Below are 72089 nucleotides of genomic sequence, written 5' to 3'. Positions count from 1 at the left end.
AGGAGGGACACGGAGAGCGCAGTGCGCGGCTCTCCTGTGTCCCTCCTGCGTCTCCGGCGTGTGTTAAAGGAAGTGCCGGTTCGTGCACTTCCTTTAATACACACACCGCCGGAGATGCAGGAGGGACACAGGAGAGCCATGCGCTGCGCTCTCCGTGTCCCTCCAAACGCTGACTCGATTATAAGCCGAGGTGGCTTTTTCAGCACAAAAAAACGTGCTGAAAAAGTCGGCTTATAATAGAGTATATACGGCATATACTTTGAGCTCTGCAGAACAGTATCACTCTGATCCCTGCAAACAAAAGAAGTTCAAAAATGAAAACTGTCCCAACATCTAAAGAACACATGCAGATTATTTACATATGTTGAGGTATAATAGGTTTTCTTTTTATATTCATGGATACTGTAGAAATCTTTGTAAGCATGAAATGTTGACTAGTAGGGGTCGGCACCGCACTGGATTTGAAATCGCAAGGAGTTGTGTATATATACCCTTGCAAGTGGACCAACAGTGTGTAACAATAGAAGGACTACCTTGGAATATCAGGTACAGTAGCTCCAATCATCAACAAACAGCAGAAGTGGTGGAGAAAACATTGGTCTTACCTTTATACCTATTCTACCAATGAGAACTACAATTTTGCAAGACCACCTACCAGGGAAAGAAGCTTTAATAGCACAACCATTACAAATGCCAAGGGAGCCATTATCAAGGAGTATATCTACAATTACTGAAAATCATTTTCCTCCATAACGATATTACACTCCTGATATACTAAGATATTATACATATCTTTAATATTTTTCACCAGAGGTGTATTGGAATTGGCTATGTACATTTAGCATTTTGCTTGGTGTCAACATGGGCCTGTCACCCCCATATACTGATACCATTCAACCCCACCTAAGGTGACTGTTTTTTGTATGTAAGTCTGTGTCCATTCTTTTATGATTATACATAATAAAAGTTAAGTTTTAACATATTTCATATCCATCAAGTGTGCCCCAACATAGGGGGTAATTCCAAGTTGATCCCAGCAGGATATTTTTTAGCAGTTGGGCAAACCCATGTGCACTGCAGGTGGGGCAGATATAACATGTGCAGAGAGAGTTAGATTCGGGTGGGTTATTTTGTTTCTGTGCAGGGCAAATACTGGCTGCTTTATTTTTACACTGCAATTTAGATTGCAGATTGAACTCACCACACCCAAATCTATCTCTCTCTGCACATGTTATATCCCCCCCCCCCCCCCCCCCCTGCAGTGCACATGGTTTTGCCCAACTGCTAAAAAAATTCCTGCTGCGATCAACTTGGAATTACCCCCATAGTCTTTCTTTTTTCTTTGTACACTATAAGCATGAAATGTTTATAGATTTTCTAATATATGTTAATATAAAGCTAAAGTATATGGATTGGAAGGCTCTGTTAAACAGAAGGCAGATTTCCCTCACATGGGAGGCTAACCACCTTCCTCCAGTAATGCTAATTATTGTCATTAGTTTCATATGCTAACAAGTCACATTCCTTTGCTGCTGTTCTATATACTCCAAAATCCATATCCACGGTCTGCCAAGATCAGTGTTTCCAGTGTCGGACTGGGGCATTAAGCGCCCAACGGGAGGGATGCAGTGTTAGGGGTCTATATTTATTAGTGTGTGTGGCCACAGAGGCTTGGCTTACCATTAGAGAGTGCCTGGTCTTTGTCACTTGATAAATATACTATATATATATATATATATATATATATATACACACACACACACATACTGTATATATAATCAAATGTAACATATGTATAATTCAAGTACACAGTCTGGAACCTGATCCCTAGAGGAGGAAATGGGGTCCCCTCGGGGGGGGGGGGGGGGCGATGTGTGCTGAGCGAGGGAGGGGGACGACAAGAGGCCGCTCATTTCACCCAGCAGGTGATATGAGTGATGTGCTAGATTGTGCATGCAGGCCAATCTAGCACCAGTGATAGCAACGTGCGTGGCCATGCATCGCTATCACTGTAGGGCTTACACATGGAGAGATCCGTGCTTAGCTTCTAAGCAATCTAGTCAGATTTTAAGCACAGATCTCTCCGTGTGTACCCCTCTTAACAATATGTTGAATGTATGTAACAGATTATTTAGGTATATATACAAATCATCTCATTTTACTGAGATTTTCAAACATATATTTGCTTATTTTATTTATTACAGTATTTTAATGGTAACCAATGTGTCCCAGCATCAGAGATGTTGGAATAGACCTAGCTCCATACTTTAATTGCTGAGCTAAAATGCAGGACATTCTGGGAGGGTGTAGTATGAGTGGTCGGCGAGCGGGATCCCGATCGCCGGCAGCGGGGCAAGTGCAAATGAGCCCCTTGCGCCCTCGCTGCGCTCACCACGCTGTGGGCAGGGTGGCGCGCTACATGCACCACACTATTTATTCTCCCTCACGGAGGGTTGTGGACACCCAAGAGGGAGAATAGTTGTCGGTATGCCAGGTGTCGGGTTTCCAGCGCCGGGATCCCAACAGGCGGCATACTGAATGCCACCCTTCTAGGAGAGTGCAATGTACTTAGACTAAGTAAACTTCTAGAAGTTGAAAAGGTTCTGCCCAAATGATTCTTATTGATAAAACTTATTTATATAGTGCTTTAGAGAGAATGTGCATCCCTCACATCACATCAGTCCCAGCTCCAGAAGAGCTTACAATCTACATTTGCTTACCACTATCCAGTAAACCTACCATTATGGAGCTTTACTTTGACAGTGGAAGGAAACCAGAGCAAAAAGAGGAAACTACCCACAAAGAGGGGAAACAAGTACACATATGGCATCCTGGTTGTAAATCAGTGAAAACAACTGATAAGGGATGTTCTGTAACGTCTGACACTCGCCTTATCCTTCCAACTAATGTGTACACATAAATGTAGGAAGGAAGGAAAAATAAAATCACGTTTTCTAAAGTGATTGTGGGTGCTCACATTAATCACCCCTAATATAACTGCAAAATACCATGCATCGTTGGTTAGTATGGGGACCAGGACAAATATTGGGGGTGCCCAAGTGCCCACAGAGCGGTTTCCTATGAAGGGCACAATGATTGTGTAAGTGATTAGAGTGTGACAACAATCTCCTGCCTTTTCTGCTATAGTCCGTTTATTAATATTGTATATAAACATGGGTAGAGGTACAAGAAGGGAGAAGAAGTATTCCTCTCCCGTTCCTCCTAGAATGCTGCCAGACGCTGCCCATATACTTAATGCAGGAAGGAGTGCAGGTGATTGGTGTTATGGTCTTATAATCAACGAGTTGGACAGGGAAGTAGAACAACAAGAGCAGGCTGTGCTGAGAAACATCCTCTTTGCCTCATAGGGGCATGACTCTCAACGTCACACAGATGGTTTCATGGTTGGTTCTAAATCGGAGTGGGAAAAGGGACCTTCTGACGTCACTAGCCGAGGAGACACGTCACCAGGGGGAGGAGCTACGGCCGAACAGGGTACCCGAAAAGTACCCTTGCGGGCTCGGTGGCTCGCTTCACTCGCCACCGGGTTACTAAAGGTAATAGATGGTGGCGTGAATAGTAGAGGAACTATCCCGCTGGCCTAGCTCCTCCCCCTTGTGTTGTGGCTCCTCCCCCTGACGTAAAAGGTCCCTTAGGCCACTTGAATCTAGCATCTACCGTGTACTGAATCAACTACACTAGAAAACTGACTTGATTATAATGTGACTGATGCCAGAGAATTTTTAAAGGCTTATTTTTTTGGTTATTATAAATGCTATTAACATGAAATGCTGTGTGACAACATGTTTGAAAAACAAAACATGTATTTTATTAGTAATACCCCTTATACACCAAATTCCCGGGTCTGACCCAGGACTTGGAACACTGTTCCAAGCCGGGTCAGACCCGGGACTCCTCCCATTTCTACCACAGTGCCGATCCGGGATATTCTCGGATCTGCACCGTTTACACTGCACCCGGGTGCAGTGTCTTGTGGACTGGTGCTTAGAGATGATGTAATCTTCAATCGCCAAGAAACCCTGCAGAATGGTGCTCCGGAGCCTCACGCTGGGGGGTAAGCCCAGCAATATGGAAGCTGCTGTGCTGCTCCCAGCCTCAGGCGCTTCCAGGCACCAGACACGGCTCTGCTGTCTGCATAGACGGCGTGCGCCATGACCCCCAGCCTCCCGACCGCCCACTGGACACTGCGGTACGGGAGGCTGCCATGCTGTAAATGGGTGTCTGGTCGGATGACCCGGCCTACCCATTTACACCGCCTCCCGCCCCGTCTTACCAGTGTACAACCCTGCTTGCAAGCTGGGTTGGATTCAGAGAAGAACCCTTTTACACCGCCTGCAGTCCCGAGATTTTGCGTGCTCCCGTACAAAATCCCGGGATATTTCAGGCGGTGTAAAAGAGGTATAAGGTATCATTTGAGGCTCCATTATTGGTATGGACAATTTTTATTTTATTTTTAATCTTTATCCAATGTGTATTTGTTTTATTTTATTTATTTTTTTGAAAATCTGTTTATTATTTAAAAAGAATCAGTGATGAATTACAATACATGGAAAAAAATAGCATATAAAAGTACCAATATACCAGAGCCGGATTAAGACCATGGGGGGCCCGGGGTACTTAAGACAGTGGGGCCCCTATTCAAAGGGGTGTGTGTGGGTGTGTGTCTGTGTGTGTGTGTGTGTATATATATATATATATATATATATATACACTCACACACCACACATATATATATATATATATATATATATATTCACACACACATACATATATATATATATATATATATATATATATATACATACACCCACACGTGTGTGTGTGTGTGTGTGTATATATATATATATATATATATATATGATATATATATATTATATACACACATATTTATATATACACATATATATATATATATACATACATATATATACATTATATATACATACACATATATATATATATATATATATATATATTAAAACCCAGTACATAATGTAAATTACGCAGCCTTACGTTTTTTTTAGGAGTCTGAGAGCTGGCTAGCCTGGCTGAGAAAGGGTGCTGGGCTGGCTGCTGCCTCCACGGAGTCCTCACGCGGCTGTCCTCCCTACTCCTTCCCTGCAGCCTGCGCGCCCAGCGGCAGCCAATGTCTGAGCCGCAGGCTGCTGCTGCTCCTCACGTTATTGGACAGCTGAGCCGTCGCTCAGCTGTCCTTCCATCACAGCCTGTGAAGCCGCCGCCGGGAGCCAGAGCCGCCAGGGACAGGACAGCCCTGCCGCTGCGTGTGTCACCGGTTCCCGGGAGCGCAGCGCAATACCGCAGATCGGATCTATGTTCCGATCGGCGGCGGCGACGGGGGACCCTTTCAAAAAAGGGGGCCCGGGGTACTTATCCCCGGGACCCCCCTCTTAATCCGGCTCTGCAATATACTGATAGGTTAATTGGCTCCTAACAAAATTAACCTAGTGTGAATGTATGTGTGTGTACATGTGACGGGGAATATAGATTGTAAGCTCCACTGGGACAGGGACTGATGTGAATGGCCAAATATTCTCTGTAAAGCGCTGTGGAATGTGTGTGCGCAAAATAAATAACTGTTTAATAACAAAACAGAAGGTCAAAACCAGCAAACAAAAACAATAAAGCATTAGGGCAAGATACACATTTCTGACCGATGTTACAAAAGTCATAAGAGGTATTCTAAAACAAAACTACATTATAAAATGAAAAAAGCAAAAAGATGGAGAAAAAAAATCCTAACGCTGTAATTCAAAGTAAAATAAAGAATTATAAAGGCTATTAAAAGAAGAGGGGGTGGATGGGGGAAGGGGATAGGGTATAAATGTAGCAATAAGTACCACTGCAGCATAGCAGGTATGAGGTTGTACACAGAACTGGGCAAAACATAACTTGACAGGAATCAAATGAAACCACACAATACCCACAAAAGGTGTAAAAACATAAACGGAGAGTGGCCCATATGTAGTGGGAAAAGTGGAAGGTATGGATAAATGTCTATATAGATACCAGGAGGTAGTTTCAAACACCTTCAATATCTTCGATTGTGTCAAGTGACTCAATATATGCACCCCATTTTTTGTAAAAGGAATTAATTCCAGTCTCAAGAGATGCAAAGACTGACAGTCCGTCAAATTATAAGGTCATGAGCATGAGTGATTTAACCGCTCCCTAGAAAGGGGGAGTAGGGGAAGTCCAATTGCACAATATTGGCTGTCTTAAACGGCCTAAATTCCATTCAGCAGAATTGGCACACGAGTGCTAGCAGATTGTTCTGGAGACCAAGAAAAAAAAAACGAGTTTTATGGTAAGAACTTACCTTTGTTAAAACTTTTTCTGCGAGGTACACTGGGCTCCACAAGGAATGGACAACGGGGTGTAGAGTAGGATCTTGATCCGAGGCACCAACAGGCTCAAAGCTTTGACTGTTCCCAGAATGCATAGCGCCTCCTCCTATATCACCCCGCCTCCCTGCACAGGATCTCAGTTTTTAGTTAACCAGTCCAATGCAGTAGCAGGAAAAGAGACGACAACGGTTAGTAGCCACAACACCGCATTCTCACGACAGGAGACGTGTCAGCGGCTAATGCCATGCCAACTCAAAGAAGCTAAGTGCGTCAGGGTGGGCGCCTTGTGGAGCCCAGTGTACCTCGCAGAAAGAGTTTTAACAAAGGTAAGTTCTTACCATAAAACTCGTTTTCTTCTGCGGGGTACACTGGGCTCCACAAGGAATGGACAATGGGGATGTCCTAAAGCAGTTCCTTATGGGAGGGGACGCACTGTAGCGGGCACAAGAACCCGGCGTCCAAAGGAAGCATCCTGGGAAGCGGCAGTATCGAAGGCATAGAACCTTATGAACGTGTTCACAGAGGACCACGTAGCCGCCTTGCACAATTGTTCAAGGGTCGCACCACGTTGTGCCGACCAAGAAGGTCCAACAGACCGAGTAGAATGGGCCTTAATGTGATCAGGAGCAGAGAGACCAGCCTTCACATAAGCATGTGCAATCACCATTCTAATCCATCTGGCCAGAGTTTGCTTGTGAGCAGGCCAGCCCCGTTTGTGACCCCAAACACAACAAAAAGAGAATCAGATTTCCTAATAGGAGCAGTTCTCTTCACATAGATACGGGGAGCCCGTACCACATCCAAAGACCGCTCTTTGGGAGACAGATCAGGAGAAACAAGTGCCGGAACTACAATCTCCTGATTAAGGTGGAATGAAGAAACCACCTTAGGTAGATAGCCGGGACGAGTCCTAAGAACCGCCCGGTCACGGTGAAATATCAGATATGGGGTACTACAGGACAAGGCACCCAAACCCGACACTCTTCTAGCTGAAGCAATAGCCAGCAGAAACACCACCTTAAGGGAAAGCCACTTAAGGTCAGCTGAACCAAAAGGTTCAAACGGAGACTCTTGTAACGCCTCCAAAACCACCGACAAGTCCCAAGGAGCCACAGGTGGGACATAGGGAGGTTGGATACGCAACACGCCCTGAGTAAAGGTATGCACATCAGGTAATGTCGCAATTTTTCTCTGAAACCACACCGACAAGGCATATATTTGAACCTTGAGGGAGGCCAGACGCAAGCCTAAGTCCAGGCCCTGCTGAAGAAAAGCCAACAACTTGGCTATACTAAACTTGGAAGCGTCATAATCGTTAGATGCGCACCAAACAAAGTAAGAATGCCAGACCCTGTAGTAAATCCGAGCCGAAGCCGGTTTCCAGGCCCGAAACATAGTTTGAATGACCGCCTCAGAAAACCCTTTAGCCCTCAAGACGGAAGCTTCAAGAGCCACGCCATCAAAGACAGCCGGGGCTAGGTCCTGGTAGACACAGGGGCCCTGAACGAGGAGGTCTGGGCGTTGTGGAAGTAGAATTGGACGCTCTGACTATAGGCCTTGCAGGTCTGAGAACCAGTGCCGTCTGGGCCACGCTGGAGCTATGAGAAGCAGAATTCCTTTTTCTTGCTTGAACTTCCGAATTACCCTGGGCAGGAGTGACACGGGAGGGAACACGTACAGCAGCCGAAACCTCCACGGTACCGCCAGCGCATCCACGAATGCTGCTTGAGGATCCCTTGTCCTTGCTCCGAAGACTGGACGGAACCTTGTGATTGTGTCGAGACGCCATCAGATCTACGTCTGGAAGGCCCCACCTTTCCACTAGGAGTTGAAACACTTCTGGATAGAGGCCCCACTCGCCGGCATGCACGTCCTGATGACTGAGAAAGTCCGCTTCCCAATTCAGGACTCCCGGAATGAATATTGCCGATATGGCCGGTAGATGGCGTTCTGCCCACTGTAGAATCCGTGAGACTTCCTTCATTGCTAGGCGGCTTCGAGTGCCGCATTGATGATTTATGTAAGCCACTGTGGTGGCGTAGTCCGACTGTACTTGAACAGGACGGTTCTGAATTAAATGCTGGGCTAGGTTCAAGGCATTGAAGACCGCCCGCAACTCCAGAATATTGGTCGAGAGGAGGGACTCCTCCTTGGTCCACCGCCCCTGAAGGGAGTGTTGCTCCAGCACCGCGCCCCAACCTCTTAGACTGGCATCTGTCGCCAACAGGACCCAGTCGGATATCCAGAACGGACGGCCCCTGCTCAGTTGTTGGTCCCGGAGCCACCGGAGCAGTGACAGACGGACCTCCGGAGTCAATGAGATCATTTGAGACCTGATCCAGTGAGGCAGGCCATCCCATTTGGCTAGAATCAACCTCTGGAGAGGGCGAGAGTGAGATTGAGCGTACTCCATCATGTCGAATGCTGACACCATGAGGCCCAGCACCTGCATCGCCGAATGTATCGACACTTGCGGACGAGATAGGAAGCAACGAATCCTGTCCTGAAGTTTCAGGACTTTCTCCTGAGACAGGAACAACCGCTGGTTGTGAGTGTCCAATAGTGCTCCTAGATGCACCATGCTCTGAGCAGGGATCAGGGATGACTTCTTCCAGTTGATGAGCCACCTGTGGGCTTGCAGAAACCGGACCGTCACATCTAGATGACGCAGGAGAAGTTCTGTGGAATTTGCCAGGATTAACAAGTCGTCCAAATACGGCAGTATCCTGACCCCTTGACGGCGGAGTACCACCGTCATCACCGCCATGACTTTTGCAAAGACTCGCGGAGCCGTTGTTAAACCAAATGGTAACGCCCGAAACTGGTAATGGCAGTTGCCAATCGCAAATCTCAGGTATTGCTGATGAGACACTGCTATAGGAATATGCAGGTAAGCATCCTGCAGGGAGACCATGAAGTCCCCAGGTTCCAAGGCCAGAACTATAGAGCGAAGGGTTTCCATCCGGAACTTGGAAACCTTCACAAACCTGTTCAATACCTTGAGGTTGAGAACGGGCCGGGAGGACCCATTCGGTTTCGGGACTAGAAACAGCAGAGAATAGTACCCCCGGCCCCTCTGTGCAAGAGGCACCTGTACTACGACTCCTGTATCCAGGAGGGTCTGTACCACCGAATGTAGAGTGTTTGCCTTTGTCTTGTCCAACGGGACATCTGTCTGGCAAAATCGATGAGGGGGTCGGTTTTTGAAGGCTATGGCGTAACCTCGAGTGACAACTTCCCGTACCCAGGCATCTGAAGTGGCCTTCAACCATTCCTGGGTACACCCTAGAAGCCGGCCCCCCACCCTGGGATCCCCTAGAGGGAGGCCCGCCCTGTCATGCGGCAGGCTTATCTGTCTTGGGCTGCCCAGGCTCTTTTGGGCTTAGACTTAACATGTTTGGAAGTGCGGGCCTGCTTGTTGTACGCCTGACCTTTTGCTTTACCTGAAGGACGAAAGGGGCGAAAGAAAGTACCTTTAGCCTTCGACACAGAAGGAGCAGTACTTGCCAGACAGGCAGTTTTGGCAGTAGCCAAGTCAGCCACAATCTTATTTAAATCTTCCCCAAACAGAATATCTCCCTTAAAAGGGAGTACCTCCAGGGTTTTTCTAGAGTCCAGATCCACAGACCAGGATCTCAGCCACAATATCCGGTGAGCCAGGACTGACGTAGTAGAGGCCTTGGCTGCCAGGATACCGGCATCAGAAGCCGCCTCTTTAATATAACGAGAAGCTGTGACAATATAAGACAAGCATTGTCTAGCATGGTCAGAGGAGATTTCAGCATCTAACTCCAAGGCCCATGCTTCAATGGCCTCTGCAGCCCAAGTAGCTGCAATAGTGGGCCTTTGTGCAGCACCCGTGAGGGTGTAAATCGCTTTCAGACAACCCTCCACACGTTTATCCGTAGGCTCTTTTAGAGACGCGACGGTGGTGACCGGTAGAGCTGAGGAAACCACCATCCTAGCCACATGTGAGTCCACTGGAGGAGGCGTTTCCCAATTCTTAGACAACTCCGGCGCGAGGGGATAGCGAGCCAGCATCTTCTTTTGAGGCACAAACTTCATATCCGGGTTTTCCCAGGGTTCCTGACGTATATCAATTAGGTGGTCAGAGTGAGGTAAAACTTGTTTAATCACCTTCTGACGCTTGAACCTATCTGGTTTCTTAGGAGGAACGGATGGCTCGGGATCATCCGTAATCTGTAAAATTAACTTAATAGCCTCCAAAAGATTAGTAACATCCACATGTGAACCACCCTCCCATCAGCCGTATCTGATTCAGAACCTGTGGGGTCAGCGTAAGTGCCGTCTTCATCCGACGAGGTGTCAGTGACAGCAGTGGATTGTGAGGAGACAAGCGCTCGCTTAGAGGACCCCTTGGACGTAGGCGAGCGACGGTCAGACTTTTTAGTAGTCAGGGACTGGTTCAACGTCTTTATTTGAGCAGATAAATTGTCCGCCCACGGCGGGTTAGCTGCAGGGACTACAAATGGTTGCACCAGCATTGAGGGTCCCATAGGGGGTGTTAGTTTATGAACTAGCGTATGCAGAAGCGTGGAAAAAGTGGCCCACGGTGGGTCATTATTTGCCCCCGTTGCCACCGTCCCACTGGGGGGCAAGGAGCCCCCAAAGCTGCTATATTCTCCTCATAGGTATCTGCGGCTTCAGCAACACCGGCAGTGTGTTCAGCCCCAGAACCGTTACCCTCAGAAGCAGACATGATATAACTTGCAGTATCAGGTAACACAGTACAATTTGTCAGCAGCACAATACCTCTAGCCCAAACCCCTGCGCAGTGTAGTCAGCACCAGCAGAGATAAAGGAGAGATATGGTGACTAAATCACAGAGAAAAAATAAGATTTTAAACCTACCGGTAAATCTTTTTCTCCTAGTCCGTAGAGGATGCTGGGGACTCCGTAAGGACCATGGGGTATAGACGGGCTCCGCAGGAGACATGGGCACTATAAAGAACTTTAGATGGGTGTGCACTGGCTCCTCTCTCTATGCCCCTCCTCCAGACCTCAGTTAGAGAAACTGTGCCCAGAGGAGACGGACAGTACGAGGAAAGGATTTTTGTTAATCTAAGGGCAAGATTCATACCAGCCCACATGATCCACACCGTATAACATGGAATATACGCAACCAGTTGACAGTATGAACAAAACAGCATCAGCCAAAGACTGATCTTACTGTAACATAACCCTTATGTAAGCAATAACTATATACAAGCCTTGCAGAAATATGTCCGCACTGGGACGGGCGCCCAGCATCCTCTACGGACTAGGAGAAAAAGATTTACCGGTAGGTTTAAAATCTTATTTTCTGTTACGTCCTAGAGGATGCTGGGGACTCCGTAAGGACCATGGGGATTATACCAAAGCTCCAGACCGGGCGGGAGAGTGCGGATGACTCTGCAGCACCTATTGAGCAAACAGGAGGTCCTCATCAGCAAAGGTATCAAACTTATAGAATTTAGCAAAAGTGTTTGAATCCGACCAAGTAGCTGCTCGGCAAAGTTGTAATGCCGATACACCTCGGGCAGCCGCCCAAGAAGTGCCCACCTTCCTAGTGGAATGGGCCTTTACCGAATTTGGTAACGGCAATCCAGCCGTAGAATGAGCCTGCTGAATCGTGTTACAGATCCAGCGAGCAATAGTCTGCTTAGAAGCAGGAGCGCCAACCTTGTTGGCTGCATACAGGACAAACAGTGCCTCTGTTTTTCTAACCCGAGCCGTCCTGGCTACATATATTTTTAAGGCCCTGACTACATCAAGGGACTTGGAATCCTCCAAGTCTTTCGTAGCCACAGGTACCACAATAGGTTGGTTCATATGAAACGATGAAACCACCTTAGGCAAAAATTGAGGACGAGTCCTCAATTCTGCTCAATCCACATGGAAAATCAGATAGGGGCTTTTGTGAAACAAAGCCGCCAATTCAGACACCCGCCTTGCAGATGCCAAGGCCAACAACATGACCACCTTCCAAGTGAGAAATTTCAATTCAACCGTTTGAAGAGGTTCAAACCAGTGAGATTTTAGGAACTGTAACACCACGTTAAGGTCCCATGGTTCCACTGGAGGCACAAAAGTAGGCTGTATGTGCAGCACTCCCTTTACAAAAGTCTGGACTTCTGGGAGAGAAGCCAATTCCTTCTGAAAGAAAATTGGTAGGGCCGAAATCTGTACCTTAATGGAGCCTAATTTTAGGCCCATATCCACTACTGTCTGTAGAAAGTGGAGAAAACGGCCCAGATGGGAAACTTCCGTAGGAGCATTCTTGGAGTCACACCAAGATACATACTTTCTCCAGATACAGTGATCATGTTTCGCCGTCACCTCCTTCCTAGCCTTCATCAGAGTAGGGATGACTTCTTCCGGAATGCCTTTCCCAGCTAGGATGCGGTGTTCAACCGCCATGCCGTCAAACATAACCGCGGTAAGTCTTGGAACACGCAGGGCCCCTGTTGCAACAGGTCCTCTATGAGAGGAAGAGGCCACGGATCTTCTGTTAGCATTTCCTGAAGATCGGAATACCAGGCCCTTCGAGGCCAATCTGGAACAATGAGTATTGTCTGCACTCTTTTTCGTCTTATGATTCTCAATATCTTTTAGATGAGCGGAAGAGGAGGAAACACATAGACCGACTGAAACACCCACGGTGTCACCAGGGCGTCCACTGCTACTGCCTGAGGGTCCCTTGACCTGGCACAATACCTCCGAAGCTTCTTGTTGAGGCGTGACGCCATCATGTCTATTTGAGGAAGCCCCCACTGACTTGTTATCTCTGCAAAAACTTCTTGATGAAGTCCCCACTCTCCTGGATGGAGATCGTGTCTGCTGAGGAAGTCTGCTTCCCAGTTGTCCACTCCCGGAATGAAGACTGCTGCCAAAGCGCTTATGTGATTTTCCGCCCAGCACAGAATCCTGGTGGCTTCCGCCATTGCCACTCTGCTCCTTGTCCCGCCTTGGCGGTTTACATGAGCCACGGCTGTGACGTTGTCTGATTGAATCAGAACCGGTAGGTCGCGAAGAAGATTCTCCGCTTGACGTAGGCCGTTGTATATGGCCCTCAATTCCAGTACGTTGATGTGTAGACAAGCCTCCTGGCTTGACCATATCCCCTGAAAGTTTCTTTCTTGTGTGACTGCTCCCCATCCTCGGAGGCTCGCGTCCGTGGTTACCAGAACCCAGTCTTGAATGCCGAACCTGCGACCCTCTAGAAGGTGAGCACTCTGCAGCCACCACAGGAGAGACACCCTGGCCCTGGGGGACAGGCTTATTTTCTGATGAATTTGAAGATGGGACCCGGACCACTTGTCCAGAAGGTCCCACTGAAACTTTCTCGCATGAAACCTGCCGAAGGGGATGGCCTCGCAGGTTGCCACCATTTTCCCCAGTACTCGAGTGCATTGATGGACTGACACTCTTTTCGGTTTTAACAGGTCTCTGACCATGTTCTGGAGTTTCTGGGCTTTTTCCATTGGGAGAAAAACCCTCTTTTGTTCCGTGTCCAGAATCATGCCTAAAAATGATAGCCGAGTTGTTGGAACCAACTGTGACTTTGGTAGATTCAGAATCCAGCCATGTTTCTGCAGCACTCTCAGGGAGAGCGCCACGGTTTTCAGCAACTGATCTCTCGATATCGCCTTTATCAGGAGATCGTCCAAGTACGGGATAATTGTGACTCCCTGCCGGCGCAGGAGCACCATAATTTCCGCCATTACCTTGGTGAAAATCCTCGGGGCCGTGGAAAGCCCAAACGGCAACGTCTGAAACTGGTAATGACAGTCCTGTACAGCGAATCTCAGGTACGCCTGATGAGGGGGATATATGGGGACATGAAGGTATGCGTCCTTTATGTCCAGTGACACCATAAATCCCCCCCCCTCCAGGCTGAAGATCACTGCCCGGAGCGATTCCATCTTGAATTTGTACTTTTTCAAGTACAGGTTTAGAGATTTTAAATTTAGAATGGGTCTGACCGAGCCATCCGGTTTCGGGACCACAAATAGGGTTGAATAGTACCCCTTCCCCTGTTGAACTAGGGGAACCTCGACAACCACTTGTTGTTGACACAGTTTTTGAATTGCAGCTAAAACTATCTCCCTTTCTGGGGGAGAAGCTGGTAGAGCCGATTTGAAAAATCGGCGAGGAGGCAAGTCTTCGAATTCCAGCTTGTAACCCTGGGATACAATCTCCCTTGCCCAAGGATCCACGTCTGACTGAACCCTGACGTGGCTGAAGAGTCGAAGACGTGCCTCCACCGGCGCAGACTCCCTCAGTGGAGACCCAGCGTCATGTGGTGGATTTAGTAGAAGCCGGGGAGGACTTCTGCTCCTGGGAACTAGCCGTAGCAGGCAGTTTTTTCCCTCTTCCTTTACCTCTGGCGAGGAAGGAAGAGCCCCGACCTCTTCTGGACTTATGCGACCGAAAGGACTGCATCTGATATTGCGGCATTTTCTTTTGCTGTGGGGAAACATAAGGTAAAAAAGTTGATTTGCCCGCGGTAGCTGTGGCAACCCGGTCCGTGAGACCTTCCCTAAATAAATCCTCACCTTTGTAAGGTAAAACTTCCATATGCTTCTTTGAGTCGGCATCACCCGTCCATTGGCGGGTCCACAGGGCTCGCCTAGCAGAAATCGCCATGGCGTTGGCTCTCGAACCTAGCAGACCAACGTCTCTCTGAGCGTCTCTCATGTATAAGACTGCGTCTTTAATGTGACCTAAGGTCAATAAAATGGTATCCCTATCCAGGGTATCAATGTCAGCTGACAAAGTATCTGTCCAAGCAGCAACAGTGCTACAAACCAAAGCCGACGCTATTGCCGGTCTGAGCAAGGCCCCCGTATGTGTATAAATCGATTTTAAGGTAGTTTCCTGATCCTTGAGGGCTGCCGTGTCTGGCGACGGTAGCGCCACCTTTTTGGACAGGCGCGTTAACGCCTTGTCCACCCTGGGTGAGGATTCCCACCGTAACCTGTCCTGTGCGGGGAAAGGATACGCCATAAGGATTCTTTTGGGAATCTGCAGTTTCTTGTCTGGAGTTTCCCAAGCCTTTTCAAATAATGCGTTCAGCTCATGAGATGGGGGAAAGGTTACCTCAGGTTTCTTTTCCTTAAACATGTGTACCCTCTTGTCAGGGACAGAGGGGTCATCTGTGATATGTAAAACATCCTTTATTGCCATAATCATATAATGAATACTTTTGGCCACCCTTGGGTGTAACCTCGCATCATCGTAGTCGACACTGGAGTCCGAATCCGTGTCGGTATCAGTGTCTGCTACTTGGGACAGGGGACGTTTTTGAGACCCTGAAGGGCCCTGTGACACAGCCAAAGCCATGGATTGACTCCCAGTTCTATCCCTGGACTCTGCTTTGTCCAACCTCTGATGTAATAAAGACACATTTGCATTTAAAACATTCAGCATATCCAACCAATCAGGTGTCGGCGTTGCCGACAGAGACACCACAATCATCTGCTCCACCTCCTCCTTAGATGAGCCTTCCACTTCAGACATGCCGACACACGCGTACCAACACCCCCACACACTCAGGGAAATATCTATATGGAGACAGTTCCCCAATAAGGCCCTTTGGAGAGACAGAGAGAGAGTATGCCAGCACACACCCAGCGCCAACTGACACTGGAAACAAAATTCCCAGACAAACAGCGCTTTTATATAATTATATAAATATACACTCACTGCGCCAATAAAAAGTGCCCCCTCCCTCTTTTTTTTGCCCTCTGTCACCGTGTTCAGCAGGGGAGAGTCTGGGGAGCCAGCTTCTCTGCAGTGTGCTGTGGAGAAAATGGCGCTGGCTAGCGCTGGAGGATCAAGCTCCGCCCCCTCAGTGGCGGGCTTCGGTCCCGCTCAAATTTACTATATTGGCGGGGGATTATATATTATACTGCCTCCGCAGCCTCTATACATATATTTGCCAGTCCCTAGAGGTTTATTATTGCTGCCCAGGGCGCCCCCCCTGCGCCCTGTGTGTGTTGTGTGTGGGAGCAATGGCGCGCAGCATTGCCGCTGCGCGTTACCTCAGAGAAGATCTGAAGTCTTCTGCCGCCTTTTAAGTCTTCTTTCTTCTTATACTCACCCGGCTTCTATCTTCCGGCTCTGTGAGGAGGACGGCGGCGCGGCTCTGGGACGACCCTCTGGAGCTTATGGTGTCCAGTAGCCTAAGAAGCAGAGCCTATCATTTAAGTAGGTCTGCTTCTCTCCCCTCAGTCCCACGATGCAGGGAGCCTGTTGCCAGCAGTGCTCCCTGAAAATAAAAAACCTAACAAAATTCTTTTTCAGAGAAACTCAGGAGAGCTCCCCTGTAGTGCACCCAGTCTCCTCTTGGCACATGATCTAACTGAGGTCTGGAGGAGGGGCATAGAGGGAGGAGCCAGTGCACACCCATCTAAAGTTCTTTATAGTGCCCATGTCTCCTGCGGAGCCCGTCTATACCCCATGGTCCTTACAGAGTCCCCAGCATCCTCTAGGACGTAAGAGAAATACGTAATACAGTATATCTTTGTGAAAATCCTATATTAGATAAAACCTGACGCACCAAGCCCCCTCAGGTTATAGAATATAGGGATAGCAGGTTAAGTAAAAAAACACGAAATGGACACCACTCAGCTATCAAATGCACACACAAATAGTCACAGTCTGTACAATGCAGAGGTTATTACTAACAATAATACTGCACTGGACTAGCTTACACAGCTATATAACAGTAGATATAACAGTACACAGTAAGAACTGGATGTATATCACAGGGTAATTGTACTAGGAAACCCTGACTAAGTGCACTCTTTCTTAACTAACACTGACTAAAAAAGGCAGGTAGAATACTTAAGTGTCTTGTAAAGTCACAGCACTGACAACCAGGCGGCTTTACATAGAAGGATTTGCCCAAGCATTCCTAGGAATAGTGAGCTGAGGGATAATGGCGCCGCAGACACTGCCAGGGAGTGAGGGAGAGACAGATATGCAGCTCCAGGGCGGGAACATTTGCAGAAAATGGCACCCTGGGGCTGGGGGAGGGGCTTTAGGTCCAAGCTCTATCCCCCTGCTGGCAAAACCACCGGGTACTGCGGGCTCTAATAAAACGGTTTATAGAGAAAACTTGACCTGTCCCATGCCCTGCTGATCTAGTGGGATCGCCTGTACTACCACAGTGTCCACCGCCATCGCGCGTGGCCCGCCTCCCACTGACCGCGCCGGATCGCGGCCCGCCACCCACTTACCACCTCCCGAAGCGCGGCCACGCGATTCCGGAGAGCCCCCGTCGTGTGTGCCTGACAAGAAGAAAACCGGAGCCTCTGTAGTTACCCGGCAACCAGGGCTCGGGAGTGTACAGCGCCGCTGGGGCGAGCCGGAGCTGCAGCCGTGAATGTCCACTGACATGTAACACTGCTGCTGCCCTTGAAGTCTTCACTTTTTTCCTCAGAAAAAAAGCTCTTCTTACTTAGGGCTGCCTGGAGCAGCCCCTCTGTTAAGTGCCTGCTACTGCAGCACCAACTACAAAACTGAGATCCTGTGCATGGAGGCGGGGTTATAGGAGGCAGCGCTATGCATTCTGAGAACAGTCAAAGCTTTGAGCCTGTTGGTGCCTCGGATCAAGATCCTACTCTACACCCCATTGTCCATTCCTTGTGGAGCCCAGCGTACCCCGCAGCAGAAAACTAATTAATACAATTCAAAACTTTCTCCCCAAATTTACGGGAGGAGGCAGTGGGATTACCTATAAGGGGAATGTATTTAGAATAAGTATAAGCCCTGGAGAGCTTAGAACAAATAGCCTTCTAAGCCACATAACATGGAACAAACCCTTGCTGAATACATGTGAGGGAATGAGTTTCTAGGGAGAATGTAGTAGAGCAGCTTTTATATATATATATATATATATATATATATATATATATATATAATATAAACATTTAGGTAAATCAGTGACTGGCAGTTGGGCTGAGGAACATACTCCTGCTCCTACTGAACTGGTGGCTATGTATATATATATATATATATATATATATATATATATATATAAAAATAAATAAATAGCCCTAGTAAATGTGAGTATATCTGGCAATCCCAGTCCACCTTTAGACCTAGGGAGTTGTGATCTAGCTACTGCCATATGAGCGTGGCTGCCCTTTAACAAAAAGGTAGTGGGCAGTTTAGTACAAAGTTCCCCATCTGGTAAAGATAAACTAATGGGAATGGGCTAGGATAATTTAGGGAATGCCACGCTTTTAATTAAGGCCACACTACTCAGAAGAGATAAAGGTAGTAATTTCCAGTCGCCCAGCAATTTGGCTAATCTGAGAAAGGGCCGGAGTAAAATGAAGGTGATATAATGAAGACAAGACTACAGGGATGGTAATACCTAAGTATTAGTAATATGAAAATGGCTAAAAGCAGGGTCTTGCAAAGCTACAGAATCAATAGTCACAATAGGCATTAATTCCAATTTGTGGATATTAATTTTATAACCCGCAAAGGACCTAAAAGAAGATAATAGCAAGATTATGACCGGAAATTGAAAGAGGGCCAGAAACAAAAAAAAAGAGCATGTCGCTTGTACAGAGGGACAATTTGAGCTCAGCTGCTCCAATATAAATTGCCTTAAAATCAGGCAAATCTCATAGGGCAACCGTGAGCAACTCCAAGACCACAGCAAAAAGAAGGAGGGGGGGGGGGGGGGGATACGACATGGACACCCCCGCCAGGTGCCTCTATGCACACAAAATGAGGAGGACAGACAGCTATTGCTAGGCACATGGGGGAAAGAGACATATAAATGGTCGTTAATGAAGATATAAATTGAGCATGGAAACCAAATTTAAGTAGAGTAAAGTAAAGGTGGTCCAAGTGACAAGCTTGAAGGCCTTTTTAGCATCCATACAATGTGTGTGTGTGTGTGTGTGTGTGTGTGTGTGTGTGTGTGTATACATATATATCTATCTATATATATATATATATATATATATCTATATATATATAAAGGGGGGGATACGGGCATCAGCAACCAATGGTGTCAGATGTAAAGGAACTTAGAGTAATAATCAAATGTTTCATTAAACTATGTATAAATTTATTCTACATACTGTACATTGAGACATAAGTTTCTATTTAAGACAGCAAAAAAATAGATTAATAAAACAACCTTAATGGTAAACAATTCAGGTAATAAGAAGATTAAAAAATATATATTAAAATGATAAGAATATAAAGTGCATGGAATAGGTTCTTAACTTTTAAATGGAGGTCAGTCTAGGGAGCAATCATGGAGCAACCAATGCGTTTCTTCCGTCAAGACTTCAGCAATAAATATATATATATATATATATATATATATATAATATATAGTGTGAAGTGGCGACCATATATGAATCCTTTTGCTCAGGTGCAATAATAGTGGGCAGTACTATTTTCAGTCTGTCAGAAAGAATGTTACTAAATAATTTGTAGTTGACATCTACCAATGATAACAAATAAGGGCCTGCGGTCTTCAATTACTTTCATTTCTTAATACCATAATAAACCTCATCAGGAGCAATAAGCATTTTCACCTGCGTAGGAGAGAGTGAGGTTAGGACCGTGCGATTCAAGAATATCTGTTTCATAGGACGTGTGAACATGATAATGGCTTCTTAACCAACGTGACCACAATAATTTTTTATTTATAAGTGAAAGAAGCAGAGGCTAACACAGAATAACTCATGATATTGGGGTATAGGCAATTGCGGTCGAATTCCGTCTGGAATTCGACCGTTTTTAAATTCGACACAATTCGACAGTCACATACCCTCCCGCCGGGACCCGAATTCGACATATTCAATAAAAAAACGGATTTGACAGTCCCGCTGTCGAAAAACGGACCAATTGACGGATATGTGCGTCCTGGATTCGACTTTTTGGACGGCACAAAAGTGTTTAAAAAACCCCGAAAAAAAAAATGCGTGGGGTACCCCCTCCTAAGCATAACCAGCCTTGGGCTCTTTGAGCCGGTCCTGGTTGTAAAAATACGGGGGGGAAATTGACAGAGGATCCCCCGTATTTTTACAACCAGCACCGGGCTCTGCGTCCGGTCCTGGTGCAAAAAATACGGGGGACAAAAAGCGTAGGGGTCCCCCGTATTTTTAACACCAGCACCGGGCTCCACTAGCTGGAGAGATTATGCCACAGCTGGGGGACACTTTTATACTGGTCCCTGCGGCCGTGGCATTAAATCCCCAACTAGTCACCCCTGGCCGGGGTACCTTGGAGGAGTGGGGACCCCTTAAATCAAGGGGTCCCCCCCCTCCAGCCACCCAAGGGCCAGGGGTGAAGCCCAAGGGCTGCGGATGGGGGGCTGATAGCCTTGTGTCAAAGAAAAGAATATTGTTTTTTGCAGCAGAACTACAAGTCCCAGCAAGCCTCCCCGCAAGCTGGTACTTGGAGAACCACAAGTACCAGCATGCGGGGGGAAACGGGCCCGCTGGTACCTGTAGTTCTCAGTGGCGTAAGTTCGTCCCAGTTGCCCGGAGGCAAGATAAATATTGGTGCCCCTCTATTTCCTATATTAAGATAAATGTGTGTGTGTTAACAGCAGACACTTTACTGATGGCGTTATTTGCTCCTGTACAGTAAGCATGAGAATTCTAACTTTATGAAGTTACGTGTAATTGTCAGAGAAGTAACTTCATATAGTTAGAATTCTCATATTCCTATACAGGAGCAAACAGCTTAATCAGTAAGGTGTCTACTTCCAGTGTAATAGGGTGTGGTTTCTAATCCTGGGTGTCATACTTGTAAAATGTGTATCTACAGTATAATAAAGAGGGTGTGATTTGTAAGGTGCAGGGACCAGTGCGGAAGTTGGCCACTGAAAAGACAGTGGCAGCTATCAATTAACTTAGGCATTGCACATGCTAGGCCGCCGCCCTCTGGGAGTGTATCTTAGCTTAGCAGAATTGCGAACGAAAGATTAGCAGTTCTGCTATTAAATATTTCTCTGCAGTTTCTGAGTAGCTCCAGACCTACTCCTAGATTGCGGTCACCTCAGTCAGTTTAGTTCCTGGTTTGACGTCACAAACACGCCCTGCGTTCGGCCAGCCACTCCCCCGTTTCTCCAGCCACTCCTGTGTTTTAGCCTGACACGCCTGCAGTTTTTAGCACACTCCCAGAAAACGCTCAGTTACCCCCCAGAAACGCCCCTTTCCTGTCAATCACTCACCGATCAGCAGAGCGACTGAAAAGCGTCGCTTGAGCAACAGCAAATCTACTAAGTTTTGTGTTAAATAAAATTTTCCACCTGATCACAGCACAGCGAAAAACGGCAGCGAGCAAACAACTCGGAATGACCACCTTAATTCAATGGTGTCACAGAATGGGAGGAGAGGTGCCCCCCTTCAGAGCAGGAGCCCGGCGGCAGATGACTCCGTTTCCTCCCAGAGTTCTGCCTCTGGTAGTTCTAGTTCTACTGCAAAAAAAATACCCAAATAAAAACAGTACACGCACGCCGTGATAGTAAAACTTTATTACATACATGCCGACACACACATACTTACCTATGTTCACACGCCGACCTCTGTCCACTTCTCCAAGTAGAATCCATGGGGTACCTGTAAATAAAATTATACTCACCAAAATCCAGTGTAGCTGTGTCTTGTTCTTTTTTGTAATCCACGTACTTGGTAAAAAAAGAAAACGCATTTCCCGGACCACGGACTTAAAGGGGTCCCATGTTTACACATGGGACCCCTTTCCCCGAATGCTGAGACCCCCCGTGACTCCTGTCACAGAGGGTCCCTTCAGCCAATCAGCGAGCGCCACGTCGTGGCACTTTCCTGATTGGCTTTGCGCGTCTGAGCTGTCAGACGCGCATAGCACATACCGCTCCATTATCTTCAATGGTGGGAACTTTGCGGTCAGCAGTAAGGTTACCCGGGGTCAGCCGCTGATCGCGAGTGACCTCACTGCTGACTGCAAAAAGAGGGAGGGATGCGCTGCCAACAATCAGAATCCCTGACAATGAGCAGGTACCATGGGGGGGTTAGCCTGAAACATTTTGGGCAGGGGGGCACCTATTTCATACCTCTCAACATGATCCTCTACAGGAGGGACAAATTGCTCCGCTCCTGGACTTTTCTCTTAATGTATGATTGCCGGCACCTGTTTTGAACAGGTTAATGGACCACAGGTGATGGCAATTATACATTAAGAGGGAAGTCCAGGAGTAGAGCATTCTATCATTTTGGGAGGTATACCTATTTTTATAGTTATACCACTGGCTGGGGAGAGAAAGAGAGTGATACAGTGAGGCTGGAGGGACACATCTTATTTAAAACTATTATATTCACATCAGAATATTATTTTTATGGCAGTCCCTATTAATCTTTGGCTATGTGAGACTTTGTATGAACCCAATTTTCACTGTGGTTACTGTAAGTTGTTTTTTAATGTTACAGCGTATCAGTGATCACCTCAGTTAAGGACAAAGCCTGGGCCGGACTGCCCATCTGGCACTTCTGGCATACACGAGAAGGGGCAATGGTCTGGTGGTCCGGTCCCACAGAGAGCCGGGAAAGCTGCGCTGCCGGCTCTCTTATTTGTCCGCCCCCTGCCCAAAGCGTGAATCTCCAAGAAAATGGTGGCGTGCCGCAAGTCCATGTCCCCCTGATTCATGGCACGCCCCTGTGCGCTATGTCCGTGAACACCTTTGTAACATGCGCGCGCCAGCGCCTTCACAAATGCAGGGGCGGATTTGGATTTGGAGCCCCAGTCCGTCCCTGGATGAAGCACTGTTTATGGCATTGACTTTCCTCAAAAATATTGGCATACTTTGAATTAAACATCACATTGGCCATAAATCTTAACTTAAAAGGTGACTAGAGGCTGGCATCTGGGACCACCGAGGTCCTGCTTAATGGAAGGCAGAAAAAATTAGAGCAAATTAAACAGCTAAAATTTAATAGCTCATGTTAGTGTGACAACAATAAATAAAAGGTTGTGTCTATGTTTCCTTCGTGCTCAGGACCTGGAAGTGACAAAACGAGAGGGCAGGAGAGAACTTCCGCCCTTACAGCTCCTAAATGTTTTCTTCGTTCTCCGTTCAATTGGGGTAAAAAAAAAAAATTCTATGCAGCATTGGACCCAAGCGGGCTCTCTTCGCTCGGCACGCTACGGGCTCGGTGTCTCGCTTCGCTCGCCACACTTTACTATTCCAAATAGATTGTGACATGGACCCAGGGGGTTATGGGAAAGGTCCTCTCCACGAAGGTAAACTAGACGCTACCGTAAATAAAAGGCCAGGCATGGGTCTCTCTGATAGGATGCAGGGCCGATGCCACCATTAGGCAGCTTTAGGCAACTGCCTTTGGGCGCCGGTACTTGGAGGGCGACACTGAGTGAAGAAAATAATACCTACACAATTTTCCATAATGTTTGTGCTAAAATCTACCATGCGCATGTGCCAGCACGAGGATGACACCCAATCAGACACTGCACATGAGCTCCCTCACCTCATAAGATGCCCCTGTGCAGTTTTCATAGTGCAATTTAACATTAGTGATCACCATACAGTAAGTACTAAAGGGCCCCAACATTTGAAAGAGGGGAAACTCCTTTCTAATGTGGGGTGCCCCTTATATTTCAAATTAATGTTGGGAGAGATCTTCCCCCATCCCAGTGCAGGGTGCTAACATGTAGTTTTCACACATCATCAGTTGTTCAGTGGAAGAAATAGAGGTACTTAAAATTCCCACTCCCCACCATTTTCACGATAGATAGATAGATAGATAGATAGATAGATAGATAGATAGATAGATAGATAGATAGATAGATAGATAGATTGATAGAAACAATCTGTATCATTGGGCACAAGGTAAATTATTATTTACCTTTAACATTATTTCTTTTTTGTGTTCCCGTCATCACGGTGGATGATAAGCAGGACTCCTTTTCCTTAGTCTTATGTTTCATCTGGAGAGCGAGCAGGACTTGTTCATGAATAAGTGAATTAATGATGAGTCACTTTTGCTAGTATACAGTAGTCACAACAAGTTACCACTTGAGGGCTCTGGTTTCCAGCATAACTTAGCCAACTAAACTACATTTGCATGCAAGCTTCAAAATTGCTGATGTTTCCCAGCTTTTATATTATATTTATGCCTAAATCTATAACACATGAAATTAAATTTCAAAATATACTATCCATTTTGTATCTGGTTTGATTTATTTATTACACAAAGCCCTGAAGATGAAGTTTCATATACCCAAACTAAAAGGGCCCATACTGTACATCTGCAATGAATTGAAGTTATTCCCCGTTTTGCCAATGACTAGGGGGTATATTCAATTGAAGTTGAAAGCTGCCGTCTGTCGAAAAGACTGCAGATTTCAACTTTTTAAGGTCGAATCGTGATTTGACCTATTCACTATAACCCACAATTTTTCGACAAGTCGATGAATTCGACTTGTCGAAAAGCACGTGGATCGGCGGAATAGCTGCCGATCCACGTGCTTGTGTCGCCTTTTCGACCATCTCAGTCCGACATAAAAAAAATGTCGGACTGAGATGTGGGACCCAGAGGAGGAGAGGGGGGAGAGCCGCAGGGAGACGGGGGACAGCCGTGGGCATATAGGGGAGAGCAGCACTACAGCACAGTGCTGCAGCAGGATGTCACACAGCCACGCCGCTCACGGCAGCTTCCACCCGGCTCCAGCAAGTGAGGTCGCTCGCTGGAGCCGGGTGGACACTGCCGTGAGGTCGGGCGGCTGTGTGACATCCTCCTGCAGCGCTACTATAGCGCTGATCTCCTCTGGCTGCCGGTGGCTGTCCCCGCAGCTCCCCCTCCCCCCCCCCCCTCCTCCTCTGGGTCCCTCATCTCAATTCGACTTGAAAAAGTCAAATTGAGATGAGATGATCTTTCAACGCAGTCACTGACACTGACATGCCCACCAAAGACAGCCATCCCACTCCACCCTCAGAACCATATATAGAGTTAATTAACTGTATCACAAAATACTTTATATCTAGATTGACTAGAGTGCTTAGAACTTAAGCACGGATCGCTCCATGTGTATGCCCCACAACGATAGTGATGCACGTCGCTATCGCCGATGCTAGATTGGCCTGCATGCACGCTGGGTAAAATAAGCGTCCCCCGCGTCCACATCGCGCTGTGCTGAGCGGGGGGAAAGATGTGTGCTAAGCGGTCTGTGCTAGATTACACACATCGCCCCCCATATCTCCCCCGTGTGTACGGGACTTAAGGAATAATTGCAAACAAAGGGTTAAAAGGACAAGAACACAGATACAGAAGGAAATAAACTGGTATTCCGAAAGACGGGCGCTATATTGGGCTCTAATCGCCAATTGGCTGTGTGAATAACAGGGATAGTCAATCCCATGGACTTTAAACAGCAGAAATGGAAGAAAACACTGCACTTCTTTGAGGAAAGAGATATAGGGGGACATTTTCTAAGCAGTGATAAGAGCAGAGAAGTGAGCCAGTGGAGAAGTGCCCAATGCATCCAATCAGCACTGAAGTAACATTTATAATTTGCATACTATAAAATTATAAAGAGCTGCTGATTGATTGATGGGGCAACTTCTCCACTGGCTCACTTCTCCTCTCTTATCACTGCTTAGTAAATGACCCCCAAAGTTACAAGTGAAGTGAAATTGAATTCATTAGCATTTATTTAAAATAGATAATAAAAAATATTCAATTGGTATAGGTGAACACCTATTTTGGTGCAAATTATCTGTTAAAAAAGTTATGTATACATTAATAAAAGGTATTATTATAAATGTATTCCACGTCCACAATATTGTGGTGAAACTGAATGTGTCTTGTTCCTTAAAGAGACCTTGATGAATGGATTTATGTAGCAAGTCATGGATGGTGGGTCTTGGCAGTGTGTTGCTGTAACAACTTGGGGCCTGGACCTTTGAAAATGCTAGGAATTCCCCCCCCCCCCCCCCCCCCAAGCGAAACGCGTCAGACAGCGGCACCTCAGAAAATTTACTGGATTCCCACTTGGACTCTTTCTTGTGACCTGAACCAGACCTTTACCAACATGCCAAATATGAATGGAGAATGTTAGGGTCATCACTGACACAGAATGTGGTCTCAGAAAGAAAGGGGCGTGATCAGGCAATAGTACCCCCAATTAAAATTATGCCACGCAGTAGCACTATCTTATTCACATTACACCACATAGTAGTGTCCCTTATTCATGTTATGACACACATTAGTGCCCCTTAAACACAAAGCTCACAGTAGTAGCACCCCTAATACACATAATGCCCAAAGTAGTAGCACCCCTAATACACATAATGCCCACAGCAGTAGCACCCCTTATACAATGACCACAGTAGTAGTGCCCCTTATGCAATGTCCACTGTAGTGGTAGTGCCCACAGTGATAGTGCCCCATATGTAGAGCCCATAGTAGTGGTGCCCCTTATGCAATGCCCCCAGTAGTAGTGCCCCATATGTCCCCAGGAGTGATGCCCCTTATGAAGTGCCCCCTATACAATGCCCCGAGAAATGACCTTAGTGGTAATGCTGCTGTGTAGGAATGTCCTCAGTGGTAATGCCCCTGTAGTAGTGCCACCTGTAGTAAAGCCCCTAGTAGTTTAGCCCCAGTGGTAATGCTCCCAGGAGTTATGCCCATAGTGGTAATGCACTCTATAGTTATGCCCCCAGTAGTTTATCCCCCAGTAGTTTAGCCCCCCTGTAGTTTAGCCCCCAGTGGTAATGCCCCCTGTAGTTTAGCCCCCTTGTAGTTTAGCCCCCAGTGGTAATCCCACCAGTAGTTATAGCCCCTGTAGTTTAGCCCCTGTAGTTATAGCGCCAGTAGTTTAGCCCCCTGTAATTTAGCCCCCAGTAGTTATGTACCCTGTAGATTAGCCCCTGTAGTTATGCCCCCCAGTAGTTTAGCTCCCTCTGGTAATGCCTCCTGTAGAAGCCGCATACACACACACAAAAAAAACCACAATACTTACTAAGTCCCACTCCTACTTTCAGACTTCTGCCCTCCGCCTGGCCGCCCGCTCCTCGGAACTATCGGAGAGACGTCATGACATCTCTCCGATAGCACTGCACAGCCGGAAGCCGAAGCTCAGTATTATTTATTAGCAGTTTCTTATATAGCGCAGCATATTCCGTTGCACTTTACAATTAGAACAACAGTTATAGAACAAAACTGGGAAAAGACAGACAGACATAGAGGTAGAAAGGCCCTGCTCGCAAGCTTACAATCTATAGGGAAATAGGCATGTATACACAAGGATAGATGTTACATAATCATCCACCAGATTGCTAGGTTCTTAGTGGGTTGTATGATATGATCACCCAGCAATGTTGGAAGACAAAATATGTGAGGTTATGTGGACTGTACAGAGAGGATGTAACTGGATAGGGAAGCATTGAAGGTTATGTGGGTGGGTGGGTGGGTGTGGAATTTGGTAGACTTGTCTGAAGAGATGAGTTTTCAGAGAACGTTTAAAGGTTTGGAGACTAGAGGAGAGTCTTTTTGTGCGTGGGAGGGCATTGCACAGAGTGGGTGAAGCCTGGGTAAAGTCCTGTAATTTTGAGTGGGAACAGGTAATACATGTGGATGAGAGACGCAGATCTTGTGCAGAGCGGAGAGGTCTGGTAGGGAAATATTTTGAGATGAATGAGGAGATGTATGATGGTGCAGTTTGGTTAAATGCTTTGTACGTAAGTAAAAGTATTTTATATTTAACACGGTAGAATACCGGTAACCAATGGAGGGACTGACAGAGCAGATCAGCAGACGATGAACGTCTAGCGAGGAAGATTAGCCTCGCAGCTGCACGTAAAATGATTGTAGTGGTGAGAGCCTATGTTTGGGAAGACCAGTAAGGCAGGGACGTGCGGTGAGCTAAATGGCTCAGGAGGCACTGGCTTACACCAGAGCCAAATTTATACGCAATATATAAGCCAAAAGGTACATCTGGGCATGATACACAGGTGCAGCAGTACAAACACCTGGAAAGTTGGTGAGTTTTGATCAGAGATGTGCGGAAAAGATAAGCAGGTGAGGTAGTGCCTCACCTGCCATAGACTTTTTACTCCGGAGTTTTGGCTATAAAAATTATTAGAATAATGCAAAGAAGATATTTGAAACATATTGTTTGTATTTTTCATATACTTTATACAGTAAAAACTCTGGCACAAATGTTAGTATGACAGGAAAGACTCTGCCTCACCTGCCTCACCCCACCGCACGTCACTGCAGTAAGGAGACTATTACAATAATCAATGCAGGAGATGATGAGTGCATGGATCAGAGTTTTTGCTGTGTCTTTTGTAAGATAAGGGCGTATTTTGGATATGTTTTTTAGGTGTATGTAACATGATTTAGAGACAGATTGAATGTGTGGAACAAAGGACAGTTCAGAGTAAAGGGTGACACCTAGGCAGCGAGCTTGTGGGGTAGGGTGGATAGTCGCATTGTCAACAGTTATGGCGATATCAGGTTGGTAACTACTCTTGGCTGGTGGGAAAATAATTAATTCTGTTTTGGAATGTTGAGTTTGAGGTGGCGAGATGACATCCAAGATGAAATGGCAGACAAGCATCCAGTGACACAGGCCAATACAGATGGTGATAAATCTGGGGAGGAAAAGTAGATTTGAGTATCATCAGCGAACAAATGATACTGAAATCCGAAGGAGCTGATTAGTTTACCAAGAGATGAGGTATAGATTGAGAACAGCAGAGGAAAGGGTACTCCAACTGATAGAGGTAGAGAAGAAGAGGTAGAATCAGAGAAGTGAACACTGAAAGAGCGATTAGGATGAGAACCAAGTAAGGGCTGTGTCCTGAAGACCTAGATATTGTAGTGTTTGTATGAGAAGAGAGTGGTCAACAGTGTGAAAAGCAGCAGAGAGATCTAGAAGAATAATTAATGTGTTTCCTTTGATCTAGCATGCCTTTCGATCTAGCAGTGATTAGTAGAGATGAGCGCCGGAAATTTTTCGGGTTTTGTGTTTTGGTTTTGGGTTCGGTTCCGCGGCCGTGTTTTGGGTTCGACCGCGTTTTGGCAAAACCTCACCGAATTTTTTTTGTCGGATTCGGGTGTGTTTTGGATTCGGGTGTTTTTTTCAAAAAACCCTAAAAAACAGCTTAAATCATAGAATTTGGGGGTCATTTTGATCCCAAAGTATTATTAACCTCAAAAACCATAATTTCCACTCATTTTCAGTCTATTCTGAATACCTCACACCTCACAATATTATTTTTAGTCCTAAAATTTGCACCGAGGTCGCTGTGTGAGTAAGATAAGCGACCCTAGTGGCCGACACAAACACCGGGCCCATCTAGGAGTGGCACTGCAGTGTCACGCAGGATGTCCCTTCCAAAAAACCCTCCCCAAACAGCACATGACGCAAAGAAAAAAAGAGGCGCAATGAGGTAGCTGTGTGAGTAAGATAAGCGACCCTAGTGGCCGACACAAACACCGGGCCCATCTAGGAGTGGCACTGCAGTGTCACGCAGGATGTCCCTTCCAAAAAACCCTCCCCAAACAGCACATGACGCAAAGAAAAAAAGAGGCGCAATGAGGTAGCTGACTGTGTGAGAAAGATAAGAGATAAGATAAGATAAGAGAAACCGAACCCGCTCATCTCTACAGGAGAGTCCAATTGGGGTAAGCCATTCCGCGATGATCTTCCTCAGTTGCCGTAAGAGGTTTTCAGCTGTGTGCGTATTCTGGAAAGCGGTGATACAAAGCGTAGCCTGCCTAGGAAAGAGTTGGCGTTTGCGAGATGCTGCTACTGGTGCCGCCGCTGCTGTTCTTGCGGCGGGAGTCCATACATCTACCCAGTGGGCTGTCACAGTCATATAGTCCTGACCCTGCCCTGCTCCACTTGTCCACATGTCCGTGGTTAAGTGGACATTGGGTACAACTGCATTTTTTAGGACACTGGTGAGTCTTTTTCTGACGTCCGTGTACATTCTCGGTATCGCCTGCCTAGAGAAGTGGAACCTAGATGGTATTTGGTAACGGGGGCACACTGCCTCAATAAATTGTCTAGTTCCCTGTGAACTAACGGCGGATACCGGACGCACGTCTAACACCAACATAGTTGTCAAGGACTCAGTTATCCGCTTTGCAGTAGGATGACTGCTGTGATATTTCATCTTCCTCGCAAAGGACTGTTGAACAGTCAATTGCTTACTGGAAGTAGTACAAGTGGGCTTACGACTTCCCCTCTGGGATGACCATCGACTCCCAGCGGCAACAACAGCAGCGCCAGCAGCAGTAGGCGTTACACGCAAGGATGCATCGGAGGAATCCCAGGCAGGAGAGGACTCGTCAGACTTGCCAGTGACATGGCCTGCAGGACTATTGGCATTCCTGGGGAAGGAGGAAATTGACACTGAGGGAGTTGGTGGGGTGGTTTGCGTGAGCTTGGTTACAAGAGGAAGGGATTTACTGGTCAGTGGACTGCTTCCGCTGTCACCCAAAGTTTTTGAACTTGTCACTGACTTATTATGAATGCGCTGCAGGTGACGTATAAGGGAGGATGTTCCGAGGTGGTTAACGTCCTTACCCCTACTTATTACAGCTTGACAAAGGGAACACACGGCTTGACACCTGTTGTCCGCATTTCTGGTGAAATACCTCCACACCGAAGAGCTGATTTTTTTGGTATTTTCACCTGGCATGTCAACGGCCATATTCCTCCCACGGACAACAGGTGTCTCCCCGGGTGCCTGACTTAAACAAACCACCTCACCATCAGAATCCTCCTGGTCAATTTCCTCCCCAGCGCCAGCAACACCCATATCCTCCTCATCCTGGTGTACTTCAACACTGACATCTTCAATCTGACTATCAGGAACTGGACTGCGGGTGCTCCTTCCAGCACTTGCAGGGGGCATGCAAATAGTGGAAGGCGCATGCTCTTCACGTCCAGTGTTGGGAAGGTCAGGCATCGCAAACGACACAATTGGACTCTCCTTGTGGATTTGGGATTTCAAAGAACGCACAGTTCTTTGCGGTGCTTTTGCCAGCTTGAGTCTTTTCAGTTTTCTAGCGAGAGGCTGAGTGCTTCCATCCTCATGTGAAGCTGAACCACTAGCCATGAACATAGGCCAGGGCCTCAGCCGTTCCTTGCCACTCCATGTGGTAAATGGCATATTGGCAAGTTTGTCCTCCGACAATTTTATTTTAGGTTTTGGAGTCCTTTTTTTTCTGATATTTGGTGTTTTGGATTTGACATGCTCTGTACTATGACATTGGGCATCGGCCTTGGCAGACGACGTTGCTGGCATTTCATCGTCTCGGCCATGACTAGTGGCAGCAGCTTCAGCACGAGGTGGAAGTGGATCTTGATCTTTCCCTAATTTTGGAACCTCAACTTTTTTGTTCTCCATATTTTATAGGCAGAACTAAAAGGCACCTCAGGTAAACAATGGAGATGGATGGATTGGATACTAGTATACAATTATGGACGGACTGCCACGGTTAGGTGGTATAAAAAAACCACGGTTAGGTGGTATATATTATAATAATAATACAATTATGGATGGATGGACTGCCTGCCGACTGCCGACACAGAGGTAGCCACAGCCGTGAACTACCGCACTGTACACTGGTTGATAAAGAGATAGTAGTATACTCGTAACAACTAGTATGACACTATGACGACGGTATAAAGAATGAAAAAAAAACCACGGTTAGGTGGTATATATTATAATAATAATACAATTATGGATGGACGGACTGCCTGCCGACTGCCGACACAGAGGTAGCCACAGCCGTGAACTACCGCACTGTACACTGGTTGATAAAGAGATAGTAGTATACTCGTAACAACTAGTATGACACTATGACGACGGTATAAAGAAAGAAAAAAAAATACCACAGTTAGGTGGTATATATTATAATAATAATACAATTATGGATGGACGGACTGCCTGCCGACTGCCGACACAGAGGTAGCCACAGCCGTGAACTACCGCACTGTACACTGGTTGATAAAGAGATAGTAGTATACTCGTAACAACTAGTATGACACTATGACGACGGTATAAAGAATGAAAAAAAAACCACGGTTAGGTGGTATATATTATAATAATAATACAATTATGGATGGACGGACTGCCTGCCGACTGCCGACACAGAGGTAGCCACAGCCGTGAACTACCGCACTGTACACTGGTTGATAAAGAGATAGTAGTATACTCGTAACAACTAGTATGACACTATGACGACGGTATAAAGAATGAAAAAAAAACCACGGTTAGGTGGTATATATTATAATAATAATACAATTATGGATGGACGGACTGCCTGCCGACTGCCGACACAGAGGTAGCCACAGCCGTGAACTACCGCACTGTACACTGGTTGATAAAGAGATAGTAGTATACTCGTAACAACTAGTATGACACTATGACGACGGTATAAAGAATGAAAAAAAAACCACGGTTAGGTGGTATATATTATAATAATAATACAATTATGGATGGACGGACTGCCTGCCGACTGCCGACACAGAGGTAGCCACAGCCGTGAACTACCGCACTGTACACTGGTTGATAAAGAGATAGTAGTATACTCGTAACAACTAGTATGACACTATGACGGTATAAAGAATGAAAAAAAAACCACGGTTAGGTGGTATATATTATAATAATAATACAATTATGGATGGACGGACTGCCTGCCGACTGCCGACACAGAGGTAGCCACAGCCGTGAACTACCGCACTGTACACTGGTTGATAAAGAGATAGTAGTATACTCGTAACAACTAGTATGACACTATGACGACGGTATAAAGAATGAAAAAAAAACCACGGTTAGGTGGTATATATTATAATAATAATACAATTATGGATGGACGGACTGCCTGCCGACTGCCGACACAGAGGTAGCCACAGCCGTGAACTACCGCACTGTACACTGGTTGATAAAGAGATAGTAGTATACTCGTAACAACTAGTATGACACTATGACGACGGTATAAAGAAAGAAAAAAAAATACCACGGTTAGGTGGTATATATTGTAATACAATTATGGATGGACGGACTGCCTGCCGAGTTCCGACTGCCGACACAGAGGTAGCCACAGCCGTGAACTACCGCACTGTACTGTGTCTGCTGCTAATATAGACTGGTTGATAAAGAGATAGTATACAATACATACAACAATATACTACTATACTGGTGGTCAGGCACTGGTCACCACTAGTCACACTGGCAGTGGCACTCCTGCAGCAAAAGTGTGCACTGTTTAATTTTAAATTAATATAATATTATGTACTCCTGGGGGCTCCTGCTATAACAACCTGCAGTGCTCCCCAGTCTCCCCCACAATTATTATAAGCTTTGCCTTTTATACATTGATGTGCAGCACACTGGGCTGAGCTGAGTGCACACAGACTGAGTCACACTGTGTGACTGGCTGCTGCTGTGTATCGTTTTTTTTCAGGCAGAGAACGGATATAGCAGAGAACGGATATATTATATTAAAATAAATAAAAGTTAACTAACAACAACTGCACTGGTCACTGTGGTAAACTCTGTCTGACTCTGCACAATCTCTCTCTCTCTTCTAATCTAATTTCTAATGGAGAGGAGGCCAGCCACGTCCTCTCCCTATCAATCTCAATGCACGTGTGAAAATGGCGGCGACGCGCGGCTCCTTATATAGAATCCGAGTCTCGCGAGAATCCGACAGCGTCATGATGACGTTCGGGCGCGCTCGGGTTAACCGAGCAAGGCGGGAGGATCCGAGTCTGCTCGGACCCGTGAAAAAAACATGAAGTTCGTGCGGGTTCGGTTTCAGAGAAACCGAACCCGCTCATCTCTAGTGATTAGATCATTCACTACTTTGGTCAGTGCCGTCGGAGTGTTGGGCACAAAAGCCTGACTGAAGTGGGTCCAATAAATTGTGGAAGTTAAGAAAGTGTGTAAGGCGAGTGTAGGAAAGTCTCTCAAGTAGCTTGGAGGGACATGGTAGCTGAGAAATGGGACGGTAGTTAGAGAGTGAGTTTGGGTCAGAGCTGTGTTTTTTAAAATGGGATCAATCACTGCATGTTTAAACAGAGAAGGAAAGATACCAGTAGAGAGAGAGAGATTACAGATTTTAGTTAAGGTTGGGATAAGCACAGGAGACAAAGTTTTACTGACTTGCGAGGGTATAGGATCAAGAGGAGAGGTAGTGGAGTAGGAGGATGAAAAGAGTGTTGATACTTCATCTTCACTTGTGGGATCAAATGAAGAGAAAGTGCCAGAGGGTTCAGGTAGGGAATTGAGCAGGTCACTGGCTGAGTTAGAACATACCATTTTATCTCGGATTCTATCAATCTTGAAGTAGGAAGCAAGTTCTTGTGCACTGATAATAGCTAGTGGGGGAGGTGAGGGAGGGTAAAGAAGTGATTTAAATGTATTAAAAAGTCGCTTGGGGTTGGTGGTATGATAAGAGATGAGAGATTGGAAATATGTTTGTTTGGCAGTGTAGGAGTAGGAGTGTTACGTGGTCTTATATGTGAGAAAGTCACTTGGATTCTGAGATTTACACCACTGACGTTCTACTTTACGTGACAGTTTTTGTAGGTGTCTTGTTGATTTAGAGTGCCATGGTTGGCATCTAAGCCTACGTGCAGTGTGAGCTCCTGCCTCCGTGCCACTGTGGAGAGGGAGCAGGGCACCCGCTGGTAACACAATCTCAGCGGGTGCCCAGCATCTCCTTGCGGCGCCAGGCACACATCGGGCTAGGTGAGCCAGAGGAGGCGGAACTGCGTTCTGTCTCCAAATGTAACTGACAGAACGCAGTTCCACCCCGTTGCAGCTCACTTTAACCCCTGATACCCACAGCTCTGCTCACTACCACTGGCTGCACCTGTATAGCAGCACAGCTGAGTGGCATATTGGGCAGTGAGAGGAGTTTTTGATCAGTCTTATCATTAAACCAAAGGAAAATATCTATTTTAACAGTCACTCAAGTGGGGTGCAGCTACTGTCAGGGGTGCTGGGGGGTAGCGGGTACTGATTGCCTCCTTTGCAGCAAATGGCATAGTGACGCATACTATTTCTACGGGCCATGGATAGCACCCCCCCCCCCCCCCCCCCAGGTACCCAGGAGCTTTTAAGGGTGTGTGGCCACATCTCACGATTTTGGCCAGCCGCCCCCACCCATCCCTCTATCAGTCCCCGGACCCCATTAATCTCTCAACAACCCTGGCTACTGCCAAGGATTTATGTGCTATTTTCTGCTGGAGTCTGGATATTTTGAATGGCAGCCACGGCTGGATTAAGGTCTGTGGGGCCCCTTTCAATAAAATTGTTAAAGTTATAGATTGCCCCATTGTACATATAACATTACGCAGCTGCCCCCTGTAAATATATAGTACTACATACCAGCCCACCCCTGTACGTATAACACTACACTGCTGCCTCACCTGTACCTATAACACTGCTGTCCCCCAATACATATAATAACCCCCCCTCCCCTCGTACATATAAAACTACACACACAATTGCCTCCCCACCTGCTGGAGATGGGTGCTGCATGTTCCTCCTCCTCCTCCTCCTCCTTCTCCTCCTCCTCCTCCTCCTCCCCACCTTGTTCCCGACTCTCTCACTCCCCAGTCCTCACACTGGGAAGCAGCTGGACGCACCGCTAGCGTAATGTGCATAGCAGCAGTCCCCAAGTACTAGGGTGATGCAGCAGGTGGAGGACAGACAGTATGTGGGGGCCCCTAATATTTGGGGACCCTGGGATGACCATGGTTGAGGCTATGTTCCCTTCGTGATCAGGACCAGGAAGTGACAGCATGAGAGGGCAGAAGAAAACTTCTGCCCTTACAGCACCTTAATGTTTTATCCGTTCTCCGTTTGTTTGAGGTTATTTGTTTTATCTATGCACCATTGTACCCTTGCCACGCTTCGGGCTCGGTGTCTCGCTTCGCTCGCCACAGGTTACTATTCCAAATAGTTGGTGACATGGACCCAGGGGCTTATGGGAAAGGTCCTCTCCATGAAGGGTAACTAGATGTTACCGGATGACCATCCCTGTCGCCCCTCCTATAATCCTGATGGCAGCATTGGTAGCATCTCTCTTTTGAGCTGCTGCCTATCTGTTTGCAAGCTCTGTTTCAATAGGCTTCTCTACAGAAGCATCATCCAGAGGGTCTCAGCCATATGAACAACAGCCTGAATTATGTTAGGTTTGTCTACATAACAGTATTTTAAACTTGTCAGAAATGCAGAAATTAAAAATTGTGTCTACACAAGAGGTTATCTTCCATCTTCTCCAAAATGCTCCATTTCATTTTTCTTTTATGATTTGTTACAATGTAATTAATCAACCTTTATGAGGGACAACTTTTTTTTTCACACCCCAGCGATGTGCTGACATAGCAACGTGATGTAATGATATATCATATCGCCCTACACATGACTGCACTATCCTCTGTATGATGCTGTGATATATCGTTACATGCTTAATGTAACTAAACATTATGATGGTCATTGTGATCCATCGCAGATTGCAAGAACAGCCAATATATCATATATTCTGTACCCAGCTTAAGGAAGGCTCCTCTTGTGAGAGGGAGGTGAAGGATGTCTAAGAGGATGTGTACTAAAAGTGGCACCGGATTTGGACCACTTTGGCATCTGTACAAGGTATGTTGGCAATTATACCTAAGCTTTAAAATAAATGTACCTGACACATATCTTTGCTCCTGAATTACCTGCTCTCTGAATTGACTAATAATAAGAGGAATGCTAACTTGATCTTGTGCACGTGTATGATTTGTATACTTCACTTAAGCACATGTTCGATGACTGGGTAACCTTGCAAAGTCTACAATTAAGACAGAGCCAGGATGAGGTCATTGATTTGGAAGCTCTAGTTTAGAGCGTGTGGTTGATTTCCTTCCAGACAACAGTAAATATGTGATGATAGGGCAAAAATGGAGTCAAACTATTCTTTTCTTGGATCTTGTGACAGGAATGTATCACATGCACTCAAAAAGGAGAAACTGCTGTTGGAATGCTTGCACATACACAATCTTAAATGAAGTCACAGTTTAATATGCACAGGAACACTAGAAAACACAAAATAATCATGTAAATGTCACTATATCATTAGGGGCCACCATGACACCTTGTATGTATTCATTAAAAATTAGGCAGGAACAAATGAATTACATCCTGCACTTTTTATTATTAATCTTTCATACTAAACAATTAGTTCACAATTTTTTTTAAATTTGTTCACTTCAGGTATCTGGTTAAAAATACACACAAGCTGGTTCTAGGGCAACTTCATCCTGGCTCACATTGCAGACAGACAGCCCCAAGACACTCTCTTATAGTGAAAGTACCTGAATGTTTTTAACATACTGTAGTAGCGTGACTGCTTGTAAAACGTCACATAGTGGGGCTCATTCTGACTTGCACGCAAAAGTGCAAACAGCAGCGTCTATTGGCAGTCGCCCGTCTACTAGTTCATGCAAATTCCACTACAATCTCCTTTCCTTGTGTACATTCATGCAGCTGAACATGCAAGGACTGAAACGCACACTTGTCTGAGTGTGTCTGACTATGACCTCGTACACCTGTGGCTGGGTGTCTGTGAATGCAGCCACTTGCTCTGACACTCCTATGACACTCCTCTTAACGCTTCCACTGACCGGACCATTCTTGCATTTATTTCTAGCCAGTCTACCAGTCCCAGGATCTCAATTGACTGTCTAAAACCGACAGCGTTAATGGTGGCTACTGGACGCACATGCACATCTAATACCAGGTGACTTGCTCCCCATTGAAAAGGATTGTTTAACCGTCAATTGTTTTGTTAAACTACTACAAGTAGTCTTCCTGGTCCCCTTCTAGGATGAAGATCAATTCACAGCAGCAGCAGTACCAGGCATAGCACTCAAGGATCCTTCTGAGGAATCCCTGATAGGTGAGGAGTCAGTCATGCTTATGAAATTAGATGCAAGACTACGTCCGATCATGATTGAGGATGTTCATTAAGAAGGTGTTGGTGGTGGAGATTACATGCACTTGGATCTAACAGAGAGATGGGAGCGAGGTGACGCTAGACTGATTGATAAGTTTTAACCAAAGTTTCTGAATTTAACAAAAACTTTGGATGAATGCGCTGCAAGTGACCTAATAGGGAGGCGGTTCCTAGATGGTTAAGGTACCTACCTCTACTTACAGTACTCTTGCTTTACAAATGGTACAGATGGTTGTTGTCCGGATTTGGGTAGAAATAACTCCACACATAACTGGTGGCTTTTTTTGTACTTTGCTCTGGCATGACAATGGACTTTTTCACATAATGGGCAACAACAACTGGTGCCTGATTTACACAAACAACATCCTCATGATCAACATCCTCATGATCAACATCATTAGTGTCACAGTGTCACAATACATGTAAGATACACTGCGGTCTGACTGGCAGTGTCACAGAAAAAAATCAGAGTATAGTACACTGGGGGATAGCACAAAAATAAATAAATATATATATATATATAGAGAGAGAGAGAGAAGTATAGGGCGGCACTCAAAGGACTTCACTCCTCAATCCATAAATATATATATATATATATATATATATATTGTTTATTTTAGGAGTCAACCAAATGTGTGACATTTCGTTGTTCCTAAACCATTTCTGCTGTCATATTGTTCCTGGCCTGCTGATGGAATGGAACTTGCACTATACAATACACAAACAATACAGAGATAAGGATTCTACAAAGGCCCTATAAAGACCAGATTTTGACTCTAAATACGGTAACAAGTTTATTACATTTAAAAATCAGATGATTAATGCACGGAAGGATGGAGTATAAGGAGTAGGGTCAGAAGAGGGAGAAGGAGAAGGGGACCATGAAACAGTATCATAAGGAAGAGTAAAAATCAGATGATTAATGCACGGAAGGATAGAGTATAAGGAGTAGGGTCAGAAGAGGGAGAAGGAGAAGGGGACCATGAAACAGTATCATAAGGAAGAGTAAACAATGAGGGGTAAATTTACTAAGATGGGAGTTCTATTTAAGATGGGATGTTGCCCATAGCAATCAATCAGATTCCAGGTATTATCTTGTAGAAGGTGCTAGATAAATGAGAAGTAGAATCTGATTGGTTGCTATGGGCAACATCCCATCTTGAATAGAACTCCCATCTTAGTAAATTTATCCCAAAGCATCCACAAAGTAGAAACAGCCAGCGATGTTGGAAATGGAAACGTAAAGGTAGAGAGAAAACATAAGTTGGTGCCCATGGGTCCACGAATGAGAGGAGAGGTCAAAAGGAAGGGGGAGTGAGTCTATGTTCTGCAAACAACCAAGGAGCCCAAACCTGGGTAAAGACATGTCCCCAGTCATGAAAATAATAAATTATTTCCTCCATGGCTGCGACATGCCAAATCTGGGAGAGAAATGGGGGAGAGGTCTGTTTCCAATTTAGGGCAATGAGGGATGTTAGCGCCACCAAAATGTGTACAGCCAATTTTCTGTGGATTTGCCAAGTTCAGGAAGGGGGTAGCACAACAAAAATATCCAGCGATCTTTTGATATAGGGGCCTCTAGGAGGGAGTTCAGGAGGTCATGGACCATGTCCAAGAAGAGGAATATAATTGGATAGGTCCACCATGTGTGGACCATAGTGCCTCTGCAGCCACAGCCCCGCCAACAGTCAGGTGAGAAGGATGGGAACATTTTATTAAGCCTCTTGGGGGTATAATACCATTGATAATAATTTTTATACGCAGTTTATTTTATTTTGGTTGCGATAGATCTTTTGGCTATCCCCAGTCTCATGTCATCCCTGGCCTCATCACCTGGAGGAGGGCCACGGTCCCGTCATGGAGCCTCAAAGAGGGGAGTGTGATAGTTAGAAGGATAAAATAGAGTTGGGAAATTAAGCCTTTAAATAAGGGGTGATGCTTACACGGACTCTCAAATGGGGTAAGGTTTTGGAGAACAAAGAGTGAGGTTAGGGAGTGTAAAAAATGGCGAATTTGAATGAACTCAAAAGGATTTAGTATCGGGGGTGGGGATTTCTGCTGTAATTCAGATAGGGATAACCATTGACCCTGATCGGAGAACGTAAACCCCACATGGATCCAATTACGGTATCTTGAAGGAGAGGTTCCAGGAGAGAACAGGGAATTGTGCCAAATAGGGGTCAGGAGAGAAGTAGCAGTGGTAAGATACATTTTGATAGAGTATACGTGCCACAGTTTAATATTAAATTTGATAGTAGAGAGTAATGTGAATGGAGGGGGCTGATGTGCAGACGATAGACCCCATAGGGGGTGTCAGGTCTGATAGATTAACATAGGCCGATTCAATGTCAAACCAAGAAATAGAGTATGAGGAAGAATAGGAAGCAATAATGTGAGAGAAATGGGAGGCCAAGTAGTAGAGTTTGATGTCAGGTAGACCTCTACCACTTCCAGGGACTGACCTTCCCAGGGTTTTAACTGTGATCAGTAGTGGGAGGGGGAGGGGGGGCAGATATAACATGTGCAGAGAGAGTTAGATTTGGGTGGGTTATATTGTTTCTGTGCTGCTTTATTTCTGTCTGCTTTATTTTTATACCTCAATTTAGATTTCAGTTTGAACACACCCCACCCAAATCTAACTCTCTCTGCACATGTTATATCTTCCCCTCCTGCAGTGCACATGGTTTTGCCAATTTGCTAACAAATTTGCTGCTGCGATCAGATCTGAATTAGGCCCCACTCCACTGAAACTGCCCTCACAAAAGTCTGCAATGACCTCCATGCAGCCAAATCTAAGGGCCACTACTCTCTGCTTATTCTTCTTGACCTCTCTGCTGCTTTTGACACTGTGGACCACCCTCTCCTTCTGCAAATCCTTCACTCTCTTGGTCTGCGTGATACTGCCCTCTCTTGGCTGTCCTCCTACCTCTCTGATCGTTCCTTCTCTGTCTCCTCTCATGACGCTACCTCCCCCCACTTCCACTAACTGTTGGTGTTCCCCAAGGCTCTGTTCTTGGTCCTCTCCTTTTCTCTCTCTATACGTCCTCTTTAGGTGAACTCATTAGTTCTTTTAACTTCCAATATTACCTCTATGCTGATGACACTCAAATCTACCTTTCCTCCCCTGATCTCTCCACAGCTCTCCTCACTCGTACCTCCAACTGTCTTTCTGCTATCTCTTCCTGGATGTCCCAGCGCTTTCCTAAACTCAACATGTCTAAGACTGAGCTGATCATCTTCCCACCCTCCCGCACAACCTCACTTCCCACAATCTCATTATCCATTGATGGCACAACTATCTCCTCTAGCCCCCAAGTACGCTGTCTTGGTGTAATCCTTGATTCCTCCCTCTCCTTCAAACCACACATTCAGCACCTCTCACAAACCTGTCATTTTCATCTCAAAACATTTCCAGGATCAGACCTTTTCTCACCCAGGATGCCACTAAGACCATTATTCACTCACTGATTATTTCCAGACTGTATTACTGTAATCTTCTCCTAACTGGCCTCCCTGACAATTACCTCTCTCCACTCCAATCTATCCTCAATGCTGCAGCCCGACTCATCTTCCTCACCAAACGCACTACATCCACCTCCTCTCTCCTACAAGCCCTTCACTGGCTTCCCTTCCCTTCCAGAATCCAATTCAAACTTCTCACACTCACTTACAAAGCTCTCACCCACTCCTCTCCCACTTACATCTCTGACCTTATCTCTCTTTACCCTCCCACCCGTCCTCTTCGCTCAGCTAATGCACGCCGACTCTCCTGTCTTCTGATTACTTCCTCCCACTCCTACCTCCAAGATTTTTCACGTGCTGCTCCCTTTCTCTGGAATTCTTTACCTTTCCCCCTCAGACTCTCCACCTCTCTACAGAACTTCAAACGGGCTCTTAAGACCCACTTCTTTATCAAACCCAGTCAAATCTCATCCTAACCCCCTGTCCCATGCTCGGTCTACCCCATCTGTGTCACCCCTGTCTGTCTGCCCCTCCCCTTTAGAATGTAAGGTCTCACGAGTAGGGCCCTCTTCCCTCATGTGCTTATCCGTTTCTTACGTTAATAATCCTCAACTTCCCAAATCCTGCAGTTTTTTGACCACCTTGAAACCTATCTCTATGTCGTTTACTGGTGTAGTTATGCTTAGTTACCCTGTACTTGTTCTATATTGTCTTCAACTGTAAGTCACTGTTTTCCTGTTTTGATTATGTACCTATGTACTCTGTAATTGGGCGCTGCGGAACCCTTGTGGCGCCATATAAATAAAGGATAATAATAATTATTATTATTATTATGTACTTCATTCAGTAAAATTTAAGTTAGAGAAAAGAAACTTCTGATCTCCGCTGTAATTTCATATTGCACTATTCACAATTATTTTATTTGTTTCATCAAAAATTTACTGTTGACTTAAAACCTGCAACTTGTCTGATCTGTAAAAGACATTCAGGTCATGACATCAAACGCGTTCACACAAAGCTGACTAAGCTCACAGAACAAGCAATGAGCAGTTCTTGGAACAGGAAATAATTCATCTGCAGATAGGAGTGTAATTGGCAGTGTCATCACTAAGTGTTGCATGAAGAGTCACTCTAAATCACATATTGCTACATCAGATAATTAATCATACTTCTTTACTTATCTCTTCAAACAGCAGACGCCTGATCGAGATTCACAATACAGCAGTGTGTGGAGTCATTAGCCAAACTTTAAGTCACACCTGTATGCCATGTAATTGTATGCTATCATTGTATGGGGTTCGGTCTGCAACCCATTGTACAGTACTGTATGTGTTCTGTATAGCATTTCAAAGAGATGGAATGCGATACGTGAAGTGCCTAACATGACCTGCAATAGCTGACCTGCCAGTACTGCCATTGGAAACACGGGGTAATTCAGATCTGATCACTGTGCTGCGTTTTTTGCTGCCCTGATATCATATAGTCACCGCCTACAGGGGAAGGGTGAAATCGCTGTGTGAAAGTGTGCATTCCTATGTGCATTCCATTGTTTGCTCAAACGTGTGCGCAGTTCGGATCTGATCACCCACTGTGCGAAAATGCACAGCAGCGATCAGATCTGAATTAGGCCCAAGGTGTGAATAATGATTGTGTCATTTTAAATAGTGAGGAGCAGAGAAGGCTTGTTCCGGACATGAATGCACATGTATATATGAATATAATTCCAATTCTGTTATCCAAAATGAGATTGATCAGTGCAAACAACTGGAATATAAACCCAAGTACTGCCTTTATACTGCCTGTTCCACTAATATCTATTGCACAATGGGAGCAAACCATTAAATGCAATTATACCATTATAATCAACATAGGATGTTAATATATGCTTTTTGAGACTACACCTCAGTGTGTATCATGTGTGTGACATATGTGTACAGCACTTTGTGTATCAGGGCAGTTAATCAGGTCACATTGCTAATCAATGCAACCACAATAACCCTGGTGGTGGTGGCAACACGCGCAGGTCCCGTCTTGTGCATGTGTGCGCATGTGTGCGCAGGTAATGCGATTGGATCTCATTAACTGTGAATGTCTCTGTCTGACTGACAAGCAGAGGCATTCTCAGGGCAGGCGGGGACGGCAACCGAGCGTTTTTGGGGCAGCGTGTCGGCTGCGTTTTCAGGGTGTCTGCATGTCGTCACAAGCAGTTGCTCCAATCAAGAAAATGGCAGTGGACCGTCTGCATACGCAGCCTAGCAGCTGCTGCAGGGGGTCTATCACAGTTGCTGCCAATGCAATTAAATTGAGGTCGCACCCACTGGGCAGGCCCTTTAGCATGCTGGGTTGCCTTGCCCTGCGATGGGGCTTGTTACACTCATTCCACCCCCCTCCGGCATTCCGCTGCCGGGATTCCGGCGGGGGTATGCTGACCGTCACGCATACCCAACCCTATATCCTAATGTAGGGTCCCTGGGTAGAAGGTGCATCTGCTTTATTATAGAGTTGCTTTAATAGTGGCAACTACGTAGTGTAGAAGGAGTCCACGTTCTTACACCGCCTACCAACTCTCGGATGAGAGACCAAAGGTAGCCTTATGAGGCTTCTAGCTAAGACAGAGGAGTAGGGGATGGCAACCAAAGTGCTGCTAGCTGAGGAGGACACTTCTTAAAGCAGGAAATTCCACTTTAATTGGAAATCTTGATTTGAGAACACTGTGGAGCATATGTATTAAGCCTTTCAAAGTAATAAAGTAGAGAGAGATAAAGTACCAACTATCCAGTAAGGAGCTGATTGTCTGGTACTTTATCTCTCCACTTTATCATTCTCCAAGGCTTAGCACAGTACATCTCCCCGTCTCATTGAAGAGAAATCAAGGCTGGGCTTATTTGACTTTGCGAGTGTGAAGCAGGAGCCCGGGAGAAGGATCATATCATTGTGGAGCTTTACTGACAGGAAGAGACAGAGACCGCCACCTATATGAGCTCTGACAAGTCCCCCTTTTCAGGCTGTTCAACAGCTCGAACCCAACTGCTTAGCAGGCAATTCTGGGAACTTGTAAATAACTATATAGAAACATGGAATTTGACGGCAGATAAGAACCACTTGTCCCATCTAGTCTGCCCCTTTTTTTATACTTTGTAATCTCAACCCTTTTTGAACCTTTATTCTTTGTAAGGATATTCATATGCCTATCCCAAGCATGTTTAAATTGCTCTACAGTCTTAGCCTCTACCACCTCTGATGGGAGACTATTCCACTTATCCACTACCCTTTCTGTGAAGTAATTGTTCCTTAAATTTCCCATGAACCTGCCTCCCTCCAGTTTCAGTGTATGTCCCCGAGTTCTAATACTCCTCTTCCTTTGAAGAATGTTTCCCTCCTGACAGGGCCGGTGCAAGATCTATTTGCACCCTAGGCAAAGCTTCAGACTAGCGCCCCTTAACTTGCAACCCTCCCGCCCCCTGGGGAGCTGTAGGTGGTCACTAGGTGACATATACAGAGAAAGGGACAAAACTCAAGGAATTTTAAAGTGATAAAGTGTATTGTAAAGAGAATCAAAAAAATGTTGTGACTTTGCTCACAATATACTTTTACTTTAAAATCCTATGTGGTACAGCCTGATAGCAGCGGCTGCACTTGATTAGATCTGCAGCAGCGGCCAGCGCAGTGTAAAAGGAGGAGTTCGCATACATAGACATCCTTCAGTTTTTTGCTAGATGAATTCAGTGGCGCCCCCCAAGGGCCGGCGCCACCTTCGGCAGCCACCTAAAGCTGCCTAATGGTAGCGCCAGCCCTGCCTCCTGAACTTTGTTCCCTTCTCTCCTCCAAACTATACATGTTAAGATCTTTCAGCCTTTCCGGGTAAGTTTTGTGATGTAGGCCATGCACCATTTTAGTTGCCCTTCTTTGTACACTCTCTAATGTATTTATATCCTTCTGGAGATATAGGGCCTAATTCAGACCTACAATAAGGCACACTAACATGCGGGGGGGATGCCCCCAGCACAGGGCTAGTCCGCCCCGCATGTCAGGCCCGCAGAAGTGCAAAAGCATCACACAGCTGCGATGCTTTTGCACTTCAGGAGTAGCTCCCGGCCAGTGCAGCTTTTGCGTGCTGGCCGGGAGCTACTCATCGCTGCCTGGGTAACAACGGCTGCTTGTGACATCACACAGCCGCTGCGGCTCACCCTCCGCACGGTCCGGCAACACTTGCGTTGGCCGGGCTGCGCCCACAAAATGGCGGCCAAACACCGCCGTGCCACCCCTTCCTGCCCAGCGACCGCCTCTGCCTGTCAATTAGGCAGAGGCGATCGCTAGGCAACGACAGCCATCGGCTGTCAGCCATGCGCCGGTGTACTGTGGCGTCGGCGCATGCACACTTCTGACCTGATCACTACGCTGCGATGAACAGCAGCGAGCAATCAGGTCAGAATGACTCCCATGGTTTCCAGAACTGGACACAGTATTCCAGATGAGGCCGTGCCAATGACCTATACAGTGGCATTATTACTTCTTTTTTCCTGCTACTGATTCCTCTCCCTATACAACCAAGCATCTGACTTGCCTTTCTCATTGCTTTGTTGCATTGCTTTCCTGCCTTTAAGTCACTTGAAATAGTGACTCCTAAATCCCTTTCCTCCTCAGTAGTTTCCATTATAGTACCCTTGATACTATATTTAGCCTTTGGGTTTTTGAGACCCAAGTGCATGATTTTGCATTTTTTAGCATTAAACTGTAGTTGCCACGTTCTTGACCATTTCTCAAGCCTAGCTAGGTCATCAATCATTTGTTTTACCTCTCCCGTTGTGTCTACCCTGTTGCAATCATCTGCAAATAGGCATACTTTCCCTTCAATACCATTTGCAATGTCACCAACAAAGATATTAAAGAGAACTGGTCCAAGTACAGATCCCTGGTGTACTCCACTGGTAACATTTCCCTCCATAGATTGCACTCCATTTACTACAACTGTCTGTTTCCTGTCATGCAACAAGGTTCGTATCCATTTAACTGTTTTATAATCCGACCCCACGCTTTCAAGTTTATTTAGCAGTCTGCGATGTGGGACAGTGTTAAATGCCTTACTAAAGTATAGATATGCTACATCTACAGCTCCCCCTTGATCTATTATTTTCGTCACAGAGTCAAAAAAAGTCAATAAGATTTGTTTGGCATGATCTCCCACCAGTAAATTCATGCTGTTTTGGCTCTTGTAAGTTGTTTGATTTGAGATATTCCACAACTCTTTCTTTTAATAGTTTTTCCATTACTTTCCCTACTACTGATGTAAGGCTTACTGGTCTGTAGTTACTTGCTTCTTCCTTGCTTCCACTTTTGTACAGTGGAACTGCATTCGCTCTTTTCCAGTACCCCGGAATGACACCTGTATTTAGTGACTGGTTAAATAATTCTATTAATGGTGCCACCAGCACATCTTTTAGTATCCTTGGTTGTATCCCATCTGGCCCCATTGATTTATCCACTTTTAGTTTTGAAAGTTCTGTTAGGACCTTCTCCTCTGTAAATGTAGTTTCATCTACCTTATATTTATGAATGTCCTTGCAACTTAACTGTGGTCCTTCCCTTCTCCTTCTGTAGTAAATACTGAGAAAAAATAATTATTTAGGTTATCTGCTATTGCCTTGTCTCCCTCCACCAAATTCTCACTCTCTGTCTTAAGTCTTATTATTCCTCCATTTGATTTTCTCCTTTCATTTATATACTTAAAAATGTTTTTGCCCCCTTTATCTACTGACTGGTCCATGTTCTCCTCAGCTTCTGCCTTTGCACATCTGACCTGTGTCTGGGGCATCCTATGCCTCTGTGGCCTATAGCAATGGCACCACCTGTGCCCACTATAGATATGCCCACGCTACTTACTGCAGTGTACATCTCTGAGCCCATAGCTCCCTCCTATACACAGAACAAACAAAATATTACTTTGCTACTAAATGGACTGCAGGGAGGTGAGATGAGGCTGTATAGAGGTGCCCATCAGGGCTGTCCTTTGTCCCCCCCTTCTTTTTGTCAGATCAGGCTGGAATGTAGTATCCGATGAATGGAATTGAGCAGAGGTGGCAGATGCCACTGACGGAAGAAGACGTGGAGGCTGGATATAGTTCCTGCTCATGGACTCTCAGGGTAGAAGGATTAGCACAGTATGACAACTGGATATGAAATAACCAGGCTAGGAGAATGTTGTTGTGAAGTTAGGGAACATGGTTACTGTTGCAAATATATAATAACTGCAATGCCAGGTACTTGATTACTGTGGCTTGAAGATAATGTCTGTGAAGACTGAGAAGTTGGATAACTGTAACTTGAGAACAATAACCGTGAAGACAGGATGCTAGAAGACTATGACTTGGAGATAACTGTAAAGACTGGATACTGGAAGACTGCGACTTGGAGGCGGCAACTGTAAAGACTAGATACTGAATGACTTTGACTTGGAGACTGTAACTGTAGAGACAGGTTACTTGGTGACTGGGACTTGTAGACAACTGTGAAGACTGGAGATTGGATTGCTGCGAGTCAAAGACAAGAACAAAGAAAGCTGGATACTTGGAAAACGTGACTACGGAATTCAGACTTGGGAAACTAGATTCTTGGAAAACATGACTGAAGAACTCAGACGTTGGAAACTGGATTATTGGAAGATGTGACTGAAGAACTCAGACTTTGGAAACTGGATTATTGGAAGATGTGACTGAAGAACTCAGACTTTGGAAACTGGATTATTGGATGATGTGACTGAAGAACTCAGACTTTGGAAACTGGATTCTTGGAAGACGTGACTGAAGAACTCATACTTTAAGACTGGATTCCTGGAAGACGTGACTGAAGGACTTGGACTGTGAACTCTGGATACTTGGTGAACGTAACTGAAAGAATTGAACTATGAACTCTGGATATTTGGTAAATTTAACTGAAAGATTTTGACTGCAAACTCTGGATACTTGGTCACTAAGCAGAGAACTGAAGGAATCACCTACAGCTCTGGATAACCCACAGCTTCTACCTGGCGTGCTTGCAGCCGCAGAACCAGAGCACAGAGGAGGGCGGAGTGTAATGCTGGAGAGCGAAGCAGGAGAATTCCGGGGACTCAAAGCACCAAGCAACAGGGACGTCTGCGGGAGCACATAGCTGAAGCACCTTCTAAGAAGAGCAACATAAAGCACTGGCCGTGTTTGATTCAAGTCCAACCCCTTTTAAAAGGTGAAGCAGACTGGGATTGGCTGGGAAACCGCATAGAGCACTACTATTGGTTACACTGCATGCATTGGTCTCTAACATGGCAGCTCCCATAACTGCAGACACACAAGGAAGCACTCCCTTTCCCTGCTGAGTCCACAATTCTTGAGCTCCATAGCTCACACCAGCTGACTCTGCCAGACACACTGCAACCTCTTACCACGAGTTGGACCCGGCCGCACGCCGTCGCAGCACAGTCATGACCCCAACAGGGAGACCCCGGACTCAGAACCGATGGTAAGACTCCAGACCCTGACACTTTTTACCTTATCCTTGGACCCACTTCTTCAATTAATCCAACAAGATTCCAGCATTTATGACATACGAGAAATTAAGGTCACAGCCTTTGTGGACGTTTTACGTTACTTGTCTCAGCCCAAAGCCTCCATACCACACCGGATGTCCTTACTTCGTGATTTTGGGGATATCTCCGGACTTCATGTTAATCCAGAAAAATCTGTTGCTTTATATCTGCGGCCAGGTTTTGCCCGCCCCTATTGACATGCCCTTTACCTGGGCTAGAGGGAGTTTTGCCCGCCCCTATTGACATGCCCTTTACCTGGGCTAGAGGGAGTTTTACATATTTAGGCGTGTAAATTACTAAAATCCCTTCTTCTCTTTATCATATGAACGTAACTAAGGCTATCACGCCCTTGGTGGGGGATTTGGACAGGTGGCACCGTCTTCAGCTCTCATATTTGCGTAGGGTCAGTTTTCTCAAAATGAGTGCCCAAGATTTATTTATTTGCTCCAATCACTACCTTTATTTCTCATGATGGAAGACACTAAAAGCTTAATTCAGGTTGGGTATGCGTTACCGGCAGTCACGATTTTAGATGCCCCTCGGGGGGGGGGGGGGGGGGTGTCAAGCGCAACAAAGCCCCTGCTGGGCTCGGTTATATTCCCACTCTATGGGTGTCGTGGACAACCACGAGTGGGAATAGTCCCTGTTAGCTGGCATGTCGACTGTCAGGACTGTAAGGGGGCGGAATTCCAGCATCGGTATTGTGACCGGCGGTCTCATGGCCGCTGGTCATGTACCTCCCCTTAATTCGGTCTTGGAGCCTAATTCAGTAAGGATTGTAATTGAGGCTAAAATAGCGATTGTTTCAAAACTGCTACTGCTAAAATTTACATGTGAAGATCTGCCCAGAAAGGAAAAAGACTCCCGTAGAAATCGAGCACCATCGACAGTTGCGGTTGACCCATGCCTACTCAAATAATGTCATTGCAGTCACACCGGGCGCCATGTTTTCATCACAGCGATCGCAGCTGACGTCAGATGCATGCCTCGCAAACAGCCAAGACATGTCTGCGTTTTCCCAACCACTCCCCACAAACACCATGTTTGCCACCCACAGCGGCGATGATTTTGTACTGGAACAGTAGCTCCCTAGCAGCGTAGCTCCAGTGTGCTGGCAGGGAGCTACTTGTCACTGCCCGGGTCGCAGTGGCTGCATGTTACATCACGCAGCTGCCGCGGCCCGCCCCCCCCCAATGGTCCAGGCACGCCTGCGTTGCCCAGACCTGCGCCCCCCAAACGGCGGCCAAATACCGCCGGCCCGCCCCCTACCGCCCAGCGACCGCCTCTGCCTGTCAATCAGGCAGAGGCGATCGCAGGGCTAAGACAGCCGTCAGCTGTCTGGCATGCACCGGGGCACTGTGGCACCAGCGCATGCGCAGTCCAGACATGATCGCTGCTGTGCGAAAACACACAGCAGCGATCAGGTCTCAATTAGCCCCATAGTGCATGCGTAGTCTGCTGATAATTGGACGATTTGCATTTTTGCAATTTAGCAATCCTTGCTGAATTAGGCCCTTTGTAAAATTTATTTGAAACAACAAATGTCAGAATATGCCTAATCCAACTTCAACAAACCAAATTCAATGAAGGAAAAAAATTTCCTAACATCACAAATGATAACCATACAGCACTATTCCAACATCTTCATGAGTGGTTGCATGGTTGTTTACTAGAAGAGTATAACTTAATCTCCTTTTTACATCTCCATGATCAGGAAATACCTCCAGAATTGCGTGACTCCTCTGGAACACCCGTAGGCTATGGCATATATTGCATCATAAAAAGGCCTGAATTCCCATCAGTGCTGTCTTTAGGGCCGGCGCTGCACCCCCCCAGGACTTAGCGCTTCTGGTTGATCACAGGCCCGGCGCTTATCGCTCAGCAAAGGGATGCAAAGCAGGTAAGCGCCAAGCTAGAGAGGCGCTCTCCCTGCTCTGCATCCCCGCTGCTGAGTTCCCCTGCTAATGCCAGCTGCTGCGCCTGTCACACTCTATGACAGGCAGCGGCGCCGGCATCATGAAGCCTCCTATCCCCTCCCCTGTCACACACTTACCTCACAGTGCAGTTTGCTGTGCATATCTAAAAGGGGCGGAGCTACATAGGAATAAGGGGCGGAGCTACACAAGGCCAGGCTGCAGCCTGCAACACAGAAGTACGAGTTGCCAGACTTCTTTATGTAAGTGGCTGGAAAGAGTGAGCGAAAGTGTCTGTGAGTGTATATGTATACAGTATCTGTGTGTGTGTGTGTGTGTGTGTGTGTGTGTGTGTGTGTATACAGTATCTGTGTGCATATACAGTATCTGTGTGTATGTGTGATTGTACTGTATGTGTGTAATGTATGCACAGTATGTGTGTATGTGTACAGGGCCGTAACTAGGTGTGTGCGGAAGGGGCAACGCACATAGCGCTGCAGGGTAGGGGGCGCTGTTGGCGGCACTTGTCAATTATCTCTTTTAATTACTTTCACTTGCAGCTTCCCCCCTTTTTGAAGCCCTGCATCTACTGACCACACCTGGCTCCTACACATATGATGGTGAGCTGCTCAATCAAATTGTAATTTCACTCAGGTGCTAAAAGGGAGGGGTAATTCTGTGGAAGAAAAAACATTTAGTGTTCCCTAATGCACACTGAGTGAAAAATAATAATAATACTACATAATAATCAGAATACGGAGATCTTAGTTGCGTATATCTGCAGATATAGGGTTAAGCCCCCAGGCAAATCGACAAGGCTTCTCCGTCACTGGGGGTCCCTAATACTAGATATGGGTCCTGGGTGCAGCACCCCATCACGTCGGCACAGGTCGGCTACCCCAGGTCAGCACACAGGTGAAAATTAATAAGGGTTAATAAGAAGCACAGAAGTGCTATGTAAGTGGTGTGATTAAAATAATACAAAAATATATACAAAGTGATAGGGAAAATCATGAGTGTTAATAAAGTGTTAGGGTGTGCCGACCTGAAGCCGCCCAGCCATACTGACACAGGGGCCACCGCACCCCACACCCACCCCATAAATAATTACACATGTCTGGGTCTAAATTCCCAGTGTAAGGCCACATGATAATGGCTGCTACAGTATCTGAGAGCCAGCTTACCTAGAGACACCCCTGACTTCTCCAATGGCACTCTGGAGTCAGCAATCCCTTGAGATTTCTGTGTTATTCAGTCATATTGTCCTTTATTACATTTCAAGATGCTGACATTCCCGGAATTTTAACCCATTACCTGTGGCATTGCAGTCAGACAATCTATTCATTGAGCTATCTGCCCTTGCATAGAAAGGTAGATAATTCTAAGCTAGAGAATTCTAACTATTTGAAGCTTATCTTGTACTTTGTGAAGGGGTGATCAGCATTGTGGCTAAGCAGATCTATGTCGTGTGTGGCAGCAAGAGATTGGATGTGTTGCTGCACACTGCACAGATCTGCTCAATTGCAATGCTGATTATTTTTTTACAAAGTACCAGTAGCGTCATATAGTGTTCATAGTTTTTATGTATGATCACATAGCTCATTGCGTAGGGTGTTTGATTAGAATATAACAGGTTATAGGTTTGAATCCTGGGTATAGCAGTATATTGAAATGTGTTATTGGTATTGTAACTGAATAACAACGAGCTATGAAGTTAAGTGCATGAATGTGGCCTAAAGGGGATTTGTGTCCAAATTCAATTTCTTGTAGTGGTTTATAAATGTGTATTATTTACATATAATATATTATATTATACATTACAATATATATATATAAAATGTGGAAAGGGGTATCATAGCATGGGCTTTCTCTGAGATCAATCTGGTCTTGCTTCTTCCCCACAAGGCATGTGCCATATGTCCCTATTGGAAAAATGGGGGGGGGGGGGGGGGGGGGGGGGCGCCAATTCTCTCTCTGGCACAGGGCACCAAAAAGTCTAGTTACGGCTCTGTATGTGTATGTGGTGTATGTGTGACTGTGCAGCATAATGTGTGTAAGCGGGGGCGTTGCATCTTGTTTAAGCATCACTGGTACAGGGGGCATTACGTGCGCAAGCGTCACTGGTACAGGGGGCGTTACGTGTGTAAGCATCACTGGTACAGGGAGCGTTACGTGTGTATGCGTCACTGGTACAGGGGGTGTTATGTGTGTAAGTGTCACTGCTAAAGGGGGCGTTGCGTCTTGTATAAGCATCACTGCTACAGGGGGCGTTACGTGCACAAGCGTCACTGCTACAGGAGGCGTTACTTGTGTAAGCGTCACTGGTACAGGGGATGTTATGGGTGTAAGCGTCACTTGTACAGGGGGCGTTGCGTCTTGTATAAGCATCACTGCTACGGGGGCGTTACGTGTACAAGCGTCACTGGTACAGGGGGCGTTACGTGTGTAAGTTTCACTGGTACAGGGGGCGTTACGTATGTAAGCAGCACTACCACAGGGGCGTTACGTGTGTAAGCGTCACTGGTACAGGGGGCGTTGCGTGTGTAAGCGTCACTGGTACAGGGGGCGTTGCGTGTGCAAGCGTCACTGGTACAGGGGGCGTTATGTGTGTAAGCATCACTGCTACAGGGTAGCATCACAGTGTGTAAGCATCACTACTGAAAGGGGCGTTTCTTGTGTAAGTGCCACTACTACAGGGGGCGTTGTGTATAAGCAGCACTACCACAGGGGGCGTTACGTGTGTAAGCGGCACTACTACAGGGAGCATTATGTGTAAAAGCATTATGTGCGCTGTCCCTTTGTAAAGTATGGGAGGGCGCAAATTTATAGTTTGCAGGGGGGCGCTGAACACCCTAGCACCGGCCCTGACTGTCTATCACTGTTTATGGTCTTGTCTTCTGGTCAGAATCTTCTGGCTTCAGGTTTGTATATTTGCCCTGGACCATCTGGTTAATTTTCCGCCTTTTGATTCTGCATGGACCATACTGGGAGTTTTGTCACAGAGTGAGCGGGTGTCCCGTGGATGTTGTAAACATTTACTAGCGCTGAGTTCAGCTGCTAAACAAACTATTTTACAGGTCTGGATTCAGCCTGGAGTCTCCACTTTTTTACTATTTCAGGAAAAAAAATCTTTTTCCTATTCCGGAAGTACAGGTTGGAGCTAAGAATCCAGAGTACCCAGTTTTTTGAGGTTTTGGAGAGTTAAGCCCCGTACACACGGGGAGATTTCCCCTGAGATGTGTGCTGAGTGATCTAACACAGACCGCTCAGCAGGGACGTGCACTGAGGGGAGGCTCCCCTGTCATAATGATTAAAGTAATACAAAGAAGATATTTATAACACATCCTGTGTCATAATTATCCTCTTTGCATTTTTCTAATCCTATTTGCTGTGAAAACAGTGCTAAATGTGGGTGGGAGGCAGCTGACAGCGCTGCCTCCCACTGACAATGATAAAGTGTGTGAGAAGGGGGTTTGGTAGGGGGCGGGGCCAAACGGAAGGCAGGAAAAGCCCATTGAAAAAACATAGAATAGAGGCATCCACAGATCTGCCTCAGTGACAGGGACGTGTCTGCTTCCCACTTCAGAGCACACCCCCAGTCAGTGAGGCAGATTTGATTGGTCAGCAGCTGCAGCACTGAGCAGTGACTGTTTCCTGCTGTCACTGTCAGTACAGAGTTCGTCTCTCTTCCCTCTCCCTCTCCAGGTGCTAGTCCTGTTACAGACTGTGGGTAAGGCGGCTATCAGGGTGCACAATCTCACATGTCTATAGCAGTGCTAGTACTGCTATAGCCATGTACTAGTATGGTCAGGCTGCTGCTGTCAGGGTTGGAGCTATGGGAGGAGAAGGCTGTGTGTCAATGTCTGCTCCAGGCTTCAGCTGCTGCCTGTGGATGTGTGTTACTGATAAGCAGTAACCTCCCTCATTCCCACACACACAGTGCAGCAGCAGCAGTAACAGCACAGCCCTGTCTGGTAGTGTGAGGAAGATGGACACTGGGGCTCCTCACTATATACACATATTGCCGGGTTGGTGACGCTGCTAGTGACGCGGCAGGGGCGGCGCTGGGAGATCACATGATCACCCAGCGCCGCCCTCCCTACACACTGTGAACGGGAGCCGTGTTGCCTCGACACGGCTCCCGTTCACACTAGACAGCCTGTTCAACTGGGCTAGCTACCCGGGTAGAATTTCCAGAGGGACCCGTTTCCACTAGGGAAAAACATGGGTAAATGCGCGCCCCCGCGCATTTACCCGTGTTTTAAGGAGCTAGTGGAAAAGGGATATTTGTTCTGTACACTGGAGTACTGCTAGTGTAATTTCTTATATTTGTACTCAGTTCATAATTGCCAATGCTCCCACATCCTGCGGGAGACTCCTGTTCCACCAACCAGTCTCCCGCTACCCCGCAAAGCTCTTCCAATCCCACGGAACTCTCCAGCCACATCTAAAATTTGAAATGCGCAGGGAAGGACACGAAATGGGTGGAGCTTGATGCACAATGACGAATTCGCCAGCCACGCACGTCAGGTAGCGTTGTCCGTGGCCGCACAGCGTTACACTGCATATAGCCTGCAAGCAGTGAATCAATGGTGTGTGCAGGCACGAAGAACACACCCCACAAAGCCCCTCTCCTGCGGCAGCTGCGGCGGATCCCTCTGCGGCCAAAACCATGATAGCAGTGCATTGGGAGCCATGGGCAGTGAGACATCTTGGAGGGGGAATTATGGAGGAGCTGGCCCAGGGGGGTGTAGTATGGTACGCCGGCGGCCGGGCTCCCATTGACCAGCATACTGGCGCCGGAATCCCGACTGCCGGCATACCGACAATTGGGCGAGTGCAAATGAGCCTCTTGCGGGCTCGCTGTGCTCGCCACGCTGCGGGCACGGAAGCGCGCTACGCGCGCCACGCTATCTATTCTCCCTCCAGGGGGGTCATGGACCCCCAAAAGGGAGAAAAGATGTCGGTGTGCCGGCGGTCGGGATTCCGGCGCCGTATGCTGGTCGTCATGAGCCCGGCCGCCGGCATACAGAAGACCACCCAGCCCAGGGTGGAGAGCTGCTCTCATAGAGAGATTGACAGTTCTGAAATGGCAGGGGGCTTGGACAGGCTGGGGAAGGAGGAGGAGTGCGCAGTCTCAATTTAGTGAGTGTCTGGCAGTGTGTGTGTGTTAACACTGACCCCAGTGGAGGTAAAAAAAAATATCTGTCAGATAGTGTTTGTGGTCATATTCTTTGCATACATGTCTTGAGACAATTACAGGCTCTTTATCGGTAAATATTACATAGTACTGTATACCTGCCTAATTAAGCAGCATGTAAACGTGGTTGTCACGCTATATGATTTGGTATAGATTATATTTATTTGAAAAGGTTTTGGTTGTAAATCTTCTTGTTATGGTGATTGTAGATTTTGCTGCCCTGAGTTACCACATTGTCGCCGGGATGTAATGGAGTCCGAAGGGTGCCGAAGGTACGGGTTGCTGGCCGATCCCAGACGTTTTATTAAAGGGGCAATCACTTACAAGGCATAGTTTTGCCTTGTAAGTGATGTTACTAAGATAGCGTTTATGTCTTATCTGGTAAATTGGTTTCCAAAAAATTATCTGCCACTTAGGGTATAACATACCTCCCACCATGACCCTCTCCAGCAGGGACAGAATGCTCTGCTCCTGGACTTCCCTCTTAATTGATGATTGCCATCACCTGTGCTGAAACACCTTTCTTATCCATTAACCTGTTCAATACAGGTGACTGCAATCATACATTAGGAGAAAAGTCCAGAAGCAGAGCATTGTGTCCCTCCTGGAGAGGGTCATGTTGGGAGGTATGTATAAAGAAATGATGTTATTAGTATATTGATATATGAAGGGCAGCTGTTGTCCCGTAGTTAGTGTCACAGAGCCCACAGAGGAAGTCAAACTGTTATCTTTTGAAATCTCCAAATGTTTACTGCCTAGTTGCCTACCCTCCCATTTACTGAGGAGGCTCCCGTTACCCCAGAATTTTTAAAAAATCCTACGGATTCCCCAAGGCCAGTGAGCCGAGTACTGGTTTACCGGCCTCAGCTATAGCCTATGTGTGTATAAGGTGTCTGCAGCAGCGTGTACCAGGCTATGTTCCTCCTGCTGGCAGGGTGGGCAGTGTCTCTGTAATGCCGTACTGAGTGTCAGCAATCAGCATGGTAACCTGGGCACCTGCAATGTTTAGGCTTAGTACACCGGCTACTGGCACCCTGCAGCCACAGCCGCGGTGAGTGAGGGACCAGCAAGGAGAACCCATGTGGTGGTATAGGAATAGATCCCCTCCTCACTCTCCCCAGTATTAGCAGTCACCCGAGTCTGCAGGAGTCTGGATGGGACGTATTTCTGCACATGCGTATGTGGCTTAATGCGCACGCGCGACGTACTTTCACAAAAGCCGATGCAGTTTCATACAAGGGCTAGCGATGCTTTTCAGTCGCACTGCTAGCCGCAGAGTGATTGACAGGAAGAGGGTGTTTCTGGGTGGTAACTGACCGTTTTCGGGGAGTGTCTGTAAAAACGCAGGCGTGTCATATACAAACGCAGGCGTGCCTGGGGAAACGCGGGCGTGGCTGGCCGAACGCAGGGCGTGTTTGTGATGTCAAAACAGGAACTAAATAGTCTGAAGTGATCGCAAGCTAGGAGTAGGTCTGGAGCTACTCTGAAGCTGAACAGAATTTTTTTGTAGCCGCTCTGCGATCCTTTCGTTCGTACTTCTGCTAAGATTCACTCCCAGTAGGCGGCGGCTTAGCATGTGCAATGCTGCTAAAAGCAGCTAGCGAGCGAACAACTCGGAATGAGGGCCATGGTTTTGCCCAACTGCTAACAAATTTGCTGCTGCGATCAGATCTGAATTGGGCCCAATAATCCCCCTATCTCTTAATGTGATATCATCTTGTTTCGCACAGCATGTCTTCCATTTTTCATTTATTGATAATGTATCTTATGTATCAATAAAAACATTTTGAGAATAATAAAATAAAGTAATTTAAGAAAACTAGGCCCAAAAGTGGGTAATCTAGCTGGCTAACAGGTTATTTTCTGATTGTAATTTATTTTTTTAAAAGTAAAATGAAAAGGGTAGAAACAAACAAGATGTGAACTGACATGCCACTATACTTACGGTGTCATATACGTTAACTTTATTACTGATATATAGTTACAATGAAACTATTTATGTGTTGCTATTCTCGTTAAAATATTTTTGTTAAGAATACCTGTGAAATGAATGTAAAACCTTTTCTACATTAATTTACACTCTCGGCTTAGAGAGCTACTTCACGTCACATAAAGTGGGAGTAAGTGTATTTTGCAACTATGGATGTTGTGTTTTTCCCCCCCAAAATCCCTTAAACACACAGTGAAAGCACAATATTTTTAAACTTCAACACTGACAATAGTTATATGATAGAGAAATACTCCATTAAAGTGGACACACATACATTGAAATGAGTGGTATTCAGTATGCGGCTGTTGGGGGAATCCCGACACCTGGCGTACCGACAACTATTCTTCCTCTTGGGGGCCCACAGCCCCCCTGGAGGGAGAATAAATAGCTACATGCTCCACCGTGCCCGCAGCGTGGCGAGCGCAGTGAGCCCGCAAGGGGCTCATTTGCGCTCGCCCAGCTGCCGGCATGCCGGTGGTCAGGATCCCGGCGCTTGTGTGCTGGGCGTCGGGATCCCTACCGCCGGCATAACATACTAAACCCCACTGAAATACATTTGTTCAGCCAAATCGCTTAACCTGGCCATTTCTGGATATTTGATGGGAAAAGAAAAAATTGTGATAGACAGCGAGGAATATTTCTAAATCTGGTACGCAGGAAGAATAGGTAATGGCATCCAAATGTTTTTGTTGGCTGACAACATATACACAGGCTGATGTGGTCACCAGCTAACAAGATTGACAAAACTTCCTGATTAAAGTTCTGATCACTATCAACCTTAAATTAGCATAACATAATCTTAGTTACATTGACATTTTATGTACTTATTATGAGAATAACCTATATCCTCTCTACAATGTTCAAATCAATGCAATTTTTTTTAAATCATATATTTTTTTGTAAGATGCGCCAAATGTAGCTTCTCTAAAATGCCATATCTTTCATGACATAAAGTAGAACAAGTATTGTTTAGCTTGCAGCAAACTAAATGTATGAAATTAATTATCTTCTATAACTAACTTTTAGACACAAACTAAGGGGGTGATTCAGACCTGATCGCTAGGCTGCTAGAATTGTTGTCCTGCGAACAGATATTCGCCGCCCAAGGGGAGTGTAAATTCGCCGTGCAAGTGTGCGATCGCATGTGTGTGCTGAGCTGCGAAAAAAAACCTCAGTCAGCGGACAGCTGCAAATCCGTTCGCAGCTCACTCACCATTGAATGATTTGCTCTGTGTGTGCAGTGTGTGCGCAGCCCAGGATTTACTCCTACAGTGCGTTCAGAATGGGCTGATCGGTTCTGGAGCTGACGTCACACACCCTCCCTGAAAATGCTTGGGAACGCCTCCGTTTCCCTGACACTCCCAGAAAATGAACAGTTACCACCCACAAACGGCCTCTTCCTATCAATCAGCATGTGAATGGCTGTGCGATTAGAATTTTTGGACCAGCCACTCATTGACCGGCGAAGCCTGTTGTTTGCCAACGCACGTGCGAATTGCGGTACATACGCATGCGCAGTTAATCGCTGATTGCCCGGTGTGCGTAAACGCACAGCAGTGGTCAGGTCTGAATCACCCCCTAAATTTGTAGTGTGGAATACTTTTGCAATTAAACTAACAGAAGTATCATAGGTAATACATATTACCTTTTTTATTCCTTTTGTTATTATTATTTGCAGAGCTATAGCCCTCTGGCGTCTATTTACCATCTAATATGTTTACAACTCTCTATATATAAACATATGCAAGTAGACTCTGAATCTGCATGTGTTTTTCTAAACAAAGCTACTACTACTCCCTCAACCACTTAACTGACAATTTTTCCCTTCAAAAGCGTTAACAACATTATTTTTAAAAATTTATTTTGTTTAATAAAGTTGAAAAAGTCTTTTTTTAAATATTTAAACATTATATTATGCACATCTGCAGCATGAATCTCCTCGTCAAAAACAGGGGGACAGGGTGGGACGGCGCAGTTGCATGAAATCTGACCGTGCCAGTTAAGTGGTTTTAATTAAGGGTGAAGAAAGCAGGAGGTCACCAGAACAGAACACCAAATGTCACACCCTACACTTTGACTCATTTTTGTATTTACTAAATATTTCACACAGCCCTCTGGATCTACATAATAAAGGCTGGGTACCCAGCACACAATTACCGGCTGCCCCATGCGGGATGGGGAAGCCAGGTCGGAACAACAGGGGGCGTGGCGTCATCATTGATGGGCGGTATAGAGGCGTGGACGCGCGATCCCAGCACTTTGTTATTTTTGTTGCCTATTTAACAGAAGAAAAGGAGGAATTGTAAGAGAAATACTATGAATGAAGTCTATAACATCGTAGTGCACTTTACTGCTTTGTTAGTCAGCATTTAGCCATACAGGTATAATCATTTTGTCTGTTAGCATTATGGATAGCTAGCCCTTCCTGTGCACATATTTACATGAAACTATGGGGCTAATTCAGACCTGATCGTTGCTGTGCGTTTTCTCACAGCGGGTGTTCAGGTTTGAACTGCGCATGTACCGCAGTGCACATGTGCATGCCAGAGATGCTATTGGCATCTCAGCCCAGCGATCGCCTCTGTCTGATTGACAGGCAGAGGCATTTGCTGGGAGGGAGGGGGCGGGCCTCCGCCCTTTGGCCGCTGTATTGGTGGGGGCGCAGTCTGGGCAATGCAGGCGTGCGCGGACCATGCGGGGGGGCGGGCCGCGGTAACTGCCTGACATAACATGCGGTGCGGACTAGCCCTGTGCAGGGCGTCCCTTCACATGTCAGAGTAAATGATCGTAGATGTGTTAAATTTAGCCCCTCTTCGATCAACTCTGAATTACTCCCAATATGCGTGTACTGTAATAGGGAAACACTTTGTAGTGTTAGGTAAGGGGGCTGTAAATGCTGTGTTTGAGTGCTAATTTAATCTAATGTTCCAAAGCTAGATGTAGGGGGAAGGGAAAATTACGTGTTGCCAAATAGATATTTGTGAACCAGCTTTGTCTGGACAAAGCTGACTAGGGTTTGGTAACATGTGAGAGGTGCGGCTGCGGGTGTGGTGGTGCCTGCTGCCGTGCAGGTGTAAAGTCGGTACTCACCAGGCGCCGCTCTCTCTCACCTTCAGGTACCGGAACCTTCAACGGACCTGGCAATCTTCAATCGGATCCGGACACGGCGATTCCCTCTCGGAGCTGACTGACGACCGAGCTGAGGAGAGAATAGTTTACCTTAAAGGGGTATCAACCCTTCTTCCACTGGAAGAGGGGATACCCCAGGGGTGACCGCGACCTTCACCGGTTGGGTGAAAGGTCATCACTGGCACAAAGCCTCAGCCACCCAGCTTTCATACACTCGCGCTCTCGCACGTAGTGTGATGAAAAGGATTCTCACGTCCGTGAGCAATCCCGACTCCGGCGCTCGGGGACAGACAAGGGACAAACGTACACGGATGCTACTCACCGTCACAAGTCTTGCACTCCGATCTTCTCCACTTACAGGTCCCTGTAAGGAGGCAAAGAGAAACAGCCGTGCAGGGCCAAGAACTACCCTAGTGTGCGTCCGCTACACTAGCTACATAAGCAGAGCCCTCAATCTAGCTCGTGTGGGTGGTGCAACACAACTATGCACAACTTAAACAAACAGACACTTTGCCCTGCACGGTAACAACATACATCACAATATCGGAATACAAGATCACACGGTGCTGTCCCTTTAAATCCCTCCCGCTGGAAAGGGGGTGGGCGCCGCACGGCCTACCCACCTCCTGTACCTTCCCTTATGTGGGCCCCAGGCCTACCTACCTAAATACCTCGGGGTGGCCTGGGCCTAGCGCCCAGTGCCACCTGTACTCACCTCGGGGGTCTTATTCACTGGGCCTAGCGCCCCCTAGCTGCACACAGGCCGGAGGCCTGATTTCACCCACGGGCCTAGCGCCCGCCTAACCTGTCACACGCGGGGTGACCTGGGCCTAGTACCCAGCGTCACCTTTAGATATCCCTAGCTGGCCAAAATACCCTAGGGCCTAATGCCCTCTAATGCCCCACAGGCCTATTGCCTGATATGCCCCCGGGCCTAGTGCCCGCCTAACTGGTGCCACAGGGAGAGGGTGGCTTGGGCCTAATGCCCAAACCACCTAATCAAATAATGCCCCCCAATCTCCTATCTGCGCCCAGGCCTAGTGCCCGAATTGTGCCCTCGGGCCTAATGCCCGTCCCTGGAGGTCGAGGGAGGAAAAGGGGAGGGGGTGAAGTTGCCTCACTGAGGCCTCACCTGCTCCAGGGATCTCCGGTGCCCTCTTCTGCCGCTGACCCGTCCTGGCCAGCGGCGTCGCCTCCGCTGCTCCGCGTCCAGCCGCCGCTGGACATCTTCCTGCAGGAGCCCGACGTCTTCTGGCTTCTTCAGCGGCCGCCGTCTTCTTCTCCGCGCCGACCCTCTTCTCCAGGACCCGGCTTCTTTCCTCTTCGCGCTCTTCCGCGCGCGCGGTGTCGTCGGCTCCCGCCCGGCGTCTGACGTCAGACGCCGGGGGCGGGGCCTATGACGCGGCGAGCGCCGATTGGCTCGCCGCGTCCCTCTCTGATTGGCTGCCGCTCCGGGAACCGCGATTGGCTCCCGGAGGGCGCCAACGTTTGAATCTTCCCGCAGCCTCCGGTCCGGTGCAGGGAAAAGGGTAATCCCTGCACCGGACATCCGCCGCCACGCACCCAGCGCTGGGGACAGACAAGCTGCCCCAGCGCTGTCCCCAGCTAGGGACAGCAACACTGATGTGCCCACAGGGCACATCTCTACAACATATGGCTAAAGGGGGGCACACACGGAGAGATCTGTGCTTAATTTTTTGTAATCTAACTAGATTGCTTAGAAATTAAGCACGGATCCCTCCGTATGCATGCAGGCACAATCTAGTCAGGTCGCTCACTTCACCGCTGTGTGAAGTGAGCGACCCCGCACCGACATCGCGCTATGCTGAGCGAGGGAGAGATGTGTGCTGAGCGGTCTGTGATAGGTCGCTCAGCACACATCTCTACGTGTGTACCCCCTTAACTAACTTAGAAGTAGGTACATGTAATGCAAGGTTATTCCGAGTTGATCACTCGCTAGCTACTATTAGCAGCCGTGCAAACGCATAGCCGCTGCCCACGGGGGACTGTATTTTCGCTTTGCAAGTGTGCAGCCGAGCGGGACGAAAACGTTTTTTGCAGTTTCTGAGTAGCTCTGGACTTCAGTCTTTTTGGTCCCGGAATTGACGTCAGACACCCGCCCTGCAAATGCTTGGACACGCCTGCGTTTTTCCAAACTCCCTGAAAACGGTCAGTTGACACCCATAAACGCCCTCTTCCTGTCAATCTCCTTGAGATCGGCTGTGTGAATGGATTCTTTGTAAAATCCATCGCCCAGCACTTATCCTCTTTGTACCTGTACGATGCGCCTGCACATTGTGGTGCATACGCATGCGCAGTAATAACCTGTTCGCTGCGCTGCGAAAAACGGCAGCGAGCGATCAACTCGGAATGACCCCCTAAGTGCAAGTTACGGCCACTATGTATTACGAGCAGTGCTATGTAATAAACAGCGGCACGGTAGACCTGAACTTACCAATATAAACATAGCAATTTCAGCTTTGATTCCCCCCCCCCCCCCCCCCACCCCAATTCTCCATAAAACGCATCAATATATGTTTTAGACCTTGTTCACACATTTGTGAGTAAACATGTTTTCCTTTTGCAGAGAAGGTATGGTATAATTTGTCAACTTCACCATGTGAACTTTCAAATGTTGACGCAGTCATAATGTTGACATACAGCATGTCGACACACTAACCTTAATCCTTCCCCTAGTGCCTAACACTACCAATCGCCTCCCAAAGCCTAACCCTGGGCACAGAATTAATGCTGATATATAGTTACAATCAGGGGCGGATTGGGAACAAAAAGCGGCCCTGGAAAAATTTGTACTAGTAGCCCCACATGGGCAGCACCAGAGGTGTAAGGTCTAGCCATGGGCCATGGCAGCAGCACCCTCCCCCCAAGACTTTCCAGATAGTGGGCATGTCCAGCATCAAGGGGGAAGTTAAAAGGAAATAAAATTCAGTATTATGAGCACATTATATGATACACCTTTAGAATTTAGGAAACTATTTAATTCTTTAGAAAGATATATTTTCTTGCTTATTACACCAACCGTATCCCAATCACTATTCACTCAATCTTATATGTCAGCCAAGCAGGCAGACAGAGCATACACTAGATCAGGGGTTCTCAAACTCGGTCCTCAGGACCCCACGCCGTGCATGTTTTGCAGGTTACCCAGTAGGTGCACAGCTGTATTAATTACTCACTTACACTTTTTAAAAGGTCCACAGGTGGAGCTAATTATTTCACTTGTGATTCTGTGAGGAGACCTGCAAAACATGCACTGTGTGGGGTCCTGAGGACCGAGTTTGAGAACCTGTGCACTAGATCATCTGCAATCACAGGCTAAGTGGCAAAGTAATGTTCATATATGCAAATTATTTTGCATCTTATTCATTATATCTATAAATAGGACCACACGTCTTCAAACAAAACAGGCCCCACGGGTGTGTCGGCCCACCGGGAATCTTCCCTGTAAGCCCTACGGGCAATCCGCCTCTGGTTACAATGAAACTATTTATGTGTTGCTATTCTCACTGAAATATTTTTGTTAACAATACCTGTGAAATGAGTGTAAAACCTTTTCTACATTAATTTACACTCTCGGCTTAAAGAACTACTTCACCTCAGATAAAGTGGGAGTGAGTGTATTTAGCAACTATGGATGTTTTGGGTTTTTTTCCCCTAAATCCCTCAGGGGGACATGTACTAAGCAGTGATAACAGTGGAGAAGTGAGCCAGTGGAGAAACTGCCCATGGCAACCAATCAGCTGCTCTGTATTTGTTTATAGTATGCAAATTCTAAATGTTATGTCAATCCTGATTGGGCACCATGGGCAGCTTCTCCACTGACTCATTTCTCCACTTTTATCACTGCTTAGTTTAAACAATAAACACACAGTGAAAGCACAATAGTTTTAAACTTCAACACTGACAATAGTTATATGATAGAGAAATACTCCATTAAAGTGGACACACATACATTGAAATGAGTGGTATTCAGTATGCGGCCGTTGGGGGAATCCCGACACCTGGCATACCGACAACTATTCTCCCTCTTGGGGGCCCACAACCCACCTGGAGGGAGAATAAATAGCTACGTGTGCCACCGCGCCCGCAGCGTGGCGAGCGCAGTGAGCCCGCAAGGGGCTCATTTGCGCTCGCCCAGCTGCCGGCATGCCGGTGGTCAGGATCCCGGCGCCTGTGTGCTGGGTGTCGGGATCCCTACCGCCGGCATAACATACTAAACCCCACTGAAATACATTTGTTCAGCCAAATCGCTCAACCTGGCCATTTCTGGATATTTGATGGGAAAAGAAAGAATTGTGATAGACAGCGAGGAATATTTCTAAATCTGGTACGCAGGAAGAATAGGTAATGGCATCCAAATGTTTTTGTTGGCTGACAACATATACACAGGCTGATGTGGTCACCAGCTAACAAGATTGACAACACTTTCTGATCAAGGTTCTGATCACTATCAACCTTAAATTAGCATAACATAAGCTTAAAGGCCAGTACACACATTCTTAAGGGCCGTACTGACGAAGAGATTTCCCCAGAGATGTGTGCTGACTGAGCAATCTAGCACGGACCGCTCAGCACACATTTCTCCCCCAGCTCAGCATAGCACAATGTGCTGAAGGAGGGGGTGGGGTGGACACAGGGGGCGCTCATTTCACCCAGTGGTGAAATGAGCGACCAGCTAGATTGTGCATGCATGCAGGCCAATATAGCACCGGCGATAGCGATGCACGAGGCTGCGTATCGCTATAGCTGTGGGGCATACACATGGAGAGATCCGTGCTTAACTTCTAAGTAATCTAGTCAGATTGCTTAGATTTTAAGAATGGATCTCTCCATGTGTACCCCCCTTAATGGGGGCACACGGCAAGATCCGTGCTTAATTTCTAAGAAATCTGACTAAATTGCTTAGAAATTAAGCACGGATCTCTCAATGTGTATGCCCGTTGCAATAGCAACACGTGGCCCTGTGCGTCGCTATCGCCGGTTCTAGATTGTGCCTGGCACATGCAGACACAATCTAGTCAGGTCGCTCACTTCACCACTGTGTAAAATGAGCGCCCCAGTAGCGCACGCAGGGGGGTTTCTGAGTACCCAGAAACCCCCCCTGACAGCCCAAATTTATCTTTTTGAGATGGAGACAGCATGGCTCGCATTTCCCCAAGCCATCTCTGACTGCTCCGCAGCCTCTGCCAAGCTTCCGTGGCTGGTCCCTCCCCCAGACACCTCTGTGCACTGACTGCACCAATCGAAAAACCCCACCAGCATTTAGAATCAGATGCATACATAGTACATACCAGCAGGCGTGCGGGCTCCTCTCTGTCCTGACACTGTCCTGCCTCGGCCGCCCAGTCTCTCTCAATCCCCCCCCCCCCTTCCCCCTGACGTACCACTGTCTACAGTCTCTGTGCAAGGCACTCAGTGTCAGGAGAGAGAGGAGCCCGCACGCCTGCTGGTATGTACTATGTATGCATCTGATTCTGAATGCTGCTGGGGTTTTTCGATTGGTGCAGTCAGTGCACAGAGGTGTCTGGGGGAGGGACCAGCCACGGAAGCTTAGCAGAGGCTGCGGATGCGGACCGGCAGGCGTGCGGGCTCCTCTACTGACACCGTCATGCCTCAGCTGCCTGGTCTCCCGCAGCCCCCATCGCCGGACTGCTGTCTACAGGTGGTGACCCGGCTGCCCAGTCTCTGTACAAGCTCCTCCCCACCTCCACCGGACTACTGTCTGCAAGTGGGTGACTCAGCCCCAGTCTCTGAACCCCTACAAGTGAGGTATGGTCCGAAGCCCTATTCTAACTGTGGCACACCCCTGGGCGTCTGGCAGGAGAGACAACTCGCCCTCCACATGAATGCCTCCAGGTAACTGCTGCTACATATCACAGCTCGGGGGGCCCAGTCTTTCTGCTGCTGCTACGCTCTCTCTCCATGTTGCCAAGGGCCCTCATTCCGAGTTGTTTGCTCACTAGCTGCTTTAGCAGCATTGCACACGCTAGGCCGCCGCCCTCTGTTAGCAGAATTGCTACTAAATAATTATTTGCAGTTTCTAAGTAGCTCCAGACCTACTCACAGATTGCGATCAGCTCAGTCCGTTTAGTTCCTGGTTTGCCGTCACAAACACGCCCTGCGTTCGGCCAGCCACTCTCCCGTTTCTCCAGACACTCCCGCGTTTTTCCCTGACACGCCTGTGTTTTTTAGCACACTCCCGGAAAACGCTCAGTTACCACCTAGAAAAGCCCCTTTCCTGTCAATCATTCACCGATCAGCAATGAGACTGAAAAGCGCCGCAGAATCCACAGCAAATCTACGAAGTTTTTAGTTAAATAACTAAACACATGCGCCCTGCGTGCCTTGCGCATGCGCATTTTGCAACAATTCGCAGCAAAGCGAAAATCGGCAATGAGTGAACAACTCTGAATGACCACCAATATGCGTGTACTGTAATAGGGAAACACTTTGTAGTGTTAGGTAAGGGGGCTGTAAATGCTGTGTTTGAGTGCTAATTTAATCTAAGGTTCCAAAGCTAGATGTAGGGGGAAGGGAAAATTATGTGTTGCCAAATAGATATTTGTGAGCCAGCTTTGTCTGAGTCTTTTGTTCTAAAGCAACTGCTGGACAAAGCTGACTGGGGTTTGCTAACATACTGTATGGCTAACTAACTTAGAAGTAGGTACACGTAATGCGAGGTATTAAGTGGAAGTTACGGCCACTGGGGGTAATTCCAAGTTGATTGCAGCAGGAAATTTTTTAGCAGTTGGGCAAAACCATGGCCCTCATTCCGAGTTGTTTGCTCGCAAGCGGATTTTAGCAGATTTGCTCATGCTAAGCCGCCGCCTACTGGGAGTGAATCTTAGCATCTTAAAATTGCGAACGATGTATTCGCAATATTGCGATTACACACCTCGTACCAGTTTCTAAGTAGCTCCAGACTTACTCGGCATCTGCGATCAGTTCAGTGCTTGTCGTTCCTGGTTTGACGTCACAAACACACCCAGCGTTCGCCCAGACACTCCCCCGTTTCTCCGGCCACTCCTGCGTTTTTTCCGTAAACGGTAGCGTTTTTTCCCACACGCCCATAAAACGGCCTGTTTCCGCCCAGTAACACCCATTTCCTGTCAATCACATTATGATCGCCAGAACGATGAAAAAGCCGTGAGTAAAATTCCTAACTGCATAGCAAATTTACTTGGCGCAGTCGCAGTGCGGACATTGCGCATGCGCATTCAGCGGAAAATCGCTGCGATGCGAAGATTTTTACCAAACGAACAACTCGGAATGACCCCCCATGTGCACTGCAGGGGAGGCAGATATAACATGTGCAGAGAGAGTTAGATTTGGGTGGGGTGAGTTCAATCTGCAATCTAAATTGCAGTGTAAAAATAAAGCAGCCAGTATTTACCCTGCAAAGAAACAAAATAACCCACCCAAATCTAACTCTCTCTGCACATGTTATATCTGCCCCACCTACAGTGCACATGGTTTTGCCCAACTGCTAAAAAATTTCCTGCTGCGATCAACTTGGAATTACCCCCACTATGTATTACGAGCAGTGCTATGTAATAAACAACGGCACGGTATACCTGAACTCCCCCCCAATTCTCCGTAAAACGCATCAATATATGTTTTAGACCCTGTAAACATGTTTTCCTTTTGCAGAGATGGTGTGGTATATTTTGTCAACATTCATCATGTGGACTTTAAAATGTTGACGTAGTCATAATGTTGACATACAGCGGTCAACACGCTGACATTAACCCTTCCCCTAGCGCCTAAAACTACCAATCGCCTCCCAAAGCCTAACCCTGGGCACAATTTTAACCTGGACTCAAGTAATGCATATGAAACAGTCAGAAATTCAGGGTCTGTGTGCATGCAGGAACGACCGCATCTGCGTCTATTAGAGGCCGCCTGTCTGAGACTTTATGCAAATGCCGATACAAAGACCCTCCCTTTAGTACATCCGTTCACCCTAATGTGCAGGGACAGAGACGCTCACTGTCCTTAGATGCCACCATCGGTCGCACCATTGAAACTTGCAGCAGCACTATGGCAGGTGCAGTTTCTCTATCCCAGTATGGCCTCCTATGTGAGCGATCGAGCACAGTCACCCCCACCTGCAACACTCCCATAAGACGGACCATCTCTGTGTGTGTGCGCTAATACGCCTCACTGTCAGCGGTCAGCTACACCCACTACACACTTCTTCCTGCATGCACCTGATGATGCAACTACGACTCTGTAACGAGACAGTTGGGACACGTTTTATCTCAATTTATCTTCTGAGTGCATATTCATTGTATGTCGCGGGGGTAGGGTATACACCAGTAGCGGCTGCTTCCCAGCACAGACCACACATTGCATGCGGGGAGCTGGGTTAACACATATAAACATACATGTAATTGTATATAATATCAGTGCTGCCGAGAGGTCCGCAGTTCCCGGGTAAAAAAAATTGGGGGTGGAGGGTGTTTGGGCCTAACAGGGGGGCCTTGAAGCCCTCAGCCAGGGGCAATTTGAGGTGGGAGCGCAATCAGTTTTATTGTTCCACCCCTACCTACACAGTAACAGGCAGAAGCTCAGCAGCAGCAGCAGCCTCTCTTCCTCACGGCAGCCCAGCTGTGCTGACAAGATGAGAGCTCATGCTGCTGCTGCCCAGTAAGGAGGCTTGGGAAATGCACCGGGTCTGGGTAATAAGTACCCGCTCCCACCTCCCTCTCGACAGCCACTGCACCTTGGACAGTGCACTTAGCTTAGCTTGTCTATCCTCTATAAGCCTGCCCCCAGACCCCTGTGAAACTAGCCAATGGGAGTCTGAGGGCAGGCTAGTAAATGCTGTGTTGTGCAGCAGCGGCTTTGAAATACCTAGTCGCCACAGCCAACACATATACAGGTTGAGTATCCCATATCCAAATATTCCGAAATACAGAATTTTTGGAGTGAGAGTGAGATAGTGAAACTTTTGTTTTCTGATGGCTCAGTGTACACAAACTTTGTTTAATACACAAAATTATTAAAAATATTGTATTAAATGACCTTCAGGCTGTGTGTATAAGGTGTATATGAAACATAAGTGAATTGTGTGAATGTACACACACTTTGTTTAATGCACAAAGTTATTACAAATATTGGCTAAAATGACCTTCAGACTGTGTGTATAAGGTGTATATGTAACATAAATACATTCTGTGCTTAGATTTAGGTCCCATCACTATGATATCCCATTATGGGATGCAATTATTCCAAAATACGGAAAAATCCCATATCCAAAATACCTCTGGTCCCAAGCATTTTGGATAAGGGATACTCAACCTGTATTACATAAAACATTACATGTATGTTTATATGTGATCACCGGGTTAGGCAAAAATATGTAAACAGCACGTCAACGGCATGCTTCACGCAAATATGTAAACAGCACGTTTACATATTTTTGCCTAACCCAGCTAGACATGCGTTTTCGATGTCAAAACAGACATGGCGCCACAGTAGTTTGTGTTTCCCATATGAGGGAAAACCCGTCGAGGCGGTTGGAGGTCTCAGTTGCTCTGTCGACATTGGGGGTAATTCAGAGATGATCGCCGCAGCAAATTTGTTAGCAGTTGGGCAAAACCATGTGCACTGCAGGTGGGGCAGATATAACATGTGCAGAGAGTATTAGATTTGGGTGGGGTGTGTTCAAACTGAAATCTAAATTGCAGTGTAAAAATAAAGCAGCCAGTATTTACCCTGCACAGAAACAAAATAACTCACCCAAATCTAACTCTCTCTGCACATGTTATATCTGCTCCCCCTGCAATGCACATGGGGGGTAATTCTGAGTTGATCACAGCAGGAACTTTGTTAGCAGTTGGGCAAAACCATGGGGGTAATTCCAAGTTGATCGCAGCAGGATTTTTGTTAGCAATTGGGCAAAACCATGTGCACTGCAGGGGAGGCAGATATAACATGTGCAGAGAGAGTTAGCTTTGGGTGGGGTGTGTTCAATCTGCAATCTAATTTGCAGTGTAAAAATAAAGTAGCCAGTATTTACCCTGCACAGAAACAAAATAACCCACCCAAATCTTACTCTCTCTACACATGTTATATCTGCCTCCCCTGCAGTGCACATGGTTTTGCCCAATTGCTATCAAAAATCCTGCTGCGATCAACTTGGAATTACCCCCCTTGTGCACTGCAGGTGTGGCAGATATAACATGTGCAGAGAGAGTTAGATTTGGGTGGGTTATATTGTTTCTGTGCAGGGTAAATACTGGCTGCTTTATTTTTACACTGCAATTTAGACTGCAGATTGAACACACTACACCCAAATCTAACTCTCGCTGCACATGTTATATCTGCCTCCCCTGCAGTGCACATGGTTTTGCCCAACTGCTAACAAAGTTCCTGCTGCGATCAACTCGGAATTACCCCCATGGTTTTGCCCA

Source organism: Pseudophryne corroboree, chromosome 1 (assembly GCF_028390025.1).
Source record: "Pseudophryne corroboree isolate aPseCor3 chromosome 1, aPseCor3.hap2, whole genome shotgun sequence".
NCBI lineage: Eukaryota > Metazoa > Chordata > Amphibia > Anura > Myobatrachidae > Pseudophryne > Pseudophryne corroboree.
This window is presented reverse-complemented; position numbering follows the sequence as displayed.